Source organism: Mytilus edulis, chromosome 14 (genome assembly GCF_963676685.1).
Source record: "Mytilus edulis chromosome 14, xbMytEdul2.2, whole genome shotgun sequence".
NCBI classification, from domain to species: domain Eukaryota; kingdom Metazoa; phylum Mollusca; class Bivalvia; order Mytilida; family Mytilidae; genus Mytilus; species Mytilus edulis.
The window spans coordinates 30635295-30707383 of NC_092357.1; the positions used below are offsets into that span (position 1 = coordinate 30635295).

At 33.2% G+C, this 72089-nt stretch overlaps 3 protein-coding genes across 3 annotated transcripts; all 3 read right to left on the reverse strand.

Moving 5' to 3' along the window:
- Nucleotides 1–6855: 6855 nt before the first annotated feature.
- Nucleotides 6856–20954, reverse strand: LOC139504108 (chorion peroxidase-like). Its single transcript, XM_071294169.1, has 10 exons — nt 20873–20954; nt 20400–20540; nt 18953–19135; nt 14016–14120; nt 12529–12624; nt 11310–11802; nt 9817–10005; nt 8360–8520; nt 7546–7651; nt 6856–6963 (listed from the first exon to the last, which is right to left on the reverse strand). The coding sequence occupies exons 1-10, from the start codon at nt 20952–20954 to the stop codon at nt 6885–6887; spliced, it is 1635 nt and encodes a 544-aa protein (XP_071150270.1). The 3' UTR covers nt 6856–6884.
- Nucleotides 20955–29827: 8873 nt separating this feature from the next.
- On the reverse strand, nt 29828–30247 carry LOC139504109 (ankyrin repeat family A protein 2-like). Its single transcript, XM_071294170.1, has one exon. It carries the CDS (start codon nt 30245–30247, stop codon nt 29828–29830), a length of 420 nt encoding a protein of 139 aa, XP_071150271.1.
- Nucleotides 30248–30292: 45 nt separating this feature from the next.
- Nucleotides 30293–31240, reverse strand: LOC139504110 (ankyrin repeat domain-containing protein 50-like). The gene has a single exon (XM_071294171.1). The coding sequence runs from the start codon at nt 31238–31240 to the stop codon at nt 30293–30295; it is 948 nt and encodes a 315-aa protein (XP_071150272.1).
- Nucleotides 31241–72089: the final 40849 nt, after the last annotated feature.

The window sequence follows — 72089 nt, forward strand, 5'->3', positions numbered from 1 at the left end:
CGAACCTAATTATGACTGGAATAGTTGCATATGGGTTTATACCAGGAGAATTATAATTTCATTCGTTTAAACGGGCAGTGCATTAGAGTGAAATTAATTTCTCCTGGGTGTTTCATCACATGTAGCATAGAGGGCGTAATGTTTTCCCGCTTCAAAATTATTTTCGCGGTATTTTATTGCCTATGTAATCATTCAGCACGACATCGTCAATCTGAGCAGTCGAATTTTCTTGGTAAATTTTATTCTGGTTAAAGTTTATTAAGCTTTTTATTTGGAGAGTTTTTTGTTTGATACTGATGTTTGAATTATATATGATATGTGTAGATATATATGTATGAATTGTGCTTATTTCTTATTAAATATAGAGCATCGGCGTTGTCGTGCGACTATCCACTTTACTAAGTCTTTGGTATTTATTATAGCCTTTTATGGGGTGCATATTCAGAGTATTTATGTATACTTGGATATTTGGTACAAGTATTGGTTATACTTGGATATTTGGTACAAGTATTGATTATACTTGGTTATTTGGTGCAAGTATTTGTGTTATGTCTACATTGATGGGTGGTTTATACCAGGAGAATGAATATTACCTGCAGAAGTGAAACGATGCATGAACTTGCAAGTCCGACAGGAAATCGCTTGAATACCTGGAAGTGTCACCTCACACCCCTTACAATACCTTTGGAAGTAATACCTTAAGCCATGCTGGTGATCAGATGAGGGAAGATCAGAATTTATTTGAAAAAAGTTTATTACTTTAAAGAATTATGAACAAATTATATTTTCGAAAACAATTTTCACGGAACACTTATTCATGATTTCAACTTTGACTCTTTACTTAATTCCAATATTAACAGTTTAAAAACAACAGACCATGGTAATTTAAAAAAAATGCAAAAATTTTCCGTATAAAGTCAGTTAGTCGAATAAAACAACAGTACGATTGACAAGATATCGACACGCAATTACGACTACATCCTTATTCTTTCAAAAAGAGATTCCCAGGTAACCTCAGAATATAAAGTTTCAGGTTTTGTAAATATTAGAAGATCTGTTACTATTCTTGCGGCCTCTAATTGCAAATTTTCTAATTTCCAAGGATCCGTGTTGAAGGCTGTTCTTTGACCTATTCAATTTTTAAATAAAATATGTTTAAACTAAACGCAGCCTTGGCTATAAAAAGCCTCAAATGTTGAAGGCTATTCTTTGACCTATTAAATTTTTAATAGTCTTCAAATTTCAACAAAATTCCGCGTAAGGGACCACAACTTGGAAATGGAGATAGGTTTTTATAAAAAAATAAAAATCAAAGAGAACACAGAGTGTGTAAAGTTTTAAATTTTTTGATGGATACGAACATTTTTCTCCATTGCCAAATCAACTGTAATATTAGCACTCATACCACTAATTATATTTATATCTATTTTCAGCATAGAATATCTCAGTTTGTTATTGTCGACATTTCTATTACATTTTCTTGATAAAACTTTTTAATACATGTATAAACATTTTAACATATTCTGGGTGTGTCTAAACACTGCTAAGGAGTCCTTAGTGCAATAAGGACTGATAACATGCCACTAAGAACTAGATGGAGAGCTGTTACATGCAATTTCTTTTCATATTACGGTAGAAATTGAACTTTAATGCATAAATTTCAAATTTTATAGAAAAATAATAATAAATTAAGGAGATATTCAACATTATTTAGACACGTGCCTGTTTTTCTTTGATATGCCGAAAATCCATGAACCGTTTGACACGTGTCAAGTTACATATTAATTGATTACACGGGAATCCTTTTGGTAAAGTTGGATACTAATAAATGAATTGTTGTTGAAATTTTATTAACAAAAAAATCTGAATGAAGAAGTATTTTCTCAAGTGTATATTTCTTGTAAATAATAAATTTGTCACCAGAGAAATATATCTAATGTCGGATTTTTATTTGATGTTCATATTAATAAGTGACTGAAATACAATTTTTTATAGATATCTAATTCACATTTATATATATTTTTTTTAAAGTACGTGTTGAAGTTTGGATAACCGGCAGATGCTTGTTGCGTTTTCATTAAATTCATCTTGTTATTGGGCTGTGATAAGCCCGGTAGTACCGAAAAATTGATCTAATATTTCGTAGCGTTCTTTGTCTCTTGAACCAATTTTATTTTTCAGGTGGTCGGACACATTATCTATAATGTGTTTTGTACCCGTATCTCTATTCTGTTTATTTTTTCTTGCAAGCGTGCTTTAATGTGGTGACAGGCGACGACGGACATGCGTTTGAACAATAGACTGGTTTAGAGCTGGAACACTTTAGTTTGTTTCTTATGGTGCACTGTTCAAAATTTATTTTCATATATGAAGACATTTTAAGAAATGTATAACTGGACAAAACGAAACCAATAAGATAATGCATTTTTACTACATGCAACACACTAAGTTCATATATGACCCAATTGAGTAATATATTTCGGGCCTTCAACAGTGAGTAAAGCGCATATAGCACATAGTCATTATTTCATAAATTATTTCGTACGATATGTTAAGCAGACAATTTGTTAAAAACAATACAAATCGGATTTCCTTCTGACATACTTGCCACAGGCATTTGTCTCAGAAAAAAAATTCCTATATACCTTTTCTGAGACAAGTGCCTGTGATACTTGTTCTTCTTTAAGAAAAGTAGATTTAAAGAAATTATAGTTGAAAATATTTCTGTCGGCTTTTTCTTTTTTTCGCGTGATATATTTAGGTTTAAATATTCTGATTATATTGCATTACAAAAAATAATTATTTACACATCATGTGGTAAAGGCATATTTTCAAGGCATTCATACGAAGCATTCTCTTTCTCTGTCAGAATTATATCTTTAGCTCTAAATTTACACATACTGAAAAAAAATTCGTGAATACTGTACTAAAAACTGTGGAACATTTTGAAAACATTTGTCTCTTTTATATATTTGAAAATGAAACTTAATCTGACTTAAAATCGGGAAATGATTTTTTTAACTTCTTTTACTTTTAGAAGAATTATAATAAAATGTCGAAATATACAAACAAGTAAGTACCGTATGAAGCCTTTGTAAACAAATATTAAGCTGGTTGAAAACTAGTGGTTTGGATAAACCCCAAGAACGACACATAATTTTCTCTCTCTCAATTCCATCGTATTGTTTTAGTGAAACCATTTGTATATATACACGCATCTTTGTCGAAATTAAAATAAAAACAAAACACTTATCAATATATATATTTATTTTGTCTTCATATCTCTTACATAACAAGCTGACCACACTCTAACTTATAAGTCATTTAGTAGGCGCACATCAAAGTCGTGCACCTGTGGCAAATAACTTTGTCGGGAAAGAAGTAAAACAAAAACAAAATTATTTGTTCTGTAATCATTTTTCATAAGAACAACACATTTAATTATAAATATTAAGCATACATTTTTTTAGATACAATTGTTTATTACCTAAAATAAAAAGATTATGATTGTTTAATGAATTGTTTTGTCATTTGGCACGTGTCAAACGGTTCATTGATTTTCGGCATATCAAAGAAAAACGGGCACGTGCCTAAATAATGTTGAATATCTTGTTTATTTATGATTATTTTTCTATGAAATTTGAAATTTATGCATGAAATATCAATCTCTAACATAATATGTAAAAATAATACACACAACAGCACTCCTTCTAGTCCTTAGTGGCATTGTATAGTCCTTAGTGCACTGAGGAGTCCTTAGCAGTGTTTAGACGTACCGTGATATTCTAGCCTAACGTGTTGATGTGTCTGTTGTCAGAGATGCACATAGACCTAGGCGAACAATACTGTCTTTAGTTACATCTAGTGTTTAGTTCCATAAAATTTCAGTTATTATCAAATTTTGTTGAAGAATTTATTGGTGAAAGTTAATGTAAATGTTCAGTTGCAAATACTACATGCATATTGAGGACACAATAGAAGAAGTATGGTTACTGGCAAATCTATCCAGGCATCTCCACAATAAAAATATCTTCACGGAAAGCAAGCTATACTAAATAAAAAAATTAAAAACACTTATGTACGATTTTCAAAGTTGTTTAAGTAATTGTAGTGTATTGGATATACCCGTTGGACGCATGTTTCTGTCTTGTCGTTACTTTCAATGAAAAGCTGGTGGTATTCTTAGCCCCAACACCATGTGTTGTTTTAAAATTGCTTCTGATTTTATTCAGTTTTTGTTCAGATGGTGTCACAGTCATGTCTCAGTACCCAACAAGTCGGTTGAGTACAGGAACCCTGATGAGTTCAAAATGATGAGTCCTCTATGCAGAAAGAAAATTCCGCACATAGAGGCGGGCCTCTTTTTGGTCACTAAACAATAATGAATAATAGTTCAGAGAAATGGTTGCTACACTAAACACTAAAATTCACTTTTGAACTTAAATTGAAAAAAAGCACATGAGATTACCAAAGGATAAAGGTTTCTGCTTTGAGACAGGCGATGGATGTATACTCATGACTTTCGATATCTCAACCGGCCCCTATTCCTTTAGCAAATGAGGAATAAACAACCACAATGCATTAAACAAGAGAAAACTCGATTTAAAAGAAGCCAGAGTCAAATGTAGAATTAGGTAACAGAAGAAACTACGCAAATGGCAATAATAAACATAAAATAACAAACGGACCAGTAGCAGTAACTCAATGCAAGCTCCATGTTTGAAGTACACTTATCGGTAATTTGTGTCATTGGTAGAAAAATTAACAATTCTTAAACAATAATATCTTGGAATATTTGGTCTGCTCCAATAAAATAATATCCTTACCTACTACAAAAACATATAAAACTATTCTCTGTTCTTTGGTTGAGTTCACAAATAGATTTTTCTCTAAGATATTTCATTCTCCCATAGGATATTTGTTTCTCCTATAGGATATTTCTTTCTCCCATAGGATTTTTTTCTCTCTTATGAGTTGCTTTGATCTCCCATAGGATTTTTAATCTCCCTTAGGATTTTTAATCTCCCTTAGGATTTATTTATTACCCTTAGGATTTATTTATTACCCTTAGGATTCTTTTTTATCCCACAGGATATTTTATCTGTTATGAAATCCCTTAGGATATTTATTAATCCTATCGGACATTTTTAATCCCATGGGATTATTTTATTAGACTAATATCCTGTAGGATAAAAAATATCCTATAGGAAATGCTTTTATTTTTCCTAAGGGATTTTTTTAATCCTAAGGGCGAAACTATATCCTATAGGATATTTTTATTCTCCTAAGGGATTATAAATCCCTTAGGATTTAAATATCCTGTAGGATATAAAAAATATTATGACTTTATCCTATAGGATTTCTCAAAATCCTGTAGGATTTTTAAAAATCCTATGGGAGAAAAAAATATCCTACAGGATTTTGTCACTATTTTCACTCCAGTTGCCGAACCGGGCGAGCCACACCAATTTTTTTTTTGTATTGTGTTATTTATCCCCAGAGGTACATTATTGCCAAATTTGATGATTCTACGACAAAAAAAAGTGTGGTTCCAATTTGCACTTATGAGAAGTGCAAATTAATCCAAGAACATGTTCTATGATGGACATGGACCTCATTTTCGCAAAGCTAAAGATTGATTTATAAAGTCACTAAAGTCTGTCAAAAGCTCAGATTCAGGATTTAAAAGTTGTTTTATCTATTAAAGTGGTTGATAATTTGTATAGTCTGGGTTTATCTTATTAATCTTTATAAATAAGCATTCTCTTAAAGTTGAGTTCATTTTGCAATATAGAAAACATAGTTTTCATCATCAAGTTTATTACAAAGTTTACACAACCTTTCATCTATGTGTACAGTTTCATGTCTTCCCATTTTAACTTCTAGGTTATGGTCACATACCCTTAATTTAGAAATTAATTTCTGGTTTTAAAAATTGATTGTTTTAATAAATAAGTCTCAATTTTTATCTCAAATTTTAAATTGACTATATAGCAATACTTCTGAACTTTCTGTTGCAGAATAAAGTTTATTCAAGAATTTTTTTATTTATAAAGTTCATGTGATTTCTGTTTAAACTTCACCTAAAATGAATATTTAGTTTTATTGTATGGTTTATCATAATTTTCAAAATCTTCAGCAGTTAATCCTGTCTCTTTAAATATATTTAGAGCAAATGTTTACCAACTATGAAAACCATCATTATGCAGTGACTTATTTAACTCATAGGCTTCTTTTAACAGTGGATTAATGATGGGTATGCAATCTACAAAAATATAGCATAACTTGTGTTTTAATAAATGAAGCCCGATAAAAAATCTGCCCAGTTCTGTTTTCGCTGAAATATTACAAGCAGTTTTCTTACGTCGATGGACAGATTTGCAGTATTTTTTATGAATCATTTCATAGCATGATTAATCTTCTAAAGACAAAGTATCACAAACAGAACCATGTTTTTTTGATCGTTTCAAAGATTTAAAAATGGATGAATAATCTTCCATAAACCAGACCTTGCTATTATATAATAGAACATGTCTTATTAAGAAATTACAAAGTTTACATGATAAATTAACAGGGATGGATTGAAAGTTAAAAAATCTACTTCTTTAAGAAAATAGGACCTTCAATCTTTTTTTTTTTTGAATAAAAAATAGTTGGTCTTAAACTATCCCCTAAATTAGATGAACACCTCTTTTCAATGTGAAGGATTTAGAAATTTTATTATCAATTTTAATAGAAGATTCTGTAAAGTTATACATATCACTAATTATCTCATAACTGTTTTCTTTAACCCCTTTTTTATGAGTTTGTATCGTATATCATATAATATATTATAATGAGTACGAGTGTCATACTTTTTTCAAATGTTCTATGATCTCTGTATATTAATAGTCTGGTTGCCATTCTTCTTCTCGCCAGAGAAACAAATTCAAACCTGGCAAAGTGTCACAAAACCGTAGTTTTCTACAAACATATAATACATAATTATGGTTTATATATTAATCATCCGATGCCTCGTGATGGGTTAACTGTTTGAATGATTTTACATTGTCATTTTGGGGCCTTTTATGTCTTTTATAGCTGACTATGCGGTATGGGCTTTGCACATCGTTGAAGGACGTATGGTGACCTATAGTTGTTAATTTCTGTGTATTTTTTGTCTCTTGTGTAGAGTTGTCTCATTGGCAATCATACCACATGTTCTTTTTTTTAAAATACTGTGTAATTATACAAAAATGTTAACTTGTTGATTGCCGTATTCATTATTTCTTTCATCCTTTTCATGTAAAAGGTCAAATCATGAAGACATATCCATATTGGAAAAAAATATACATGCATACACGAAGAGAAATAATGTGATAGTTATTATATTATTAAAAAGAAGTTGATAAAAGTAAAGACAGTATCAGAACATTTTGCTCATGGTTGAAGGCAAAACGGTGACTTATAGATGTACACTACTTCTTCATCTGGACTCTGAAAGACTCAGGCAAACATTTTTTTAACCAAAAATTCTATAAAAAAAATATATTCATCATAGCTTACCCTTTGTTTTCAGGTCGCAAGAAGGCTTTCTTTTGAATACGATCTAACCCAAAGTTTTCACAGAGCACTTTGGACATGGTCATCTTTTTAATTGCGTTAAGCTGGGCTGAAAATAATCAAGTCAAACATACATGTCACATTTATTGGAACTAGTGGCCTAGATGTATTGAAATTTTAAAAGCTGGCATATCTAACTTTCTCGTGTGACTATCAAATATTACTCTGTGATTGTTTATATATTTTAAAATTTAACTGCCGAGAAAAGATCTTCAGTTTCTCCTTATTTTGAGTCACGAATTTCGTCAAGTTATTGTATTTTAAGGAAATATTTCCGGACCTTTAAGAATTCACGATATATTCATAAAATATTAAAAACCACTTGAAATGATTTTATTTTTTCCGGTGACATCACAAAAGCAAATCTAGAGGAAATCAAGAAAGGTTTACGTCGTTATAGAATTTGGATGAACGAAGAAAAATAATCAACCGGTCTGGGAAAATATAAAACGATAAAATCAATATGACACCCCCTCCTCCTTTCCAAAAACCTAATTTGATATAATAACGTTATACTATGAACAGTTTACGCATGCATTTTTTTACTCAGATTGACTATTCATTTTCATTTTTTCCCGCTACTTTGCTGAGGGCAAATAATTTGCATTTTTGTACACGATTAATTCCTGCATTTCATTTACATCATGTCTTTAGATTGTTCATTTCCAAAAATATACTCCCTACCCGAAAATTTAATTGTTGTCCCCTTTACTTGACAACCATATAAATATTGGGTTTAACTAAATGATAATCATACCCTCTGTAAAACCACATTCTTTCCTTTCATACCAGTATCGATCTCCATATTTGGTCAGATGAAATTGTTTACCAATTAAACATGCAAATGTTTCTCCAACACGTCCGTTCTTTGACCTCTCTAGAAGTCCGCCGACATACAGATCGATATCGTCACAGGATCTATCAATAGAATTTTGTAACTTTTAAAGTAAAATAACAATGGACAAATATATGTTTTTTACGGTATTCAGAATTTCACAAAACTAAAAGTGTACAACGCGGGACAAGGAAATCATATTGCAAAATAAAGGTTTTATCGAGTTTTAATTAATGAAAATTGTCTGTAACATATACAAAATTGCAATAATCTGAAAGAAGAGTTTAAAAGGTTTAAAATGATATACAACACTTTATAATATCAATGTTTATGTTTAAAAATTAATAGGATGACTGTGTCTTGTCCGTGATTTCACCAAAGTAACACCAGTAGCGTGCGACGTTTCACATTATATGCAATGTAACGTCGTCAGTTTATGACTTGTGACGTACATGTACGATAAATAAATAAGCATGATATTTGCTTGAGGACAGGACTAAGTGTTGAGCCCCTCCCCTTAGTTATAATACACCCCCGATTTACCAATATAGATGAATTATTTGTACCATATTTATACCGATACGCCATATTTTTTTTCTGTAACTATATACATGTTTACTATCAACGTGTCATTCAACCTTAGAGCGCGTCGTTTCGTTCTATAATAGTTAATTGCAAGTGGCACGTTGCGAGTAAATATGCATGTGATTATTGTTAAATAAGTCCTTGGCTATTTGCCCTTATTTCCCATCGTGAAAATTACAGAATGCTTTATTGATATATTCTAATATATACTCCATAAATGTTAAAGAGGACTCAATAATTGTTTTGCAGTGATACACTTTGGCGTCGCTAAACCGATTTTGATGAAATATAATGGCGATCTAAGCTTGTTTTTGTTGTTGTAATTTGTTTAAAGGATTTATACCAGAACCGAAATGTATCTCCAGATGTTACAAAATTATTTCTGTTATACCTTCTTTTTCTGAGTTTGAGGAATTTAAATGTATAGTAAGCAGTAATGACTTTAATGTATGTAAAACATGTAATTTAGGTGTCAACAAGATGTATGATATTAATCTGTCTTTAAAACAAGACGTATAAATTATATACTGTCCAATGTCAATAAAAATTACTTACTTACTTACTTACCCACTTACTTACTTGCATTGTGTGTTATTGGTGTTATAAGATTTCTTAACGTTTACCGAACTTAATTTTAATGATTTTTTTTTTTTATAACTATCTGTTTTGATTTTTTTTTATATATATATAGAATAAAGGGGAATATACATATAAGGTAACCAAAAGCCATAAGTTGAAAAAAAATGTCAATAGTTAAAATTCATCGTTAATTCATTTCTTTTGTCATTACTTACGTATATAAGTCTTGAAGGACATACTGTAACTTTTTAGGGAAGTCTTGGAACGTGAATCTTTTCAGGCCACAAAATTCTCTCCAGTCATTGTAGCTTGGTACACCTTGGTCACGCCCCCTTTGTATGTTGGTGGAAAATAAATCTGAACTACGATTAAACAGCCTGTTTCGCATTGAATTTACCCCATAGCTACAATGGAAGAGATTGTGAACTAAATATTTCTGACGAAAGTGTAACAAACCATTCTCTAAAAATCTAGTCACACGTCAGTCTTATTTTGATTTACAAGCCCTTAGACGATACAACAGTTATAGTTTACTGTGTGGCAAGGGTTTTGCTCATTGTTGACAGCCGTTTTGTTACCTATATTTGCTGACTTCGTTTGGTCATTGTTGGAGAGTTGTCTTATTGGCAATCATGATACATCTTCTTATTTTTAGATTGTTCGTCGTTTAGTGTAAACTTTATCTAGTAGTAGTAGTTTAAACATATTTATTTATAGTGGATTGGGAAACAAGTTTTGCAAATTATATTAATCCCTTTCCACTTTGCGGGTGCGAGTGCTGCCTTGTAGCGGCATTAGCCTGCTGTTTTTCGATATCTTTAACACGGGTCAGCCATTTATCGTCCCCTTCCGACTGACTATCATCGTTTCCTCGAGACCATACTCGCAAATGGTGTCAAGGAAGAGCCGAAAATTCAGTTACTGAAATTTTCATCCCAGATAGGAATCGAACCAGGAACCTTTGTGTTAGTAGTCCGATGCACTAACCACTACACCACGGCTCTAGTATAGTAGTAATCCGTGTTCTGATATTCACTGTAGTATTTTTACACACTCTTATGCATACTGTGGATTCATTATTATTCGTGGGATAACAATTTTCGTCGATTTCATGGGTGTAGGTGAACCACGAATTTCTATGTTCGACGAAGTACACATTTTCTATAGGCTTGAATGCAGACTTTTGCAAAACAACGAAATCAAATATACACGAAAACACATTCCCCCCCTCAATTCACGAAAATTGGTACATCGAAAATAACTGACTGAACAGTAAAATTAGTTCATTCTAAATGTTATACAGCATAGTCTAGACTGGTTAAACATTTATAAAATTGAAAAATATATAATTACATATGGGTTATATACGTTTTTTGAAGACACGTGTTGCCATCAAGCGTGATCATCATAAGATGTATTAATGACTCGATGACATATGCCTCCCATACTGATTGCAGTTGATAAAACAGAGCCGAATTTAGGTAGGGGGTAGAGTGTCCGGTCCACTCATATGGAGCTCCAAATATGGTTAATGCGTATACTTTTTACACATTGTCCAACTCCAAACGTTGCCTAGTTACGGCCCTGTGCATCCCTTTTTCAAAATCCTGTATCCGCATCTTTAATACACCTTTTTGCACCACGGGATTAGCCATATGGGTCGTATTGGCCTCTATCGGACAATTCTACTGTTATATATATATCTTACCTGTCAATTTTATTAGCAGGTGTAAAGGTCAACCACCGCGTGAAATCCTTAACATTGGCGCCTTGATTTGTTTGAACCAGGTGCGGCATGAAAAAGTTGTCTACAAGAAGTTCTGTTTTTTTGGTTTTGAAATCATCTGCAAGCAATGACTGTTCCCTCATCGTTTGTGAATGTCCCATTCGAAATGCTGCTGCTGAAAAAGCGTTCCTTACAGCGGCATCAATTTTAACATTATAGCAGTCATCAAATCCGCATTTCCTTGGTCTTAGGTTATACCTTTTCATAGATCTTGGACTAAGAATGGCTGGTAGGTATTCATTATATGTAATGTGCTGCATTTCAGCTATGACTATTCTTCGTGTTTCCTCGAAGACTCTATCATTGTCCCAGTACGGGTTGATTTGTTTTAGCATTTTAGCGAGTCTGTTATGTTCCCTTACTAGAACAAGATGATTTAACTGGAGACTTGGTACCTGGTCATTCCTTGAATCTCCTTTATTCAGAAGAAGAAAAGAATGATAGCTTAGCAAATTAATCTAAAACTTTTGATATATAAGCCAACTAACTTATTGTGATATGTATATTGATTTTCATGACTTTTTGTTTGTTTTTGGTTTTAAATGTAACTATTGTACTATAATCAATCATGTTTATGTTTATTATTATTGTATATTTACCTTATGTTACACATAATTTTATATGTATCTGATCGTTGCTTTACTATAAAATCTTGTATCTTGAATCTTTTATTTTTATTATAATGTCATTGTTGATTGTTGCTGAATATAACTTCAAATCAAGTTGTGTAATCAAAACAATAAAAGTTTTTTGTTTTTTTGTTTCAAGCAAACACGTCAAAATCTAATGCCTTCCATATATGCTAAACAGAAAATTGAGGATATGTCGTATAATTGCCAAAATAAAATTGAAAAAGTAGTTAGCGTTCGACTTCAATCGTAATTGACTAAAGTTGTTATCTTTCCCTACGAAGGTCGATGGCATTCGGTAATTCTCGGTAGAATTCGCTACTCTCCTTCTAGGGTACAGGAATCGGCCCAGTTCAGACGAATGGGTTGGTGGTTCTCTTCTGGTCGTCCTCCGGCTTCCTTTAACAACCAAAAAACAAAAATGGCCACCATAAAATAGTAAATATTGCTGAAAGTGGCGATAAAACACCAAAAAAGTCCATCTAAAAAACGAATACTGAATATTTTGTTACCTGTTAATTGGCAAAAATCTGTTGATTCTGGCTTCCTGCGACAAAACCCAGTTTTCTTTTCAGGTAAGTTATTTCCAGGGGAAGTTTTCAAAAGGACTGCAAATAAATTGGTGAATTAAAGTAATGTGAAGAAGTTGTTTATTTTTAATTACTAAGTATAAATTGTCCGTTACCTAGTTAGCTATAAATCAAGGTTTAATGAACCACTTTCTACATAAGGAAATTGCTTCAACAAGTCAGAAAGATGACAGTAGTTTCCTTTTTGTTTGATGTGTTTGAGCTTTTGATCATCTGCCAATATTGAAGAATTGCATCCGTATAGTTATATTTTTCCTCAAACGTGATAAATTCATTTTTTTTTATAACTTCATTTGTATTTTATTTCGTTAAAATGGAAGTTTTTGTCTCATATCAACATACCAATTTTAAAAAACCAACAAGCAAGTGGAATATATATTTTAATTACCTTTGTCTTACAATAGAAATATGGACAGCATATAGATAGACATGTACATTAATTAGCTTGCTCAGTCAATCGTATACATAATAATTACACGAATCGGTCGTATACATAATACTTACATGTATCCGTCGTATACATTATACTAACATGAATCCGTCTTATACATTATACTAACACGAATCCGTCGTATAATTAATACATGTTCTTACATGAATCTGTCGTATACATAATACATGTACATACATGAATCCGTCGTATACACAATACTTACATGAATCTGTCGTATACATAATACATGTACTTACATGAATCCGATGTATACACCACTTACATGAATCTGTCGTATACATAATACTTATGTGAATCCGTCGTATACATAAAACATGTACTTTCATGAATCTGTCGTATGTACATAATACTTACATGAATCCGTCGTATACATAATACATGTTCTTACATGAACCTGTCGGATACATAATACTTATAGATTATCGGTGATCATCTGAACGAGATTGACTTGAGAAAGGCAATCGAGTTGAGATGAACAATGATAACCTTTTTATCGCTATTTTACCAATGGCAACGTTGTCAATTTCATGTCAATTTCATGTCAATTTTGTTAGCAACGCCACGTGCATGCTTAGTTTCTAGCGATAATTTTTCATCTCAAGCGAGTAGCATGATATGAAAATTATCACAAAAAAAGATCAAAGGAAAAATGCACAAAATAGCGATAAATGTACTTACATGAATCCGTCGTATACACAATACTTCCATGAATCTGTCGTATACATAATACATGTACTTACATGAATCCGTTGTACAATGTATACACTACTTACACGAATCTGTCGTATACATAATACCTATGTGAATCCGTCGTATACATAATACTTATGTGAATCCATCGTATACATAAAACATGTACTTTCATGAATCTGTCGTATGTACATAATACTTACATGAATCCGTCGTAAACATAATACATGTATTTACACGAATCCGTGGTATACATAAAACTTACAAGAATCCGTCGTATCTCTAAGGGTTGCTAACTGTGCATCAGAACTACCATATACATGGCTGCAATCAATATATGATGTGACATCGTTTATCTGTTCTCTGTAAGCTGAAATGAGTAATTGCTCTCAGACACAGTACGAATAGGACTTACCCGCTTTTGATTGGGAAAAAAATATATTTTAGTATCGCTTTTTTGCCCAGTATTCTTTATTATCTACAATTCACACCGCATTATATTTTAGGCCATAAAAAAGAATAGGTTTGTTTGCCCAAACCCTACCTACCCAGAAAAAAGCTGCCAACTCAAATTCTTTTATTGTCCTGATTTGAAGAAGTTTTTTTTAATCAGATAGGCATGAAGACTAATAAACATACGTAAATTTCTTAAAAAAAGAAAGAAAATGCCTACCTACCTACCCACTGTCTCAACCTTGGGTAGGGTTTGGGCAAACCAAATATTTTTAATTGAGGCCTTATTTCATATTTTTCTTTAATCTTTTAACTTCCTTGCCCGTAATCTACACTTTTGTAAGCCCCATCCAGATCCCCATATATGATAATAATAACATTCTTCACCTGTCACATCGGGAGATTTGTCAGCTCTTATGAAGCTTCTGCAACCTGGGGTAAGTTCTTTGTCATCAGCAGGTACAACAAATGGGAAACATAAGTTAATGCTTAAATGAAACATCAAAACAAATGGATTATATATAACACTATGAAATGGGAAATAGAAACATATTCAAAACAGTGTAGCTGTGGCCATTGATTGACAACCTTAAATTATCCAATTGACGGGGGCAGATTAGGTGAACGTGTGTGTGTAACGACAACTGCTCACTACTTACTTATTATAGAATTTAAACTGTGGGGTCACCAAAGGTTCTCAACGTCTTTAATATTAAAATAGTTCGAAAAATTAATCAGGAATAACTTTATGTTTTGATTTATATTATTGATATAAATCAAAACATCGTGTTATTCCTGATTAAATTTTCTAATTTCTTTATTTAGATGTTGAGAACCTTTTGTGACCCCACAGTTTAAGTGCCTTTAATAAGTACACAGTGAGCAGCGGTTGTTACAGACAAACGTTCACATAATCTGCCCCAGTCAATGGGATAATTTAAGGTTGTCAATCAATGGCCACAGCTACACTGTTTTGAATATGATTCTATAAGTCAAAAATAACATATTATGAAATGGGAAACATAATTATATAAGTTAATGCTAAAAATGAAACATCAAAACAAATGTATTATATATAACACTATGAAATGGGAAATATAAGTCAAAAATAACATATATGAAATGGGAAACATAATTATATAAGTTAATGCTTAAATGAAACATCAAAACAAATGGATTATATATAACACTATGAAATGGGAAATATAAGTCAAAAATAACATATTATGAAATGGGAAACATAATTATATAAGTTTTTGCTTAAATGAAACATCAAAACATATGGATAATATACAACACTATGAAGTCAAAAATAACATAGTATGAAACGGGGAAAAAAGTTAATGCTTAAATGAAACATCAAAACAAATGGATTATATATGATACTATGCAATGAGAAATATAAGTCAAAAATAACATAGTATCAAATGGGAAACATAAGTTAAATTAATGCTTAAATGAAACATCACAAATAGAATGGTTGCCCCTTTTCATTTTAAATGTCATGCTTCAATAAAATGTTGAATATCAATTTTATAAGACGAACAAATAGGACGAACTGAATTTAATTAAAACCCGGCATACAACCCTATATATAATACTCGTGTAAACTAACAAGCAAACACCACACCAAGGAATAATACAAAAATATAATTTAAATGCGCAATCCAAAAACTAAGCAAATAGAGAGACAGACAGATGAGCTCAATATATAAAAGTATAGATATCTAAATAACTGTACAATTGGCTTTTAAGAATCAAACAATTCCAGGCGAAGGTTAACTCGAATAATTCAGTCGTTATATTTCGCTTCTCGTCGATGGCTCCTTTAACGCCTGAATGAATAGACAATGATCGAACAATCGCCAATCAATCCTTCGGAATTAGCTGGAGATTGTACCTTAATTTACATCCCAGCTCCTTTGTTCTAACAGGAGTGATCTGAGTCGGATCATACCTACCAGATCACCCCAGTTTGAGTTTCTTTGTTATGCATGCTTTCCTTTGTTCTGTAACATTTTGGCGGGAATGTCAAATTCACTATAAAACTTATAATTAATTATACGGAAAAGATTATCTATCAAAATTCACGTAGAAAAAATCCAGTGTATATGCTGGGAATCGAACTCAAGACCTTTAGCATATCAAGCCACGACACATACCACTACACCAGGACGACTGGATATGAAATAATAGTAATTTGATATACTTAAAGGAAGCAAGATCTTTTTATAAGTGGGGCAAGTTGTCAGACCTTTATTCAGTGAGGTTTTAACCTTTTTCGTTAATTAATGAGTTTTCAGACTGATTGTTCAATTTGATTTTACACTTTTTCAAAGTGAGCAAGTCGGTAAACAAGAGTGGGACGATATTTTTATAAAGTGGCAATATAGTGTGGGCCGATTGGCAAGTGGGGCGAGTTGACATTGTTTGATATCTACTCATCGTGTTTGGGGGTCAAAAAGGGTATACATCATATAGTAATATATACAGTATATTGTTATGGTTGTGAGGCGTTCTAAACTAGATTTTATGAATTGTAAATGGTTTTTATTCTAAAATAAAACAGCTGGGATGTAAAATAGTTATCCCAGTCGGACTTGGTGTGTCAGTGTTAGATCACCCTCTGGCCTCCGGCCATCGGGGTGATCTTACACTAACACACCGCGTGCTTATGGGATAACTATTAAATAACATATTTGATAAAACTGCGCTGACTGCTTATTAGTCACCGCTCCAGCAGCCAAAGTATAAGATGCGTGAAGAGTTTCTAGTGTAAAAAAAAATAAGTGAGATCGAATACTGGGCGGGACTGATATATTCGGGTTAGGTAAAAATATAATAGAGTACAATTACTGAAAAATAAATCAGATATACCAATTCATGCAAGGCAAATCAAATCAAATCAAATCAAAAGCTTTATTTGAAGTCGGCATGTTTCAAAACAATAACATATCTCTTTAACCGACAAAACAGGCATACTCAACATGCACTACATGTATATTTCATGCAAACAAGCCACAAGAAAAGTTTTTTTTTTTTTTTTTTCTACTTACTCCTTTTTATCGCAGCAGTTTAGACGTCGATCTTGAAATAAAAGATTTAATATACAAGTCGTGATGATCAATGGTTTCTACAAAACATGATTTCTTTTAATTTAAAGTAAAAGTTACAAAATGTTTGGATTTCCAGTGGTTTAAAAGGGAGATGGAAAGGGACATATACTGTACGGACAATATCGTTGTTACATTAAGTATTTATATTTTTTTTATATAAGAGAGCGACCATTTTAATACACCTTCCAAATATTTGTTCCAAAAGTTGTACACCACACTGTTTTTTGGATAGAGCAAGTCCATTTTTTTTAAATTGCGTTTTTTAGCGATGAATATAAGTTACTCCATTGAGCGCAAATTATGGTAGATAAAAATTTAATGCGACAAATGACAACATATTTTTAGACCGTTAGATTTTAATATAGTAGCAAACAGATTATGTTTGTAATTGGACGACAAAGACCTTCTCTAATCTCTGACTTCGTCAAACTTTTCCAAAATCTCGACATGCTTGGTATCTTGACATGATTAATCTTGTAGGATAATTTTCTTTTGAGAATATATAATATACAATTATGAACTAAAATTCTAGAGACAAATAGTTCATTCGTTTTACAGAAGAACTACTAGCATAATTAATCTAAATAGTATTGTTATATTTCTATGTTGGGTCTTCGGATTATCGGGACTGCCTCACACAATTTATAGCTCTTAGTTCCAGAAAGGTATAACATGTTTTAGCAACTAGTTATTGAGATCGTTGTCGTCTGCCGGTGCAGTATACAGCGTGTCCTGTGTTGAATGAAGTGAAGTGTGAAGTGCAGTTTATTAATCGTTTGTGCAATAGTCCCCAAGGCCAAGTACACGATAGTATCACCAATGGACTATTTCTTGTTCTCTGTAAAAGAGGGACGAAAGATACCAAAGGGACAGTCAAACTCATAAATCTAAAATAAATTGACAACGCCATGGCTAAAAATGAAAAAGACAAACAGAAAAACAATAGTACACATGCCACAACATAGAAAACTAAAGAATAAACAACACGAACCCCACCAAAAACTAGGGGTGATCTCAGGTGCTCCGGAAGGGTAAGCAGATCCTGCTCCACATGCGGCACCCGTCGTGTTGCTTATGTGATTATAAATCCGGTAAATAGTCTAATTCGGTAGGTCACATTCATGAAAGGGAAGGGGATTGTAGTTACGACGTAAGGAACATATCCGATATCATTTGTGATACGGTTATTCCATAACGGTCAACCAACTCGTGATGGTTTCCGTAAAATTTACGAAGGGATGATTTCAACTTCACCATTTGGAACTCTTGGTTTAATAGCTTCCTTGTGAGCAGTAACCCTCTATCAAGAAAATCATGATAGGAAATGCAAGCACGGGAATATCATAAATTTATTGATTCAACCTTAAGCTGTAATTGAAAACTGTAAACAAACTAATTTTCGCGAGCAATTTATTTTTGCGACTATCGCGAGTAGAAAAAAATAACGCAAATATTATTCGTCGCGAAAAGTTTTACAACTTATCTTTTCTTATCTAACTACATCAAGTGAATAAGAAAATTGCGAAATTAATGTTCACGAAGTGGGCTTAAAAGGACTAAACGCGAATAGAGTATCCGCGAAAATATTAAGTTGGTCTACAGAATAAAAAATAAATAAATATAAAACTAGTACTAGTCGTTATCTTTGTACTGATGAAGTCGTGGGTAAGTGCTTGTCCAAAAGCAAAATGCTGTCCAGACAGTGTCGGAGACGATTGGTCAGCAGGTCCTAATTCTTCTGCCATCAATTTGTTACTGATAAGTCTTGGACTTGGTAATTTACTTGGAAGTCCACCTCTTGGATGATCAACATCATCTGCAATGGATTCGGTACGTATTATACTTAAATTATAGCATAATATTTAGTAATAAAATCAAATAAATAATTCATTGGCCATCATAGGTACTTGGGGACAGGACACTTTTTTTTTAAGATACATTAGATACAATATATCCGTGACCGCTGGGGATAGTAAACTTGGAATTGATAGTAAATAGCAAATACAAGTTATTAGTAGTATATTCATGTTCTTATAATACAGAAAAACGCGAATAATTGAAATTAATAGAAAACGAAAAAATAACGGATTTTAGAAAAAGGGGGAGGGCTAAAAAAAAAAGTGTCCTGTCCCCAAGTACCTATGTTGGCCATAACAGAATAAACAGAATTTCACGAGTATACTTTAATTTTTTTATATTATGAAATTCTACCAAAACTGACTTTTTATGTCTGTAAGGCAAAGTTGCCTTGGTTACATCTATATAAACAGAGCTCAGAAAATGACAACGTAGTCATGAAGCATTACGTGTTCCCTCTTAACCAAACATTGCGGTCATAAAACAATTGGGGTAGGATTATCGGACTCAGCCTCGATCAGAATTCAACCAATCAAAATGCTGGATTTGGTTTTTCGGGCACACATTTTTACACCAAGCGAGTACTGAGTAAAGTTTTATGACAAAAATTGTACTCAAAATACTTTGTTTGATTGATTTCTGAGACTTAAATTTGTTATTACAGTCATAAAACTGAACTCAGTACTCCGAGTGCAAAATGTGTGCTTGAAACACCAATTCCAGTAATTTGATTGGTTTGTTTCTGTCAAAAGAGTTCTTAACTGAACACACTTACATGGTCAACAGAATAACAATACAAGAATTATACAATTAGAGTCTAAAAAGATGAAATAACATTGAGTACTAAGGGACTGTTAAGTTTTTTCACATTAGTTGAAAAAAAAAGAAAAAAAGAGAGCTAAGTTAATAAAAAACAGATTCTAAATAGTCCTTTCTGAATATCATCAATGAGTTCGTATTTTCATATTTTGTCCATTTTTTTGTAGTGTGTTACACGTCATACATAATACATTTTTATTTAGACTGCCTCTTTTTCGAAACTGAATATTCTAGGTAATACTTTTAAACGTTTATACCAAAGCGTCGGGATTGGTTAAAATAAGTCCTAAACAATCAAAATTCAACCAATGACGTGACGTTATTTTCATTTTGGGGTATGAAAAATAAAATTAACCATAGTCCTTTCGACTCTGCATTGGCCTATTCGTATCATAGCTACTTACCATCGTAATCAACCATTTTATGGCCATTGTATTCAAATCGTCTTTGTGGTGTTTTGGCTTTCCCCCATGAGGGGTTCATTAGGTTATTACAAGATCCATCATATGTCCTATATTTCGCATAAGAGTTACAGCTTCCTTGTACTGTGAGTAAAAAAAAATCTGGAATAAATACCTGGAACATCTATTTGTAAAGGGTAAAAGGAAACAAACAAAGACGAAGACTTGCGCATATAGTTGTCTGAGATTTTGTTGTTGTTGCTGTTTAATGCCTAATTTCGCGATCTTGTCTATTTCATGGCAGCCAAGTTTTATTGACATGAATATTTATGTACTATTTAGTGTGACTTTTATAAATGAGGGTATATAATTGTTGAAGAATGTATTCTCTGTTTAGATGTTGTTGCAGAAATAAAAATGAAAATGTGTCTGTATGAATAGGAAGATATCTAATTGAAAAAAACTATGATATTCACCTTCCTCATCAGCGTCAGCGCCTTGCTTAATTTCTGAGATAAATATCAAAAGAATTGCTAATGCAATGATCAGTAAATTCATGGTGATACGTCAACTGCAATTAAAAAAAAGATATGGTCATTTCAATTCGGTTGACAGTTATGACTTTTTGACTCTGCATACTATACTGCCATACAATCCTATCAAACTGAAGTTCTCTTTCTGGTTGTAAATTTATTTGCTGCAACTCATATAAAGCCTGCTTCTTTAAAAGAAAAAGGGAAGTATGCTAGATACAGGTATACTTGGATCTGTAATGAGATCATTGAAACTGTAAATTGTCTCCTTAAAAATATCTGTATACGTTTCAGCAATAAAGTTATGGACAGGTTGTAAGTATTCATATGACTGCCACCAATTGCGTCCCTTTAATAGCAGACTTGTTCCTGTACACATGTATTGTTATGGCCATACGTCTAAATCTAATCTTATTGATAGTTGTAAAACACTTACCGTTACCTTCAATCTAATTAAAAACCGATCTCTCATCGCTCCTGTTTCTGATATGTCGCGTGGGAGATCTAACGAAACCGGCTTTGAGGTCACATGTGAGTGAACTAAAAGTTATGAATTTATAAAGATATGCAAATGAGTTGACGACCTATTTATAAGCCAATCAAAAAAGTTTATGAATTATTTTGACTGACGATTTCGTCGTAAATAAAATGAGTTACATCCCTTTGCCTTACGTTAAACTTCCAAGATCGTGGAAGACTCAATTTTATTGGTAAAAAAAGACACACCTACGAGGTCACTCACATGTGACCTCAAAGCGGGTTTCGTTAGATCTCCCACGCGACATATCAGAAACAGGAGCGATGAGAGATCGGTTGTGGGAGAAAACTAACGACGTCATTAAAAGGAACGAAAACCGCCAAATCGCCTAACACGTACATAAAACAATACATAGAAAACTAACGACGGAGTAAAACGACCCCCACTAGAAACCGGATGTGATCTCACTATAATGCAAATTCCTCATTTATGCCCCGTCGACGATTATCACAATTTGATTGATGAAAGGGTATGAATTTTGACATAAGGGAAAACAGGAACGTAGTGTTACAGCCATTGAGAAAAATATCCACAAATGAACAAACTCATAGGTTATTCTCAAATGTTATACTTTCATTGAAAAAAGTTGGCTTTCATGCAGAAACAAGAATTTTCTATACACACTGTAGAACTTATTTATAGTCGATTTCTAAAAACGAAACTCGTAAAAGACATACCACAGTCTACAAAACACAACACAGAAAACTAAAGACCGAGAAACACGAACCCCACCAATAAGCATGAGATTATATTCATTTATGTAATACAACTTTGATTTATTCATTCAAGTCCCACTTTTCTATACCAAACTGACTTACCGGTGCGTATGGATATTCAGCTGTATGTGTCTTATGGAATATTGTATACAGTAAGTTTCTTTAAATATCAAGTATATACGACATGTGTTCAATGAATAATTCATCAATAACACGTGTTCATACATGTTTATTTGAATTAGTACTGAACAAAAACCTATATTTTAAATGTTGTTGACAAGGTAACTTGGTTCTTTTTTTTTTATAATGACCATTGTTTCAAATGTAACATTCGTACAACATGCACTTAAACTAGTCATGAAGTATACAGTTCGAATTACAGAAAAGCGAACTAACTGACGTTGGTTTCAAGACTAGAACAAACATGACTGACATTCTTTATGGACTACCTTCTATAAAACGATTTTTTTTTACATCGGCCATTTTTTTCCTTTAAAAAAACAGGAGTATGTTGATTTTTTTTTCTTTTTGTAGATTTTTTAAAATATAAAACAAACACATCTTGTAGTAATCTTAAAGCAAATAATCCTATTGATTACGTTTTACAATTTTCTGTTTTACTCTTTACTTATTTCAGGATAATTTACCACTCAAGCATAATGTAACTGAACGTTTGTAACTGGTGTTTCAGCAGATTATTGATTGATTGGATTTTGGCGTTTCAAGCCACTACATCACTCTTGGTAATATTCAAACTCCAAAACAGTGGTAAAGTCCTCCTTGCTACGCTACGTTGACTATAACCACTGCACAGTTAAGCAAGCAACGTCACCACTGCTTGTGAGTTATTTCGCGCCGGCCATGTTTTATTGTGTGAAAAAAAACTCATCATAGATACCAGGATTGAAATTTTGTAAGCCGAAGTGCCTGGAGGGAACCACCAACATTCGATAGGAACACTGACAATCCTAATCAAATAAGATTAGAGTCCAACCTGTCAGCTGATGGAAACAAACAGAATAAACTGAAGAAACACTTTTTGGTTGGTGCGATGGGGGAAACGTAATTACCGGTTCATAATTAAACATCATGGAATCAGATTTTTAAAAATTTTTGTTAACATTTTTCTTCGAAGTTGTTTGGTGTATGTGCTGAAAGGTTATGTTCATATAATGATTTTTTTTCCTGAAATTGAAACGAGAAAAGTAGATAAAACAGTAACATACACCAACTTATAAACCAAAAATACAATTTGAATTAATTATTGCGAATGACATTAATATTAATACAAGTTAATAAGCGGCAAAATCACCACTAAGAATTCAATATCTGATAAAAGACTGACACTGATCGCAGATAACTTGTCTATACTGAGCATGGCTGGTATATTGTTTGCACGATTTGGAAACAGATATTGATGACAACATGGAAACAACTCGGACAATAAGTAGAGACAACACAAAGTACCGATCTAAGAGTCCTCGCAGTCACTGAAATCTGGTTTATATTAAGCCAATGAAAACTAACAAAATAAATAATTTGTTTTCACAACTAGTATATTTGTTAGTATAAATCCAACGAATTGAGAATAAATTTGTTCATAACATATGGTTACAAGGCCAGAACAAACATGACGTATTTACAAAAACATGCATTATCTATAGATTACCTTATATGAGAAGAAACTTTTTGACCTCAGCTATATTTCCATTTGTTGACCAAAAAAAAAAAGGTAAAAAAAAAAAAACCAACAAAAACGGAGTATGTGGAAATTTTACTTTAAATTAGTAGATTATTTACAATGAAATAAAAACCACGGCTGATATATTATTTGCTCAATTTGGAAACAAATATTGGTGACAACTTAGAGACAACTCAGAGCAGGGGTTAAGAAATCTACTCACCCGACGCCCGGGACTAGAGCATTTGCAACTCGGGCAATCAAAACTATTAACCAAATATGCCCCACGGACTAGTAACAAACAAATCTTGGCGTTTCCAAAATAAAAAAAAATGGGTAATCATCTCTATTCTACTCGGACAAAAAGTAGAGACGACTCTACCCGTACGACCATCATTAATCAGCAAAATAAATTGTTATGTAAGATACAAAATGCCCCGGTATGACCAACTGTAAAATAATCAACAACAAGAAAAGAAAAGAAAAACAGAAGTCTAGTTTTCCCAACAATAAACGAAATACGAGGGACAGCAACCAACGACAAACACCGAATTACAGTCTACTATCTTGGATGAGACTCGCATGCAGAATGTGGTGAGGTTTAATCCGCTCTAACCTAGACACATGGAGAAACATAAACTCACTGTAAAAACATTCAGAAATGGGCTTGATTCATCGTAGAACATGAATTACATAAACAACAAACTAAAAGCAAAAGCAGAAAGTACCGATCTAAGAGTAGGTACAGTTAATAGTTGAATGTTTATTTCAACTGAAAAATAAATCAAGCATTCCTAGAATAAAGAGGACCCCTCTGACCGATTGGTCCAACTACTATATCACTAGTCGGTCAGCAATGAGGTTTGGGTTCGAATCTCGCACGTGACAGGTGCACTCGACTCCAATCTAGTTGACTAATATTGTCAATTTTACAGACAAAGGTCAATGGATCTTTCCAACTATTCAGGATTCCTCAACCAATAAAACTGAAAACAACGAAATAGCACAATAGTATATATATTGAAGGTAGCGGAAAACCCCAATCAATCAATTCCTGAATAAAACAATATTCAGTACACATCCAATTTAGGATTTAGTATAAGGACTAACATGTATTGGAGAGTTTAACCCTCCTCTTACTTTGAACAATGTCATAACAGTAAAGCATAAGAACAATCTGAAAAAATTGCTTTTAAGGTGGTATGGGTGTCTTCCTCCATCTTGGATTGTAAAAAACAGAGAATCAAAGGTCTAGATTTTCCATCAAGTTAGCAAAATTTGATGCAGGAATGCAGATGTTTAATGTACATTTTCATTTAAAAGTACCAATTTATAAGAATATAACTTCTAAATATTGATATTTTTGCAAAGGTTAATTTTCTATGGTTGTTTATATTTTTTTTTTTAAAATTGGCATTTTAAGGGGAGGTAACTCTTAAAAAGGGCGATTTCTGAGGGATTCTGTATGGAATTTTCCTATTTTGTATTTTAGCCGGAAAAAACGTACGGTGACCCTATCTTTTCTTTTGATATTCTCAAAGCAGTGTCTGAAAGCTATCTTTTCCTGAAGTATTTAACAATTCTATCATTTTGTTTAGTTTCTAATCACAAAATGGTTTTTTTTCCTGTATAATCCATACAAAATGTGTCATTTTGTCCCGTCCTGTAGCTTGAGAAAATGCGCGGTGACCTATCATTTTTATTATATTTTTCAACATGTATCAATAGATACAACGTTTTGGCAAAGTATGAACAAATTCTATCATTTTTATTTTAGACTCCCACACCACCTTAAGGCTTGATTCAGATGGATGGATGGGCTGTCCTCCATTTCTATATTCTTAAATTTTTCTCTAATTTTTGTGCTATTTTCACATTTCTTTAGCGGTGTGAGAAAATCGTTTCTCCTCATTTATGAAACATCTATTCTCATTAAAGGATTAGTCGAAGTTTGATTATGACGTTAAATTTTTCTTGATTTCTTCTGAATTCCTATTGTGACGTCGTGAAAAAGGCGGACATGCCTGATGACGTCATTTACAAAGAACACAACTTTTGCAAATCTTTGAAAAGGAAAGTTTAAAATCCTTAGAGAAACAGATTCCACGACTATAACTCGTGTAATACGATATTTCTTCACTCTCAACAGTTACATTTAAATATTAAAAAAGCTCGGCGCTTTAAATATTAAAATTTAACTGTCTTGAGTGGAAAATGTCGTCACACACTTAAGAATTCTCATTTTGCTATATTTTTGTCAATAATTCTCTTGTCCTTATAATTTTTGCCAATAATTCTCTGTTATCTATATTTTTTGAAAGTCATTTTCTTGTTCTTATAATTTTTGCCAACAATTTTCTTTTGTCTATGTTTTTTTTGTTTACTATTCTCTTTTTTTCCTTAAGGTTTTGCCAATAATTCTCTTTTATCTATGTTTTGTGTTAATCATTCTCTTCTCCTTATAGGTTTTACTAAAAAAAAAGAACAACAACCCGACCAAATAGCGTTAAACATTTTAAGGCAACCAATGGGTCTCCAACACACCGAGAAAATCCCACACCGAAGGCTGCATAATACCTTAACAAGCTTTTACTACATAAAAAAGAAAAAAAATGAGAAAAAGGTATAATGCAAACTACATGTATGTTTCAAATAATATTTTACTGACGGAATTTTGAAAACATAAATACTTAAAAAAAAAGAACAAATATTGACATGTGTTTATTTTTGATCAATATATACATTAGTTTACATGAAAAAGGTTGTTCTAGTACAAACATGGTTGTAAAATACAACATCTTGATTAACTTGTGTTATTTTTGTTTTCAGTTGAATAAAACTGGGACTAAATCTATAACGAGAAATTCTGCACTCTTCTGTCTTAAGTTTGTAAATTTAACATTTAAAAAAGTAATACCTGCATCAATAGCCCGTTTCAGAAAGACTATGGGTAATTTTACTGTCCTTACCCAAAAACGAAATTAACATCACATCATATTCAATTTTCAATTGTTTATGACGTTTTTAACCAATCCCGACGTTTTGGTCTACACTTTAGAGAAAATATTACCCAGGATGCATTATTTTAAAACAGTGAATTTTCATTAGTCATCCGTCAACTTTAGTATTTTTGCCTTTTTGATTTCATGAATTTATAAATTTTATGGGGTATAAGGGCGTATTAAACAATTCACCTTTTCAATATAACTATAGACACGACAAGGTGTCATTTTGGAAGACGTCAAACTAAACCTTATACTTGAGTGATGGGCCAGAAAACCTTTTTCGAGTGACGACATAGCTTTGCAACTTTGTTGTAGATATAGATGTAAACAAAAGATAATATGATATTGAAAGATTTGAAAAATCATTTTACGTGTCACGAGTTAATTTATTATTTCCGCTTGATCTTTAGTGACATTGACAATTTATGTTCCTCCTAAGGGACGTTACTCGTAGCAATAGTTCTATATTGACAAATAAGATTACAGAACTGGTCAATATATACTATTTGGGATTTTGGAATAGGCTTAAGAAATGTTGTTAAATGTAGTAAAATAATTTAATTTTGGATGTAACGCGTCTTCTGATAGGCTTACAGTGTTTTGTATATCATTCGAAATAAATTGTGTCCATTGGAAAATAAATATTAATAAATATCTGAATTAACTGGCTTAACAGTTATTTTATAGTATTTTGCTGTTTGAAAGTGGAAATATTCATAGCATCCCCAACATCAATGATCATTGACCTTGGTAACCTTTTTCTAACCTTTTCTAACTCCACATAGGTCATATGTTATTATTCGTCGATTATAAAGAGTACTAGTTAAGCCAACATGTGATTGTGTTTATATTACATTTCAGGATAAGAATTTACCAAAAAAAAAAAACAACGTTTTTTTGTCGAAAAAACTTAAATTTTTAATCCGCATACAATTTTAAAAATTGTTTTTTTGAAAAATGAATTTTGATTGAGTATGGATTCGTATCAGGAAGGATGCATGCCTAAAAGAAGACTTATACATTGTCGGCTTTATAAATCTCGCTCCTTTTAATGGCTCGTCTGGAGTTTATACGATCCCGTAAGTCTTCGTTTGTTACCTTAGTTTTTACGGGCTTAGTACAACGGTAGACTGATGTCGAAATAATTAATTCCTATATTTGAAACTGTAAATAGTTGAACCACAATAGTTTAACCTTAAGGAGGAACTGATGTTACAATTCCTTTTTTTTAATAAAGGTTTCAAACAATTTGTGTGGGCTTACCATATTTTTGCATACTATATACAAACCAGTTAATTTTTGCGGATAATTTATTTCAAGGACAGCCCTTTATAGCCGACTTCAGGGTGTTTATTTTCACGTTTTCCATATTTGTTTATCTATGTACATTAACAGGAACATAGTTTTATATATTGTTTGATATGTTGTTCCAAGAATGCCAATTTGAAACGATTCATATTCATTTTATTTTTGTACTCGTTGAAATTGCTTGCGAATGTCGCACGCGGAAATTAATTAATTTAACGTACTTGTCTCCTTGTATCTTATTTTGTTTTGTTTATAAAACTTGATAGTTTTTTTTTTTATCTTATTGCTATTGTCAATGTTAAAGTCGTTTGCTCTCAAAAAGTTCTACAGTGCATTTTTCACACTAATTTTATCTAAATCGATACTTACTATGAGTTTTAATAAGACCATTACATGCATGTAACACGTACTGTTATACAGTATCATATTTGGCCCTTCGACAGATATAAACGACTTTCAAATTCGTGTTTTTTAAAGTACAAACGTAATCTACTCCGATTTTTCTCGTGTCAACCGGTCTTCACCATTCATAAAAATCAATTCGAGATGGTCTATTTTTTTCGATGGCATATACATGTTCATTTGTAGATTTTACTGCTTTTGACATTTTCACACTGAATCCATCGGAGATGTATTGATTGACATTTCAGAGTTGAATACGTGATTTGTTTATTACAATGTAGTTGTAATTGAACTTGAACTTGGTTTTAGTAACTCAGAGTGCTATGAGATCAAAACTTCGTGTATTCTGTTTTTTACCTGCTTCACCAGCTTTGAAATCAGGTAAAGTAAACTTCTGTCTTTATTTGAAAGACATTGGGTTAGAAAATCCCCACCTTATAATTAGTTTTCCTGTTTTATATGAAAGGAAGTGACGTTATATGTTGTCTTTTGATAATGTTAAGTTACAGCATCATCAACCACTTCCTGTTTGCCGAAATGATACAACCATCATTGTACAAGGAAAATGTCCTTAATTGTTATTTGGCTTCTATTGCATGGAATGATTTTATATTTGGTCTTTTAAACAACTTTTGACATTTTCGATCATTAAATGGACATACATGACCATTGCATCAATTTGGTAGAACAATTATATATGGGTTTTGACTCAGCACTTTGTATTAAAAGTTTGTGGAATTTCTACAAAAATCTTGGGTTTATTTGTCCCAAAATACAATTTTTCTATCAAATGCAATGACATAATACATAATAGTGCAATGCACGAAGTTTCCTCTTGGTATATGTACAACATGGCCCATCTCTATTTATATGTAATATCTTTGCTGGTTTGATAATATTGCAGTTTGAAAAGTTTTTAATTTACGTCATGGCTACAGAAGGGGTCATATACCTTAACCAACACATGTTAATCACGATTGTATAACATTCTTTATGAATTTGTCTGACTGGCTTGTTGTTTTATCATAGTAACAAACATTAAATACAGATAATTTATCCTGATTGATACATTTATTAAGATCAACTCCTCCGTCACACAATATTTTTACTATTTCTGTTTAACCATATACACAAACATTCAATAACGGTGACATATCGTATACGTCATATTTATTAATCTTGATTAATACAATACTACCATCCTAACAAGTATTTAATAAAAGTGACTCGTGTCTGCAGTCACATATATTACAGTCTGCCACTTTGTCTAACAACAACTATACTATTTTTGTATAACAATTTGATACATGCGTTAATTAAATGTGACTGACCGTTCAAATCATATCTATTATCGACTAACAAAATCTGAACTATTTCTGCATGACCATGCGTACAAGCATAAAACAAAGGTGACTGTTGTGTCCAATCATATTTATTACAGTCTGTTCCTTTGTCTATCAACAACTTGACTATTTCTGTATGACCATGCTTATGTTTACATGCATTTATCAAAGGTGAGTGACCGACTACATCACATTTATTACAGTCTGCCCCTTTCTCTAACAACGCTAGGACTATTTCTGTATGACCATGTTTACATGCATTTATCAAAGGTGACCAACCGTCTTCGTCACATTTATTACAGTCTGTCCCTTTTTCTAACAACATTTGGACTATTTCTGTATGTTCAATCGGGAAAGCGCATATGAGAGGTCACCAACCGTTTCCATTACATTTATTACAGTCTGCCCCTTTGTCTGACAACATTTGGACTATTTCTGTATGGCCACCTATACAAGCGTATGTCAAAGGGTACTCATCGAATCTATCACATGTATTACAGCCTACTCCTTTATCTACCATAATTTGTAACATTTCTGTAATACCATGCTCACAAACGAACAATATAGATGACAAACCGTTGTCATCACAATCAGCCCGATTGTCTAATAAAAACTCGACTATTTCTATGTGACCCCTCATAAATGCCTTCATTACAGGTGAACAATCACTATATATATTACAATCTGCCCCTTTGTCGAACAACATCTTCACTATTTCTGTATGGCCATTTTCACACGTTTTCATTGCAGGTGACTCAGTACGAGGGTCAACGTTATTACATTCAGCTCCTCTGTCTAACAACATCTTTACTATTTCTACATGACCATGTTCACCTGCCTTCTTTAATGGTAATTCATTATAGTTATTACACTTATTGACCTCATCATCAAATTTACAACAGCATTGAGTGAAAGATATATCTCCAGTAAGACAGCATTTTATGAGGACAGTGTCACCATTGTTTTTAATACCGTTACACTTTTCATAGGTTTGTGACAACTGTCTCTGGTATGATATATCCAGTGTTTTCAATTGAAACAAAAAATTCTGTCTAAACCTAGATATCTTCATGTTGATATTACTGAATACACATTGAACGTGTCCCTTCGACCAGTCATCAACCAGTCTCTGTATGTACATCTGATGATACTTTGGCGGTATGATAATGATAAACTGATCCACCCCATTATCTCTCTCTAAAACAAATATTTCCTTGATAAAACCACAGTCTGCATTTTTTATCAAACAGTTGATCATTTCCTGACCACAGAAGTAAGCTAGAAAGTCAAATATTTTTTCATGTATAATTTTGTACATGTTTTTGTCTTTTTGTATGAATGTATCTTGAAGTGAGTCAAGTTCATCGAGTAAAACTAGTGTTGGTATTCCCCTGTCTAATTTACATGCTTCACGTGTATTTGCAATGATAGTCCTGGTTTCTCCGTCTTCATCCCGAAAAACAGGAGAGGCATTGGCAGAACTTTTTCTGGAACAATTAGAATTGAAAGGGATCGATGTTGTTCATATGCGTGCTCATTGTTACGACGGGGCTGCTTATAAGTCTGGTATACATAAAGGCGTCCAATCGAGAATAAAAGAAAGAATACCTGGAGCAAGTTACGTTCATTGCAAAGCCCATAACCTGAATTTGTCAATTGTCCATACTAATGAAGAACCATTAATTAGAAATGTTATGAACACTGCAGGCTATTGCTTTCGCATTCGATTACTCAGCAAAAAGAGTCCTCTTTTTTTAAAGAAAGCCTGGAACAGAATGCAGAAGTAAGAGAAGAAATGGATAAACGTCAGAAACTGAAAACCCTTTGTGAAACCCGTTGGGCCAGTCGATCAGAATCGTTATATATTTTTCTTACTGCGTTTAAAGTTATAGTTGATTCCCTAGAGAACCTAGAGCAACATGGTGACTCAAAAACTCGTAGCTATGCTTGTTCAATCAAGAAATTTGACTTTATTACTTTCGTTGCAGCACAGTCTATTTTGCAACCCTTAGTTCTACTTTCTGAAATGCTACAAAGGAAATCTATTGATCTCATTGAAGCTATGTCTGAGAGTAGAGTTGTAATTGAACATTTGAACAGAAAACGGAACAGCATAGAAGCCTGGGATGAGTTGTTTGAGAAAGCAGTACAAGTAGCAGATACCGTTGAGGAGGTTCCTACCATGCGAAAAGCTGCCGTTAGACAGCGTCATCGCGTAAATGTACCAGCTGAAACGCCCAGTCAGTACTGGAAACGTGTAATGTTTCTACCATTTCTTGATCACCTGATACAAGAACTTACACGCAGATTGATTTCCAACGAAGATCGGTTTTCTGCCCAGTATTTGATACCAACAAAGCTAAATGGGATTAATCAGGAAGTAACCAACAGTTAAATGTTGCACAGTTTCGTGAGGAATTTGAACGATGGATTGTATGGTGGGATATATAGCAGCGGACCCAAAGCCATCCACTCTTTCGGAAACTCTGCCAGTGACAAACAGTGACCTATATCCAAACATTTACATTTGTCTGTTGATTCTAGTGACAATGCCGGTGACAAAAGCAACAGCAGAGAGGAGTTTTAGCGTAATGAGAAGAGTGATAACTTATGTCCGCTCTACAATGCATACAGAAAGACTTTCTAGTCTGTCCATCCTTCATGCATACACACATTGGGAAATTGATATCGAAAAGTTATTGACACATTTGTTGTTAAGAAGAAACGTCGTTTGGGATTCCTTTTTTCTGACCAGAATTAATATGACTTCAAGTAAAAAATTCAAAAGATTGAATCATTGTTTTGATATGTTTAGGCTAACAGAAACTCCATATAATATAGTATTGTGTTTATGTTTATGATTATTGTTTTTTTATATACATCTTTGCTTACATCCACTTCATTTGAACTTTACAAAATTGCTCACATCCACTTCCATTTACACTTTGGTGGATAGTTGTCTCATCGGCAATGATACCACACCTCCTTATTTTTATATCTACTTTACTCAATACAAATATAAATATCCAAAAACATATATATGGAACAAACCTCCGTGATTTTTAAAAGATCTCAAGGCGTACAAAAAAACACAAAAAAAAAACCCACGTTAAGTGTTCATTTGACTCGAACATTTCGAAGTTAAGCAAATAATTGACAAAAAAAAACACAACTAAAATGTACAAATTTTAATACGGTCGTTACTGTTTAAAAACGCTATATATGCGGAGCGTCCGGGGGGCTTCACCGCCCTGATCCCTCTACCAGGGCTTATTATTCCTGGACCCACTGGGGGCCATAGGCGGCCCCCAGACCCCTCGCCCTTCGGTTTGTGCTTTCCTTTCATTCAAAAGGTAGCTACGCCCCTGGACGGACGCATTTTGGTGAACTACTACTCTAAACTCTAAACGAGTGAGGCAGCAATATGCACGTCTGACGATCTGTATTGCATACTGTACAATTCCATTCTGTACTATCCCTTTTTGAAGTTAAAAAAAACTTTCAATGTCTTTCATGATTCAGGCGAAAAATATTTTTTTACTCTTGCGATGCTTATATTTTCGTTCAATAGCATGTGAGATTGTAATATGATTTCTTTGTCGTCTATTTCTGATTTTATGTTCACCTCCGATTTCAACATCCAACTTAGCATAGCTGAACAAAAATCAATAAAACTTTTAAAAAATCCTAGTCACTTGTGAAAGTAATTGATGTCAACATTTGCCGACATGTTGAAACAGGTTGAATCAGTGTATTCATTTTCAGTTCCAGATATTTTGTGATCGTTATTTCGTTCTTATTGGCGAAAAAAATAAGCAACACAACTATATAGTAGGTTAAGTTTAATAAGTCTCTCGTACATTGGGTGCATTAATGTAACAATAACGAAATGTAACCGTAGACTCTATTATTATTGTTATATTCGTAATTAATTGGTTCCATACCAAAACCCTGCATTCCGTCGTTTAGTCACCAATGTAACAATAATTACTTTATAATTTTTACATTTCCATGTAACCCGCGTAGACAGTGCCAAAAAAAAAATGTGGTAAAAAAAACCCGATCCCATTGAAAATAGAGGAAAAATGAAAAATGCAATGTGTATTAATCATATTAATTATGGTTTGATCAGGTACATATAATACATATGTATTATACATGTTATATGTCTCTGGTTTGATGTAGTAGTTCAGTTAATGTTGATGATTTGAAATTGAAAAAATGAAAAAGTCTACTGATGTACAATTTATAATGTTATCAGGTAGTTTTAATTGTACAAGTCTTTTATAGTTCTTGAACAAAAGGATTCTTTTCTGTACTATGTTTTGCAGGATGGAATTCTCCGTGAAGCTGTTCAAATTTGAATGTCTTGTTTGTCTTTTTTTGTGGAATTAATTTCGTGTTCTTATTTGTATAGCATTACCAATCTTGAATCTTTGCTTCTTTCGGAGAGGCTGTGCCATTCAAGGTGTTGTAACCACATTTTACCAACGCTTGGACAAGCGTTACAATTTAGCCCACCTGACAGTGGCAAATCCAGGGGCGGGTTCCTGGGGGTTTGAACCCCACCTTATTTTGGGACGATCAATGCATTTGAATGGGGACATGTGGTTGGAACTCCCCTTTCTCACGGGTAAGGAACCCCTCCCCTTTTTAAAAACGGTTCAGTGCCGGGATGGTGTACTGACGAACGGTGCTTCACTCATATTATTCTTGAAACTACAAAGTATTGATGTATGTGTATGGACTTAATGTGCTTTGAAATGATACTTAGTTACTGCACCCGGTAGAATCTTCGATCTGAATAATATGATACCCAGCGGACAGATGGATTGAATAAAATAATTCGAGTCATATTTATTCACGAGACTTCTATTACAAAAAGTCTAGGATTCTTCAAAGTTAATTTGTATACGGACATTTAAAGCACTGGAGGGCTAATTATCTAGACATGCTAAATGTAATAAAAAAAACAAATAAAACATGTACATATTAAATATACAATTGAACACAGTCATGCATCATTTTCTGTGAAAAGCCAAGGATCATGGTTGAAAACTGTTTCTACAAAACACTTACCGACATATAATAGCAATCTAGGTAAAATATCAATTGCAGTTACCATCCTTTAATATGGATTTTATCAATTACTTATTATTTAAAACATGTTTAGTCAATTATATTTGAAAAGTACATAGAATGATGAAAAATCTTCATTCAAATGATAGCAAAATATCATAAAGATCCTTCAGAAAGATTAAACTGAAAGAAGTCAATTGTAAAAATACCAAAGCATACAACTTTTTGTTTGAGCTTTATTGTTTCATGTCACAAAAACAAATAAACTTGCTTCTCCCCTAATGAAGTTTACGGAAAATGAGGATGCCGACTGTACCCATATACTGGTAGACAGTGGTGTTCTCCTGGATATACTGTGTTTTGTCACAGCGGAATAGAACATAACACTGCCATAGCCAGTCATCGCTTAAGTGGTATAAGTCCTGTAGGGTTTGATTTGGCCTAGGAGTATGTATACGGAGAGGTTAGTATGCGCGAGAGGTGTCTGTGTGTCAGAAGGATGTGAGTGAATGTGAGTGAATGAGAGTAAGAGTGAATGAATGAGTGAGACATTGAATGGTTGAGCGAGAGAATGAAGGAGAGAGAAAGAGAAAATTAATGAATGAAACACTGAGTGATTGAATGAGACATAATGAATGAATGAGTGATCGAGAGTGGAATGACGATAGTATGTGGAATGACGAGAGAGTGAATGAACGATAGTAGAATGGATGGGAACGGGAATAATTCCTCTGTCCTGAATTAGTATAATATATGGTTTACGTATATCGTGTTCGTTTAAAATAATTCTAGCTGCTCTTTTTGCAATTTTAGTAAACTGTCACATGTGTCAATTAAAAACAGTTTCCCCATACTGAAATAAGTAAAATCACAAACATACTGAACTCCGAGGAAAATTCAAAACGGAAAGTCCCTAATCAAATGGCAAAATCAAAAGATAAAACACATCAAACGAATGGATAGCAACTGTCATATTCCTGACTTGGTACAGGCATTTTCTTAAGTAGGAAATGGTGGATTGAAACAGCAATCTAATTGGGGAAGAATATACGCATTGTAAAATAGAATTCTTTATTCTTTTCAAATAACAGAAATAGTTCTCTCATCAGCAAAAAAGTCAGTTTTCATGGATAAGAATTAGGATTACATAAAGACAAATCATTAAAAAATATTTAGTTTAATATAGGTTCTAAAACTGACCCTTTAGGATACATGTAGATACATCTGAAAAAGTATTTGAAATGGAACCGACCTGATGCCTATCAGCCAAAAACGAAGTAAAAAAAATAATTGAATTAAAAGAACATTTATGTGTTTGTAATTTTTGAAGGAGCAGTTTATGATTAATAAGATCAAAAGCTTTACACAGATCAAAAAATACTTCCCCTACTACATTTCATCAATGGCTTTTAATCATTTATCTCACAAAGACGTCATAGCAGTTTGGCAGGAATAGTTTGTACGAAAGCCTGATTGAGTGACATACAATATATTATATTTGTTTAGAAAAATCATTAAATGAGTTTTTACGTGTCGCTTAAGGATCTTAGATAGAAGTGGTAAAATTGCAAAAGGTCTGTAAGTTACATAATTGCATCATTTTCTAACCTTTATTTTTAAAAACTGTAATAACTTTAGCCAGTTCGAATATCGATGGGTATACTGATTTTCTGATACTCAAATTTAAAATGTGGCATAATGGAACTGAAATAGGGTGTGATGACATTTTTAAAAACTTTGTACTAATATTATCAAGGCCTTATGCTTTTGTCTCATCAAGTGTGATTAACTGATGGAGTACATATTCATTTGTTTTTTGCGGTATGGTGAAAAAAACATTTTCTAGTATACGACATGAAATATAATTATCACGTTTTCCAGAAAACAACTGGTGCTTGAGTTTGAATTAAAACCAATATTTCTCTGTGTCTGTAATTGGTTTATCATTACAGTCATTTACAATTGCATTGTCATGATACTTTTCCATTGACATTATGCAAGTGTTTCCATAATTTATTCAGTAGTACAAAAACAAAGAATGCAAGAAAGGAAAAGAGTTTTGAACCTCATAATTAAGACTTCGTTATTTACCGTCAACGGAAATTCAATCATCAACAGAGATTATGACTGTATCAACCGACTTTAAAAATGGATTCACCTCAGGTGATACCAATTCCAGGTATGGTTCCTTATGCACACAGCGAATCATCTGAATTAAGTGAACATCGAGAATACCCAGGATCTCATCGAAAATATATCAATTTGGCACTGAGAACTGTTCAACAGTAATTAACAATCAAAACCATTAACACAAACCAATCATCCAGTACTAAATGTAGCTTGTATCACTAAATTCTGTTGGATTGATCATGTGATAGCCATGTGTCTTCAACATTATTAAATCATTGATGGGTTAGTTGGTCTGCCGTTTCATTTAAAAGGACTTACGACCGTTCAAGATGTTAAAAAAAATGTTAAATGTTTAAATATTTCCATTGCAAAAAAAGTTACTTGGTGATATGAGACAAATTTTTAACGTGACCATGAGACTTGAGGAGATACAAAACTGGAGCCCTAGAAAAAGTGCATCACACACAGTGTTGTTCATTGCACCGTGATAATGAACCAATTCACATGGTAGATTGTGGTTTGTCATTATGTCGTCTTATCTTTTAATTACCGAACGTGACTTATTCCCGATTGTGACTGTTTTGCTGAGTGGAATTCGCATTACTATAAGACGTGTTACGGTACTTGTCTATCCCAAATTCATGTGTTTAGTTTGATGTTGTATTTGTGGTTCTCGTCGGATTTTGTCAAATATGTTGACGTCTTTTCTATTATATTCATGTGTTATGGTAAAGAAAATTAATCACCGCCTTCATTTATTAGATTTGATTTTGTTAAACGTAATCTACGATAATTGACGTTTGAAGTTGGATTCAAAACAAACTGGACATATATATATATATATAGTTAATTGTTATTAATAAGTATTGCAATGTGCATTGTGTTTAAATGTTAAATCAGTATTTAGTTCTATTATAATCTGAAATCAATCCTAATTCTATCTTTTCAAATTTGACGTCATTTTTGTGAAGTTTCAGAAATTCAAATGTGACGTAATTTTTGTGCCTTTTCACCACTTCGTATGTGACGTCATTTTTATGAGTTTTTGCGTTGAGGTCTGGACTAAGTCGGGTGTGTCTATTTTTCTGTGTTGGTCTTTGCATTATGTATTCGGGTTTTGTTTTCTGTAATTAGTTAATACTTCAGTTCATTATGTTTATCTTTTATATTCATTTGATAAAATTTCCTGTTTGCATAGCATAAATTGTTCTAAATAATAAGGATGTTCTTATCCCAAGCATAAAAACATAGCCGTATTTGACACCATCTTTTTCAACTTTTGATCTTCAGTGCTGTACAACTTTGTACTTTTTTTCACTTTCGATCTTTTATATCCGGGCGTCACTAGTGAGTCTTGTGTGGACGAGGCGCGTTTTTGGCGTATTGAATTTTAAACCTGATGCCTTTTGTTATCTATTAATCATGTGTTTCTTTGTCTAATACGTTCTCCTATTTATTTGTATTGTAGTCCTGTAATATTATGTTGTCATTTCAATGTTATATTTAACATTGTCATTAAAAAAGGGACGAAAGATACCAAAGGGACAGTCAAACTCATAAATCTAAAACAAACTGACAACGCCATGGCTAAAAATGAAAAAGACAAACAGAAAAACAATAGTACACATGACACAACATAGAAAACTAAAGAAAAAACAACACGAACCCCACCAAAAACTAGGGATGATCGCAGGTGCTCCGGAAGGGTAAGCAAATCCTGCTCCACATGTAGCAACCGTCGTGTTGCTTATGTGATTACAAATCCGGTAAAGAGTCTAATTCGGTAGGTCACATTCATGAAAGGGAAGGGGATTGTAGTTACGACGTAAGGAACATATCCGATATCATTTGTGAAACGGTTATTCCATAAGGTAGCACTCCACAGTTAGAAAATAAAATTAAAAATGAGCCACAAAATGTTTTATCATCTCCTATTCCTGGATTTCTAATACATTAACCTAACTGTTTGTGTTGTACATGTGCATATGTATGTAATCAGTATATTCCATAGATTTGATTTTCAAAAGTTAAAAGAGTGAAAATAAATTCCTTTTATGTGTATCCATGGCAACATTCTGCATTTATTTACCATAAAATATTGCAAAAAGGGGGGTGGACATGTCACATATCACCCCAAAATTTAAATCAAACTAGAATTTCAATGCCTTTGAGTAATACCTTTTTAGAAACTGTTTTCATAAATCTTCCTAATGATCAAATAAAAAATGGGTGTCTTTCGCCTCATTTTTTCGTAAAATCCAATCACAAAGTTCGTGCGATAAAAAGTTGAAAAAAAACATTACAATAATTGCCGGACCAATGTATGGTAGGGACATGCAAATACGGACTATCATACAGAAAACAGCCTATATTACATACATTACATACTCTTGATGTTCATATAAACCCAATACAAAGGCTATTTAAATACTCAGCTATCCAAAAATGAATTTTATTGCACACTAGCTCTCATATTTGAAAAATCCACAGGGGCCAAAATGCGAAACTACACACCTAACTGTGGAGTGCTACCTTAAGGTGAAATTTTTCCCCTCCTGCCTCAATTTTTATTATATTTTCTGTGTTCTACTAGCTGTTACGATGAAAATGGTACCTTAGTTTTTAGAATTGGTTTAGTAATAAAGATTTTATGAAGGTTAGCAGTTGATGTTGAAACGCGACAAAAAGTGATTTAAAAATAAATGCTGGATCATAGTGAAAAACTTCAAGTCTGTCTCATTTTTGGGTAAATTTCTAAAACTTTTCCCATTATCTTAATTTAAAATCATAAAATTACCTTAAAAGAGGACAAATTGTACAATTTTTAGGTATTTGAAAGCACTTATAGGTCAGTTTTGCTGTAAATAGCATGCCTAACCATGGTTTAGAAGCTCTCAAGCAGGGTATAGATTTCTAGCAGTACTGGCATCATTAAATTTAATTAATGCCAAATTATAATATAAAATCCTGCTAAAAATGTTTATTTGACTTATTCGCATTCAAAAATATAAAGCGATACATTCTGAGGATATCATATAAAGCGCAATCTTTAGTTACAATGGCGAAGCTAATGGAGTACAAATTTAAGACCGCAACATGTCTAAGTGTCAAAATGTGTATATTTGGTTGCTAAGGACAGTAAACAATAAAATAAACAAATTGCATTCCTAGCAGATTTTTTACCTTCAGAACTAAAACAAGAACATAAAAGACTAAAGATTTGTGGTCAATTTTATCTTAAAAAGTGCATTTCTGTGCTTTCTGATGTGCCATAAGGTAGCACTCCACAGTTAGAAAATAAAATTAAAAATGAGCCACAAAATGTTTTATCATCTCCTATTCCTGGATTTCTAATACATTAACCTAACTGTTTGTGTTGTACATGTGCATATGTATGTAATCAGTATATTCCATAGATTTGATTTTCAAAAGTTAAAAGAGTGAAAATAAATTCCTTTTATGTGTATCCATGGCAACATTCTGCATTTATTTACCATAAAATATTGCAAAAAGGGGGGTGGACATGTCACATATCACCCCAAAATTTAAATCAAACTAGAATTTCAATGCCTTTGAGTAATACCTTTTTAGAAACTGTTTTCATAAATCTTCCTAATGATCAAATAAAAAATGGGTGTCTTTCGCCTCATTTTTTCGTAAAATCCAATCACAAAGTTCGTGCGATAAAAAGTTGAAAAAAAACATTACAATAATTGCCGGACCAATGTATGGTAGGGACATGCAAATACGGACTATCATACAGAAAACAGCCTATATTACATACATTACATACTCTTGATGTTCATATAAACCCAATACAAAGGCTATTTAAATACTCAGCTATCCAAAAATGAATTTTATTGCACACTAGCTCTCATATTTGAAAAATCCACAGGGGCCAAAATGCGAAACTACACACCTAACTGTGGAGTGCTACCTAACGGTCAACCAACTCTTGATGGCGTCCGTAAAATTTACGAAGGGATGATTTCAACTTCACCATTTGGAACTCTTGGTTTAATAGCTTCCTTGTGAGCAGTAACCCTCTATCAAGAAAATCATTATAGGAAATACAAGCACGGGAATATCGTATCAATTGGGAGATATATACCCCGTATGCAGGTGCTGCTGGAATGTTGCTACTTAGAAATGGAAAGTTCACAATTGGAAAGCTGAAATCATCTCTTTTGTCGTAAAGTTTTGTTTTCAAACGACCCTTATTGTCAATTTCTAGATGTAAGTCAAGATATGAAGCCGACTTAACTGTATCTGTAGTAGCCTTTATCTCCAATTCGATGGGATAGATGCGTTCCACATAGTCACCAAATTTTGAATTGTTTAGTGAAAGAACGTCATCTATTAAAGTGCGAGGTTTGGTATGCCACAAAACCAGGTTCAACCCACCATTTTTATCTTAACAAATGTCATGTACCAAGTCAGGAAAATGGCTATTGTTATATTATAGTTCGTTTCTGTGTGTGTAACATTTTAACGTTGTGTTTCCGTTGTGTCGTTTGTTTTCTCTTATATTGAGTGTGAATTCACATTACTATAAAACGTGTTACGGTACTTTTCTATCCCAAATTCATGTATTTGGTTTTGATGTTATATTTGTTATTCTCTTCGGATTTTGTCTAATGCTTAGTCCGTTTCTGTGCGTGTTACATTTTAATGTTGTGTCGTTGTTCTCCTCTTATATTTAATGCGTTTCCCTCAGTTTTAGTTTGTTATCCCAATTTTGTTTTTTGTCCATAGATTTACGAGTTTTGAACAGCGGTATACTACTGTTGCCTTTATTTATTGTCAGGTTGTTATGTTAGTGAATGAATATTTTCATAGTTATGATCGATAATTAAGAACGATTTTTGAATTTGTAATTGGTACATTTCTGTGCATCTTTACTTTATTGTCACACTATCAGTCCATAAATGTAACTTCTCATTCAAAATAATCTAATTCAGCCCGGCTTCAATCTCTTATTATACACAATGCCAAAATATGAAGTCAAATATTTGTAAAGCATTTAAGAAACGTTCCAAACAGTTTATATGTATAGCATATTTCTTTCTTATTTGTCTATATCAATGATAAGGAGATGGAGACATGAAGACAAATCCATACACAAAGAAAAGGTTATAATGCTTTATTTACAAGCAGCAGTCAACAATCAATTATCAAAAACAAAACAAAACAAGAAACAGAATCTTCTTATTATTATTTTTTTAATATTGTGATATCATTCAAATAGAAAGGCTACAAGGGTACTATAAATATATTACATATCTGATGGATAGTTGAAGAAAAAAAAGTAAATTTTTACACCATACGGTTACATTTACGACAAAATTTATGTCGATAAATAACCTCCTGATCTGAGTCCTAATCTCCTGACCAAAATTTCTCAATCTCCTGATCTGAGTTTCACAGTGCATCACATGTATGCCAACTGTGATATGGTTTTGTATAAGTGTAACGAGTTTATTGCTTCAATTGTTCAAGAGTCACTGTAGTTGTCAAACGTATTATTTGTTAAGCCATTACAAAAATTGTTTTAAATAAAATCTTGATTTGAATACTGTCTTTTGATCTAATGGCTATAGGTGTAATACCACAAAATCATGGTACGTCACATCCGGTTGCGAAAATAGATCCCAAAAATATATTCCCTTGAATTTGACAGTTGTAGGTAATTAATCCTACATTTTATTGCAGTAAAACATTTCTGCGTCATAAACAGATATCTTGAGTATTTTAAAGCACCATTATTTTTTTATTTGTGGTTTCTATAGAAAATTTTGGAAACTTGAGGTTACATGATTACTAAAGCTTGTACACAGGTTAAATAAGGGGAAACATTTGATTGGTTAACTTCCAGTGATGGTTATTTTCTTATATGGGATGACATGTTATGTGAAATTTTTTCTCTAGTACTGGACAGGATATAACTTCAATCATGCCAAGTATTTCTTAATTTGAATTAAAGATAAATTCTGCACAATTATTTGAAAAGCGCAAATTGAACAAAGACTAAAAGTGGAAAACCAATGGTGGTATTACACCTATATAAGCGGTACAGGATATACGCCCATATGAAAGCAAACAAAATTGTCTTGAATAAAGCCCTTTAAGCTTGTTGTGGATGGTGAATTTGTTCGATTGTATGTGTAACCATGTGACTCAACGTCAAACGGTGCCCTTGAAATCAAACCTTTTGAAATAGGTAATCAAAGTACTGAAATTCTGAACATCGGATGACCGCAAGTTCTTGTGGATGGCCAAAAGGAGTTGTCACGGAAAAAAATCACACCTCTATACCTGAAACTGAGGTTAATGTACAGAGATTTTTTTCTGAGACAAGTTCGTAAGTAGATGATGAATAAATGACAGAAAATTCAACCTCATCGTAATAATTATTATATTGTAGTGATACAAATCAGTATACACTGGTTTGTTATTATATATTATATTCATATAAATGTATATATAATTTTCATCCATTTGTATATCATTCTATTCTACTTTTGTAATAAAAGTGCAGTGCAAGTGCATGGTGGACACTCTTCTGTAAAAATTCGATTTTTCTAAAAGATTGACTATGAGTAGGCATTTATATTTTCCAGCAAAAAAAAAACAATCTTCCATGTAGAGTTAGCGATCCTTAACGGGAGTGTCGCAAAACATTCTTTGAGATATTCTTCCACATGCTTTGACACAATTTTTCGGTACGTGTGCATAGATAATATTATCAATGATTTTTTACTTATTTATATATATATCTAACGACAAAACATTTTCATATTGGAAATTTATGTTCTAAACAAAAATAGTTTTACCAGTATTCATTGAAGAGATGTATTTAAAACAAGCGATAAGGAATGTTGTTTGCACTCGTTAATATCCGCGTAGTTATCATGTTTATAGATCGGTTAAAACCCAAAACGAATATCACGTAATGAAAATCTAGGCGATATCAATATACCGGAATGCCCTCACAGTCATCCGCTGTAAAAAATGCAGAAAAAGGAAAACTAGAAGTCAGTCTTCTATTTTTATGCTTGTTGCGTTTGGGCAAAACCTATACAAGGTATATAGAATAGAAAATAGACAGATCAAAGCCAAAATAACTCAATCTATTTAAAATGAGTTTCTACCCTTCAATGATCATTTCTATCTGGTTTTGTGTTTTTAGAAACAATTAATGCAGTCGAGCAAATTGACATCCTGCATTTTTTTTGGCAAAGTTGCTTGTCCTGCATTTTTTTAAAACTTAAAACTCTTGTTTTTTTTTCAAATTTCATCAAAGCCACCCCTTCCTTCTAAAAATCAAATGATAACCCCCAAAGTCGAATTAACTGACGCCACCATACCATGTCAAAGACGGAAAACGACTAAAAACTAAAAACAACAATGTACAATTCAAAACGAATAGAAAAACAGCAATTAGAGCAACATGAAACCCACTAAAACCTGATGATGATCTCAGGTGCTCTGGAAGGGTAAGAACAATGTTCATAATCCATTTTGTGACGCCCTCCGTGTTGGTCATGACGAGTACAAATTCAGTGAATATCTAAGGTGTCTATAACGTATATTCATTTTATTATCAATTCCACCATCCCCAATTCAATGGTTTTAGACCCGATTATCAGGCCTAAACAACATATTCTAACACTTCCAATCAAAAATATAAAAGTCGTGGTAATCATACCCGGTGCGCCTAGTTTTTTTTCCATCCAATAGCTCACGATTTGCCCAGCTCCATCGGTCTCTCTCTTTGCCCAGACGGTGGTCAGCTGTTTGTTTAGTCTTTCACATCCCCAAGTGCGTATATTTTTCTCTTTCCAGAACAAGATTATAATTTGTGCAAACCCACACTTCGTGTCAACATCTGACCTACTTCTCGCCATTTGAGAGTTTCCTCGTCAGTATTTTCCAAAATTTCTACCTCTTGCGACATATTCTCTTTCTGATCAGACATATTTATAATCTTAAAATCCATTGTGTTTATTCTATCTGTGGATTTTTTTTGGTGTGTTTTCTTTCTTCCACAAAATTTTCTATTTCATTATTCTTTATTGAATTTTGAATAATGAACTATGAATAATGAACGTACTTCAGCGCGATGTTATTATAGTTCCTGAACATAACATTTGTTGAAATAACAATGAATGTAAGTTATTATATTGGATGTATACGGTAGATACAAATTTCATGTGACAAATGACAATTACATTTTTGGGGCAGTTTACATCTGATTTAGTAGCGACATTGACATTGACTGCCAAAGGCTATCACTACCTCCGACTTTGCCAAACTTTTACAAGATCTGGACATGTTTGATATTTCCGTTGAAATGTTTTATCTAGGAGTATTTTCAGTTGAGGAGATATGGTATACAATTCTGAACTAAGATTCTAGTGATAGAGAATGCATACGTTTTACAGCAGAACGACTCACATAATTAATTTTAAAAAGTATCTTGTTTTGGGTCTTCTAGTTTTCGGGACTGATACACAATTAGGCTATTAGATCTGGAAAGGTAGAACATGTACATGTAGCATGACTTGTTCTAACAATTGAATTAAGTAAAGTGTGAAGTGCAGTTTATTCGTCGTTCCTGAGTTCTTACAATAGGACCCAGACCAAGTACACATTAGTTTCACCAATGGACTATTTCTTGTTATCTGTACAGTTATTGTTTTAACCGTAAGCTGTTATTAAAAACTGTCTAATAACTAATTTTCGCGAGCAATTTATTCTTGCGACTTTCGCGAGTAGAAAAAAATAACGCGAAAATAATGCGTCGCAAAAACTTCTACAAATTTTCTTTTCTTATCTAACTATATCAAGTGAATGAGAAAATCGCGAAGGTTATTACACAAAGTGCGCTAAAAAGGCCGACTTAACGCGAAAATAGTATCCGCAAAAATATTAAGTTGGTCTTCAGAATCAAAATATGTAAAAACAAGTACCGGTCGTTATCTTTGTACTGATGAAATCGTAGGTAAGTGCTTTTTCAAAAGCAAAATGCTGACCAGACAGCCATGACAGCGTTCGAGACGATTTGTCATCGGGTCCTAATTCATCTGCCATCAATTTGTTGCTGATAAGTCTTGGACTCGGTAAATCATTTGGAAATCCACCTCTTGGAAGATCAACATTATCTACAAATGGATTAAGTACGTATTACACTTACACTATAGCATTCTATTTGGTAAAAAATCAAATAAGTAATTCGAAATTCATTAGCCGTTACTGAAAAAACAGAAATATCACGAATACATTTTCCATTTTTTATAATATGAAATTATACTCAAACTGACTTTTTATGTTTGTAAGGAAAAGTTGCAATGATGACCTCTATATAAACAGAGCTTCGAAATTACTACGTACGTAGCCGACATTAGCATAATGTTTTAAATACGTCTTAAACCAGGCCTTGCGGTCATGAAACAATATCGAGCATGATTATCGTACCCAGACTTATGATTATAACCAATGAAATTGCTGGAATTATTCTTTTCGAATATATATTTTATACCAAGAGAAACACCAAGTACTGAGTAAGGTTTTATGAAGGAGAGATTATTGTACAAACTTTGAACGCAGATTTTATAATGTTTTGGTCGGTTGATTTATGGATCTCAAATTTATTATTTCAGTCATAAAAAAAATAATATTTAGTTGAATTTTTAACTGACGATACATTTTACACTTAAGATTTTTTTTGTGAAAAGGACTACAGAGATGGATCCAGCCATTTTCAAGAGGGGGTTCCCAAACTAGTATTAGGGTAGACGGGGCACAAATCATATGTTCCCATTCAAAAGCATTGATCGCCAAGAAGGGGGTTGCAACTAATGGACTTCCTTGATCCGCCACAGAAGCTTTACTCAGTATTCGAAGTACAAAAAAGTCATTGAAAAACCAATTCCAGTAATTTGATTGGCTTGTTTTTGTTAAAAGAGCTCTTAACTGAACAAACTAATGTGGTCAGCAGAAACTTAAGATGCATAACAATGCAGGAGTTTTACAATAAATGTCTAAAAAAAATGACAAGGAGTTTTCAGGGACTGTGAAGGCTTTCTGGATTAAAAAAAAATATTAAAAAAATCGTGAATTCATTTATTTTCGTGGGTACCAATTTTCATAGATAGCCAAAAACTTGCATATTCGTGGAAATTTTATTTCGTTATTTTTGCTAAAGCTGTATACACTCCTTTGGAAAATTAGTATTTCGTTGAACATCAACATTCGTGATTCCCTTGTTCTCACGAAATCCACGAAAATTGGTATCCAACGAATATTGATTATTCCACAGAAGTCCTTTCTGAATATCCGTATCAATGAGTTTACGAACATGGTCTATTTTTCGTGTTTTCATGTTTGTCCATTTTTGCAATGTGTTACTCGTGATTGGTTTTAAACGTCATAAAAAATTGAATTCAACCAATGATGTGAAGTTATTTTCATTTTGGGATACGAGCAATAAAATTACCCCATTATCCTTTATATACTGAAACGGCATATTCATATCATAGCTACTTACCATCGTAAGCAACCATTTTATGGCCATTGTATTCAAATAGTCTTTCTGGTGTTTTTGCTTTTCCTCATGAGGGGTTCATTAGGTTATTACAAGATCCATCATATGTCCTATATTAGCATAAGAGTTACAGGTTCCTTGTACTATGAGAGCAAAGAAAATCTAGAATTAATACATTGAAAATCTTTTTTAAAGAATATAAGAAAACAAAGAAAGACGAAGAATTGCACAAATGATTGTCCGAGATTGGTTGTTGTTCCTGTTAAAAGCCCCATTTCACAATCTTGTCTATTTCATTGCGACCAGTTTTCATTGACATGTACTGAATATTTATGTACTATATATTATAACTTTTATAAATGATGGTATAATTTATGAAGAACGTATTCCTTGTTTAGATGTTGTTGCAGAAATAAGAATGAAAATGTGTGAGTAGGAATAAGAAGATATCCAATTGAAAAAAATATAATATTCATCATCCTCGTCAGCGTCCGCGCCTTGTTTAATCTCTGAGTTGAATATCAAAAGAATTGCTAATGCAATGATCAGTATATTCATGGTATTACGTCAACTGAAATTAAAAAAAAATTGTGGCCGTTCAATTCAGTCTGGGACTATTATACTAGCTGTGTATTTTTATTTTATAAAGTTTTACTTAATAAAGGTACAGTAGTTAATACCGCTGTTCAAAAGTCATATATCGATTGAGAAAAAAAAACCCAAACCTAGGTTACAACCTAAAACCGAGGAAAACATATCAACTATAAGAGGAAAACAACTGAAAAACAGAAACAATGAACTGTAACAAAAACAAATGCAGACATACATAAAAACGGACTAGGAAACATCATCATTTATATATTTCGCCTACTAGACAATACCGTTTTTATTCCGCAATCTATTTTTATTTCAATTTCAAAAATCGTAAACCCAATTTAATTTACCAAAATAAAAGCGGAGGAAGTTAACAATGGGATAAAAGACCCACCACAAGTGAAAAAAACCAACTGATGACTTCATTGAAAGAAACAAAAAACGCTAAAAACGACTTTCAATGCTCCTATTTTTGACATTTTTACATATATGTTTGTTTTGTTCACACATCGTTGTCAATGTTATCAAATTTGATGCGACTGTCATGCAAGTGAGAGGTTTAGCTAGCTATAACACCAGGTTCAATCCACCATTTTCTACATAAGAAAATGCCCTTACAATGTCAAGAATGTGACAGTTGTATCCATTCGTTTGATGTGTTTGAGCTTTTGATTTCGCCATTTGATTAAAGGCTTTCCGTTTTGAATTTTCCTCCGAGTTCTGTATTTTTTAATTTTACTTTATTTTTGCACAGCACTACATACAAAACTAATGATGAAGTTAAACGACTCCCAACTTTAAACCAGATATGGTCGCACTATAATGCTAATTTCACTTTTATGCGCCGACGACGATTCTTACAATAATTATTTCAATTCTGAATCAGAAAACAGACGAGAATTTGTGTGTTTAATTTATGAAAGGGTATAAAGAGGTACATGTAGGGCCAATTTGTCGGGATTTTTTTTCACAGAAGGGCCAATTTCAAAAAGTGACATAAGGAAAATAAAGGACGTAGTGTTACAGCCACTGATAATTATATCCGACAATGAGCAAACTCATATGTAACAGTTATTATTATCATTTTATTAAAACGTTGGCTTTCAATCAGAAACAAGATTGTAAATGCACAAAAACGAAACTGGTAAAAGACATACCACAGTCTAAAAATACAACATAGAACACTGAAAAACTAAGCAGCACGGACCCCACTAATACACATTAACTTTTATCATTTATTCAATACAACTATGGTTTTTCATTCAAGTACCACCGTTTTCTATACCTAACTTACTTACCGGTGCGTGTGGATATTCAGCGTAATGTGTCTTGTGGAATGTTGTGTACAATTACGTTTTCTTTAATGTTGTGTACAATTACGTTTTCTTTAAATATAAAAAATATACGACATGTGTTCAAAGAGGAATTCGTTCATAACACGTGTTCATACATTTTTATTTCAGTACTGAACAAATAACCTATATTTTAATTGTCGTTAAAACATGTAAAAAGGTTACTTGTTTCTTGTTTGTTTAATGTTAGGGACCGTTCAATATTTACCAGATGGATGGGCCGGTGCATTCTTAATATTGTTTCATTAAAAAAGCTAACGCCCATCCTTTTAAATTCTGAAAAAAAGTCCTTGCCCATCTAAAAAAATCTATAAAAAAAGTCCTTGCCCCTCTAAAACCATAAGACAATCAAAAATGATTTAGGTTCTTTTTCTATTTGAAAGTTTTTACAATTTTATGTCTTGAAATCAAAGAATAAACCTTGGTGTTTATACAAAATTTAAAATGTGCTAGTTAATTCCATATATATGTATACATTTAGTTCTACTTTTGGAAAAAGAAATTAGGGTCCTTTTAAGCAAATATAGGCAGGCATGTTTTTGAATTTGATGCACCCTTTTTCGCCTATTAATTAATTCTCTAAATTTGACAACTAAACACCAAACTATCAAAAAACCTAGCATTCTGTAAGTTTGATATATAAATGAGAAAGCTGTACAGTTATATGAAAATCTAAGTTGATTTGAAAAAGTTAAATTTTTTTTTTAGGTGACCAGTCACCATCCAAATTTGGTCCAAACTTAAAATTGCAGCTTTTTTTTAAGCTATTAACTAAATCCATAAAAATGACAGCAAAAAAAAAAACAAAGTACTAAACAGCCTGGCATTCAGTAAGATCAATATAAAAATGATTTAGCAGTAGAGTTTTATGAAAATCCAAGTTGATTTGAAAAAGTTATAAAAAAAATTAAAGTTTAATATCTGAATTTAGCCTAAAATGAAAATTTGAGCTTTTTTTCTTACCTATTAATAAAATCCATAAATTTAACAGCAATACACCTAACTACCAAAGAACCTGGTTTCCTATAAGATCAATATATTAATGAATAAGCTGTATGGGTTTTTGAAAATCCAAGTTGATTTGAAAAATTTACAAAAAAAAATAAAAGTTGACTATCTGAATTTATCCCTAATTAAAAATTTGAGCTTTTTTTCTTACCTATTAATTAAATCCATAAATTTAACAGCAATACACCAAACTATTAAACAACTTGGTATTCCATAAGGTCAAAATAATTTATAAGATAGTATAAACAGAAAATTTTAGCTTTTTTAATCCTTAATTAAATCCTTAAAGTTGACAGAAATGAACCAAGCTACCAGTTTTTGAGTGCCCGCAAAAGAAATTTTCCTATAAAAGATGTTGTGGCTCATCCACTAAATATTTTAAAAAAAGTTCTCGCCCATCCAAATATTTCCACAAAAAAAGTGCTTGTCCCGCCCTATTTTGCACCGGCCCATCCATCTGATAAATATTGAACGGTCCCTTAATAGTGTCAAATGTTACACGAGTGCAACATACACTTAAACAGATCATGAAGTATACAGGTGGAATAACAGAAAACGGAACCCACTGACGTTGGTTTCATGGCTAGAACAAACATGACTTACATGTACCTACTTCATTCACAACCAGTCACGCCAAAAGGATTTTCTTGGTAATTCCTATCCACAATGTTTGTTTACTGATAGATGACTCATCGACGTACTACTATCGATGACAGAAACCAACCCAATACTTTACAGTTTACATTGTTGCTTGCATAAATAAGGACAGAACACAAGCAGTAGTCATTAATGGCATTTCCTCCACCTCAGTACCCGTAACATCTGGTGTACCACAAGGAACAGTATTGGGCCCGATACTGTTTTTTATATATATAAATGACTTACCGGAATACCTAGAACACAGTAAACTTAGACTCTTTGCTGATGACAGCATAATTTACATGGAAATAAAAACACAAGATGATTGTCATAAGCTACAACTTGACCTTGACTGAGCAGCTCGATCGGAGTCAGATTGGTTTATGGCATTTCACCCTGATAAATGTACAAACCTTTCTATCTCTCAAAAGAAAAATAACTACCGGCATAATTACATCCTCCACAATCACATTCTCGAATCAGTTACATCCGCAAAATATCTAGGCATTACCTTACAATCAAATCTGAAGTGGAACAAACATATAGACAACATAGTATCAAATGGGAACAGATCACTTGGTTTTCTAAAAAGAAATTAAAAAATTACAAACACAGAAACAAAATCAAGAGCATACCAGGCACTAGTAAGACCCAAACTTGAATATAGTTGTAGTGTCTGGGACCCCCATATGAAAGAACAACAGATAAATTCGAAAAGGTACAGAGACGCGCTGCTCGTTATGTACACAGCAACTACGATTACACGAGCAGTGTCACAAACATGCTAAATCAGTTGAAATGGCCACCACTAGCCGAGAGACGCTTAAAAACCAGACTTATTTTATTTTATAAAGTAATACATTGTCTTGTAGCCATTCCATCGCATATTCTTGAACAAACAGACAGCAGAACAAGACAAAATCATACTCAGACATACAGACACATCCAAACTTCCAAGGACACATACAAATGGTCATACTTCCCGCGAACAATTATTCAATGGAATTTACTACCACAAACTGTAATTGAAACCACCACTGTTGACAGCTTTAGAGATCGGCTAACACCAACTGTTCTCTCTAGCTTCAAATAAACAGATTCAAACAAAACATGTACATATATTTTTTAATCACAATCTGTAAATACAAACTCCAATTGTTATAAAATATTTTTATAAATTTTGTATAAATTTTTGTCAATCACGCATGCGCAACAACATGTATTCTTCAGTATTGAAGCCTTGTTGACCTTAAAGAAGAATAGGTGATATAGATACAATGGATAAGCGTTGATTCTTGAAAAAGAAACCATGAGCCCGGAGGGCGAATGGCTTGTTTTTCATGAATCAACGCTTATCCATTGTATCTATAACTTAAACTATTGTGTTAATGTCTTGTCAAGATTAACGCCTATTCCTAATTAGAAGGTATTGTAAGTGAGTTTTAATAACCATGTTATCGTGTTAAACGATCCATTACAATAAATTAAATATCACAAATAAATGTTTAAAAATACAAATACATTATTACACAATACGTCTGCCCTTTAAGATCTTCATATTATCAGGCATCTGAATATTATCTGTTTTTCACAAAATAAGTTCTATTCGGACTCATTTCTATTAAAATTGAAAATGGAAAAAGATACATATAGTGCATATAATAAGTGTGTTTCCGAAATTTTTTAACACGAAGCCTAATTCTAGGCACATAACGATTTTCTAGCATAGGAATTTGCGAATTAACATTTGTAAAATTATGTAGTAAAACAGATGAAATCATATTATATTAATTTACAAAACAATAATGGACAAAACGAATGTATTCATTTGTATTTCAAACATGTAGAATATAAAAAAAGAAGATGTGGTATGATTGTCAATGAGACAACTCTTATTATGAGACCAAAATAACACAGAAATTAACAACTATAGGTCACCGTACGGCCTTTAACAATGAACAAAGCCCATACCGCATAATCAGCTATAAAAGGCCCCGAAATGACAATGTAAAACAATTCAAACGAGAAAACTATTGGCTTATTTATGTAAAAATTGAACAAAAAACCCACTGAATTACAGCTAGGCTCCTGACTTGGGACAGGCACATACATTCAGAATGTGGCGGGGTTAAAAATCTTAGCGGGATCCCAACCCCCTAACCTGGGACAGTGGTATAACAGTACAACATAAGAACGAATTTTAAAAATCAGTTGAAACAGGCTTAACTCATCAGATGAACAGAAATACAAGTGGACGTGGAATAGCCAACATTTATCCGATTATAAACGACTAAACTCGCTTTTATTACACAAACTATCCACAATAACATACAAAACAAGAACAAAAACTGGAAACCAGAGATTATTGACAACAAAGAGAATTCAGGGATTCGAATCTAAACAGACAAGACCTAAACTTTACCTCATTAATCTTAACCATGAAACCTCGTGGCTACCAACTTATATTGTACGTTTGCCTATTATTAATATATAAAGGTACAAGCCCTGTGTGTATGTTGAACCGATGTATATCATTTATTCATTTATATATATAAAATAAACATATAAATCGTAACCAATTGGTAGCCCATAGGTTTCATCGATATGTTGAAGTCAGTAACATTTAACAGAATTCATGGACGGGTTCGATTCCCAGTGAAGGCATACAGAAATTACAAAAATTAAAGGTAAGTTTTTAAAATAATTCCATTTGTGAACAGAAATCAGTAAATTAGTCAATTCAACCTTAATGAAATTAGACACACAAAGGAAACAATAGAATATAATCTGGTGAGTAAATTTCAGCGACGGATTTAGGAAGCGTTGATTCTAGAAAAAGAATCCACGGTAAATGAATAGGCTGACGTCACCACAATGGTTTAAGAAGAAGAAGAAGAAGAAGAAGAAGAAGAAATACCCGCATCACTATACACCCTAAAACCAATTATCACCAGGTTCGGTGTGTACTAGTGTTATGCCGACTGACGTCCGATAATGCTTTCTGACATCGTTATTATATCCAAACTCAGAAACAGGGGTGACGTCCTCCTTGCTACGCTCCGTTGTATCTAAGTCGAAGTGTACGTAATTGAAAGCCTCAAGCGGAAATTGGGATTAAGAACGTGCATTGTTATTTACGCGAGTTATCTCCCCTACTCACAGATTCGGAAATGGACAAATGAAAGAGAAATGACTTCATGCTGTATATCACTAATTTACATAAGTATTGCCAAAGCTAATCACTAAACTTCAAAAAAAATATCAGAATGACTCCAACCAGAAATGAGTATACTAGTATTAGTATGAGTTAGTATGACCTATTACCATTGATTTTTTTTTTATCATTTTCCCTATCTATATATACCTTGTATTTCTAGCGTATCATGTTATTAATTTCAATAGCTTGAACTGAAAAATGAAAACGGTTACCCCTTTTTTATTTTATTTGTTATTGTATTTTTTTAAGCAGAATCCATATGTAAAATTAAAGACAATTCTGGCAGTAGTTAATCACGTACACTTCGCATTAGCTACAGCATAGTTTTAGCAAAACAACGTCAACACTGACTGTTTAGAAATCTGAGTTATACCGCAACGGTTATGTTTTATAGATTGAATTTAGAAATTGGCTTGATTCATTGTAGAACATGAATTACAAAAACAACAAACAAAAAGACAAAATCAGTAAGTATCGATCTAAGAGTAGGCACAGTTGATAGAAACATAAATCATGCATTCCTAGAATAAAGTGGTCCAACTACACAGTCCGTATCACTACCTGTCAGCAATGATGTTCGGGTTCAATTTCCGCATGTTGCAGGTGCAATGAACTCTTATCGTAATTGACAAGGGGTTGATAATTTTGCTGCGAAAGATCAGTGGATCTTTCCTGGCATTCAGGCTTCCTCCACAAATAAAACTGACTCCAACGAAGTAGAAGGATAGTATTGAAGGTAGCGTGAAATCCAAAATCAATCAATCCCAGAATAAAACAATAATCAGTACACATCCAAAGGATTAAGTATAAAGTTAAAAATGTATTGGAGAGTTGTATCCTCTTCTTACTTTAAAAAACAGTGATATATAAGCAAAACTTCAGAACAATCTAAAAAAGAACCAGCTGTTACGGCTTGATACAGATGTTTTTTGTGTTTTCAATCTGTAACTATTCTCTATTAGTTTTAATTTTTGTCATTTATTCTCTTGTCACTATAACTTTTTGTCAACAATTCTCTTCTCCGTATAATTTTTGCCAATAATTCTCGTCTATATTTATTTTTTGGTCATAATTCTCTTGTCCTTATGATTTTTTGTCAATAATTCTCTTTTATCAATAATTTTTGTCAAGTATTTTCTTGTCCTTATAATTTTGCCATTAATTCTCTTTTATCTATCTTGTTTTGTTAATTATTCTCTTGTCCTTATATTTTTGCCACTAATACTGCTTAATTGATAACGTTTTTATATATACTATACATGTAATCCGTATAATATTTGCCAATAATTTTCTTCATCCATATAATGTGTCAATTAATCTCTTTTCCTTATTATTTTTGCCATTATCAATTTTTATTCATATTTTTTTGTTCATTATTCTCTTTTCCTGATCATTTTTGCCAATTATACTCTTTATCAACATTTTTTTCTTATTCTATAAGCCTAATGATTGTTGCCAATCCTTTTCTTTTATCTTTATTTTATGTCACTTAACAATAGTCTTGACCTCATAATTCTGCGAATTATGCTTTTTTATCCTTATTTGTTTCACTCATTCTATTGACCATATGGTTTTGGCAATAATTTTCTTTTAATTATAATTTACTTTAATTATTCTCTTCTCCTTTTAATTTATGCCAATAAATATCTTTTAATTTAATTAAATTTTTTATTTTGTCGTATAATTTTTCCCATTTAAAAAACCCAACAAACCGACCAGTTACAAGACAACCAATGGGTCTCCAATACAGTTAGGAAATCCCGCACTCCATCGCATCATAATACCCTAACTAGCTTTTGCTACATAAAAGATTAAGAAAATAAAAGCTATTGCAATCTAAATGCATGTTTCAAATAATATTTTACTGACCGAATTATGAAAAAAAAATAGATTATTAATTATTTTTTATAATATACGTGTTTGTTTACGTTCAATATGTATTAGTTTACATGAAAAAGGTTGTTCTAGTACAAGCATGACTATAACATACGACATCTTGATTTACTTAATATGTTATTTCGTTTTCAGTTGAAAAAAAAAACTGTGACTTAATAACGAGAAATTCTGCACTCCATTTCAGTCAGTTAGTTTGATTTGTAGAAAATCGAACATTTTACTTCATGACCAGTCTTAAGTTTGTAAATTTAACATTTAAACCAATGACAATGATGCAAACATCAATTAGCTGTTTCAGATGGAATATGGTTAATTTTATTGTCCGTACCCCTAAATGAAATTAACGTCATGTCATTGGTCTAATTTCAATTGGTCTTTACTTTTAAAACGTCATTACAACTGGTCTTAACTTTTGAAATTATTACTCAGATGCATTATATTCTGAAACGGCGAATTGTTACATGTCATCCGTCATCTTTTTTCTCTTTGCCGTTTTGACTTGGCATGATAAATTTGAAGGATTATTTGGGCGTTTTAACCAATTAACTGTAGACACCAAAAGGTTTAATCTAAACAAAAGATTATATGTTATTAAAAGATTTGATCATGCCAAGAAATTGACTCCGTTGAAATATTGCAAACACCGCATAGAGCAAATTACATGGATGATTAATATTGACCATTTGGTGTATGGCCGTGTTCTAAGCGACATGCAAGCACATGCATTAACTAATTTGTTGAATGAAATAAAATCTTTAACTACTAATAGGTGCAGTAGGAGGTCCACCGGCATTTTTAGAGAGGATTTCTTGGCATGTCACGCGAGTAAATATGTTATTGCCGCTTGATCTGAAGTGTCATTTAAAATGTATTTTCCTCCTAATGGACGTTACTCTTAGCAATAGATCTGTAATACCAAGGTCGATTACAGAATTGGTCAATAAACTATTTTGGAATAATCTTATGGAATGTTGTTATAGTAAAACAATTTAATTTTGGATGTAACGTGTCTTCTGATTGGCTGACAGTGTTTTGTCTATTAGCTCATATACATAATTGTGTCATGTGACCGTGACGTCATCAACTTTTTTCATGATTTATTCAAGCTTGTAAAGGAATTTAGAATTGAATTATAAGGAATGACTGTTATAATTTTTCTTTCTATTCAAAATAACATAAAAAATGTGGTGAACACTTTAAAATATAAAATATTTTAAAAGTATTTGAGTCCACTAGAATAAAAATCGAAAACAAATATCTGAATTAACTGCTTTTAGCCTATGGTTCATGGCAATAGTGGAAATATTCATATTGTCCCCAACATCGATGTTCATTGAATTTGCTAGCCCTTTTCTGCTCGCGATAGTCGTTCGCAAACATGGCTCGCAAAAATTAATTAGTTAATAATATTTGCCTCTTGTATCTTATATTGTTTTCGTTTATAAAATTTGCTAGTTGCTCTTATTTTATTGTTGTTGTTACTGTGAATTTTGTTTGCTCTCAAAAAGTTCTACAGTGCATTATTTACACTAAACATTTCCATTGGATGACTATTGAAATTTGTCTTAATCGGTTCTTAAAATGGTTTTAATAAGAACATTACATAACATGTATTGTTTTATACAGTATTACATTTTGGCCCTTCATTCAATCGACACATACACACGACTTTCAAATTTGTATATTTCGAGTATATTTACTATGTCACATAGCTTATTTTAAGACGTCATTACGCCGATTTATCTCGAGTAAACCCGTGTTACTCATTCGTAAAACTAACTCGAGAGGGTCTTTGTTTTGGGATTGCTCATGGTCATGCATTGATAGGACTGTTTATGGCATTTGTACACTTAATCCGTCGAAGATGTATTGATAGACATTTCAGTGTGGAATATATAGTATTATGTGATTTATTATTTTAGTTGTCATTGGACTAGAACTAGATTTTAGTATCTTCGATTTCTCTGAGATCGATACTTTCTGTCATTATTTTTTTTAATCTGCCTCTCCAGCGGCGAAAGGAGGTTAAATAACCTCCCGACTTCATCTGAAAGACTTTAGGGTAAGAAAACTTTCGCATAAGTTTTCTTGTTGTTAATGAAAGGAAGAGACGTTATTTTTTGTCTGTTGCTTGATAATGTGCAGTGTCTACATTCACTTCCTCGTTTTTCAACGAAAATGTCCTTAATTTTTACGTGTTTTCGATTGAAGGGAACGATTTTATATTAGGTCTATGAAACCTATTCTGATGCTTTCCGCGCAGTCATTTCCTATTTGCCGATAGTTTGAGATTTTACAAACACAATACTTATAGAAAACTTTCGCATAAGTTAATTTTTACGTGGTTTCTATCGAAGGGAAGGATTTTTATATTAGGTCTGTGAAACCTATTCTGATACTTTCCGCGCAGCCATTTCCTATTTGCCGACAGTTTGAGATTTTACAATACACAATACTCATAGAAAACTTTCGCATAAGTTTTCCTGTTATTTATGAAAGAAAGAGACGTTATTTTTTGTCTGTTGCTTGATAATGTTGAGGTGCAGCGTCTACATTAACTTCCTTATTATTCATTGAAAATGGCCTTAATATTTACGTGGTTTCTATTGAAGGGAATGATTTTATATTAAGTCCGTGAAACCTATTCTGATATTTTCCGCAAAGCCATTTTCTATTTGCCGATAGTTTGAGGTATTACAATACTACTTGTAGAAGAAAAGTTTTTGTTAAACTTTCCCTGTCTTCGGTTGCAAGAACTGATTTTGTATTTGATCTATAGCATGCTAATTCCTGTTTCCAAATACATGTTATTTGAAATTTACTTCAACGTCCATGGTACCAGGGGTATGTGTATAAATTTCTTCTTATTTTCAATAATTTTAGGAAATAATGAGTTTTGCTTCGATATGCATATTTCCTCAAGTAATGTCATGCAACCAGGCAAGTCCAGACACGGTATTGGTCTTATTTGTTATGGTGTAGATGGACCTCGTTGGCCTAGTTGTCTAAAAAGTTGAATTCTGTATCATTAGCCTGTCAACAATAAGGTTGTGAATTCGAATCTCGAACATGACAGGTGTGTTCGACTCCAATCTTAATTGACTAGCAGTGTTTGTTCTACCGAATGTCGGCTTTTCTCTACGGGCACTGCAGCTCACTCCACCAATAAAAACTGACGGCCTCAAAAAGCATAATGTGTTGAAAGTGGTCTTAAACAGTAATTAATCAGTCAATGTTATTATGTTAAGTATCGATCTGATTAGTCCATCCCCTTCTAACTTGTTTTGTATTGGAACAGGTTATGAGAGTTAAGAACATTCTTTTGAACTCAGTCATAATACAGAAAAAAAAAACAAAACACAAAACAACTTTAGTTTCAGTAAAACCCATACAGTCTAGAGCATGTCAAACTTTTTTATGGACAAATACTACTTGGAAATAAAACACACCAACTATTATTGACCAATTATGTATAGCTTTTTGTAAGGAGACTTCTTCCCCTAATATAAACACACCAAATAATGAAGCGTGAAAATAAGGCCGACACTATTTCATACATTCAATGGAATACATACCCATTGGATCAATTTGGTTGACCTATCATATATAGCTATTGAAAAACATACCTTATTCAGAAAACTTAACTGGTCACTACATCGTTAATTCAGATGCATCATCGTTTGTAACGTTCATTTTGATTGGATAACGTCAATAATTTTCATGGCATTAACTCACACAATTGATGCTATGAAAACGTACGCGCAATCGAAGAAGACGGATGACATATTATAAATGTATGTTTTAACGTTGTTTTCTACCAGTTTTATAAGGATGGAGATACTAATATTGTATTGATTTGATGGTCGCAAATACACGTTTACTGGCTTTTTAGTTGCGTTGTTTATATACTATCAATTTATTATAGTCTTTTGAACAGCTAGTTATTTTGAAACCGAGTAGCGAACATTCTTAATGTAAGAAAGGTATGTTATCAATCATATCAATGACGAAGTAATGCTTTTTATTATAGTTTCATATGTATTTACCAAATCAGCACGTTTCTTTAAAACAAAATACAAAATTACTTTAAGAATTACTAGAAATACTTTTATATCTTCAACTTCGTACTTTATTTGGCTTTTAACATGTTTTTCATTCGTGCGTCACTGATGAGTCTTTTGTAGACGAAACGCGCGTCTGGCGTAATTAAAAAATGAGTTTTTTTTTTTTATTAAAGACTAGCTACGAGATATATAAAAAACTAAAGTAAGATTTTTGTTTTGTTCAATCAATAATGAAAGTGAAATAGTTAAATAATAATTCGCTTTTAGCAACCAAAATGGTTCAATTTTTTCAAATTAAGCGAAAAAACATTGATTATTACTTATTCATTTGCAAGTGAATAAGTCGACCTCATTAAATCCGTATTCATGTGAACTTCAATTTAACCCCTTGCTAGATATTGACAACGCATGCATTGTACGTGTACTGGTTATTTAAAGAAAAAGAATGCCAACAATGAAAGTGAAACTACGGTAAATCATTTGATTACTGATTCGATCCTTATAATATCATTCTTATACGGTATAAAACAATGAGAAACATATATTTTTAATCTATAAAATAAACTCAAACAGACCTAAAAAAATCCAATTGCGAGTGTTAGTTTAATCTATTCATATCTTTATTCATGTTTACATCGCTTATATAGTCATCTGAGGTCAAATCGATTAGTTAATCAGATGGTGTCTGGACTAAAATACACACGAAACGAACCTTCATGTTATCTATCCCATGCTGTGTAAACTGTTTATTTTAGACTTTTTGTAGTTTGTCTCAAGGAGGTTCAATTAGAAGGAGAGTGAACACTCTGCTTGATACAAAATTAGTATCCCAAGGATAGCAGTTCGATCAGAGAAAAATGATTAAATTATAAAGAAACCGACATGTTTATCACCCACTTGACATGGCCCTCTGATGTACAGGGCTGTTACCGCGAGTAGTTCTGGCTATTAGATAAATCGCATATGTCACGTGATTGTTATCAGTGACTGGGTCATTAAGTTCAGGTGTATTTTTAGTTACAGTGCAGTGCATAGGTGTTTGTGATTTGGAAAAAGATTTGACGCGCAATTTCAAAATCAACCGTCTGTCTACGGTGAAAAAAGATAAAGAAATGACAAAGTTACGAGGGTTTAAAGGAAAATTAGTAAGCGATTTTTATTCAACACTACATTGCTTTAAACAAAGATTTTTGCTTCACCGGTCAATTTCTGCTTATGAGAATTGGCAGGTAATAATCATAGAAAATATACGAATATGCAAAGTACTTTAGTTACGGTGACCGGTAACGACCGGAAGGAATATTTGCAATTGAAACATAGAGAAATTTATCGGGAACAACGTAAAAGTGACTTTCTGTTATGACTGTTGATATTAACATTGACGACAATGAGACGGATATTGTTTTATTTCTATTGATAATAAGTTTACTTTTAACATAAAATTTTAATTTTTGATTACTTAATAAAAAATATCACAAAAAATCAGATTAACATTTCAATATAATTGTATATCCGGTCAGTTTATGACACCTCGGGTGTTTCCGTTCTTACTCGGTTATGTAATTAGGACAAAATCTCCCTCTGTGACAGAGTCGATCTCAACTAATTAACACCCACTTACAGAAAAGTGGGTAACATTTTATGTGTAATTATCGTCTTTCGTCCTCTCTCCTTCTAATATAACCTCCTTGTTTGGATGAATGTTTTACATTGTTATAAATCAAATATGAGAATTTGAGTCAAATCGGTGACCATGACTTTGACAGCTAGTGCCCCTTTAAGACAAGTATAAGAATACAACAAGCACAGTGTTCAGTAATATAACTAGGGTAAGAAAAGGGGGGTCACTGGGCATTACTATATCTATATATCATTTAAGGACACTTTCCTATATGAGAATACATTTTTCAATAATTCTCCGAGTTTCTGGAGTCCAAAATATCTTCAGAAGACATTAGCCAAATAAATTGTGATTTTTAATATCTAAACCACTAAAATTTTCAACCGTTGTTTTATTTCATTTAAAAAGTTGAAACGAATATTTGAAAGTTTGTGGCACTGTAGAAGAAAATGAATTTCATCCTCAACCTCAGTACCACACAATTTACAGATACGTTCTGACACTGTCAGATTTTTGTACCTTCCCCTCTCAATCTCTATATCGTGAGCACTGATACGGAATTTCGTTAAGTAATTTTTATATCTAAAATTTTCCCGCAAAAGGTCATTTTCTTAATAAAATCTGCTTTTAAAAAGTCTATAAATTCTAAGCTTGTTCCCATATAGTTAATTGCCGCTGAAATCATTATTAAGCTCAGTTTGCCATATTAAGTCATATTTTGATTGCATCTTTTTGCATAAATAGTTTCTTAACTTTGTCTTTAAATTAAGTGCATAATTTTCATTGATGCTAAAGTATTTTAATTAAGTTTGAATACTGGTATACCAGATCTTTTTCTGCTCATCATGTAGAGACTTTGAGAGGTTGAAAGCCTCTTTTAATAATAAATCATCAGATTTTTAAAAACGTATATAGTATTTAAACATATTTAATAAAACCTCCAAAAATAGAGGATATCTGCCCAGTTCTTAAATGAGCCTTCTCTACTGCCAGGTCTCCACATAGTTTTTTGAAATAGTTATCCCCTTGAGTGTTCAGTTTGTGAAAGTTAATATCACCCCATATTTCACTGCTATACGTCAAGACTGATTTAACTGCATGGTCAAAAACATGAAATAGAGTTTTTATTTTTGGTTTATGATCTGAGAAACATTTTTTTAGTTTAAAAAAGGCCTTTAGCCCTTCATTATACATTTCATGTTGGGCATCTGTAAATTTGCCATTAATACTTAATTTGACACCCAAGTAGGTATATAAAAATCATGACTGGATTGAGTAAAATTAACTTCCAGTCCCCAATTATTGCAATAGATCTGTAGTTTATCAAGACATTCTTGTAGACCCCTAGGAGTTTCAGAAAGCAAAATTAGATCATCTGCATAAATCAGACAATTAAGTTTTGTATTATTTAGTTTAACTGGAAAGCAATCCTCATCAAATATATCTGGAATATCATTAACAAAAATGTTGTTTAAGATGGGACTTAAATTATCTCCCTGTCTCACTCCAATAAAAGATGAAAAAGTGTCAGTTACATGATTGGGGTCAATTTTCACAGACAATAAAGTTTTACTATATATATATATATGGATACATCTGTTGTAGAGTTGTCACTGACTCAGACGTACTTATAAATATAATTATTTTCTGTGACTGTATATTACATTAATTTGTAGGATCCTTTACTATAGATAATTTAGCTGATCTGTAATAATAACATCTTCATGCCTTATATATCATGTACTGTAGTACGCCGCTAGATTAAAACTGACGTGGAAAGGTAACACACGGCCAGCGAAAGCTCTTTTTTTTTAGAGCCCAGGTGGTCGTGTGGTCTAGCGGGACGGCTGCAGTGCAGGCGATTTGGTGTCACGATATCACAGTAGCATGGGTTCGAATCCCGGCGAGGGAAGAACCAAAAATTTGCGAAAGCAAATTTACAGATCTAACATTGTTGGGTTGATGTTTAGACGAGTTGTATAGACATTATGTACACAGCCATGTATCACCATCATTGATGGCGATCCGATGGATACATCTGTTGTAGAGTTGTCACTGACTCAGACGTACTTATAAATATAATTATTTTCTGTGACTGTAATATATATATTACATTAATTTGTAGGATCCTTTACTATAGATAATTTAGCTGATCTGTAATAATAACATCTTCATGCCTTATATATCATGTACTGTAGTACGCCGCTAGATTAAAACTGACGTGGAAAGGTAACACACGGCCAGCGAAAGCTCTTTTTTTTGAGAGCCCAGGTGGTCGTGTGGTCTAGCGGGACGGCTGCAGTGCAGGCGATTTACTGTCACGATATCACAGTAGCATGGGTTCGAATCCCGGCGAGGGAAGAACCAAAAATTTGCGAAAGCAAATTTACAGATCTAACATTGTTGGGTTGATGTTTAGACGAGTTGTATATACATTATGTACACAGCCATGTATCACCATCATTGATGGCGATCCGATGGATACATCTGTTGTAGAGTTGTCACTGACTCAGACGTACTTATAAATATAATTATTTTCTGTGACTGTATATTACATTAATTTGTAGGATCCTTTACTATAGATAATTTAGCTGATCTGTAATAATAACATCTTCATGCCTTATATATATTATGTACTGTAGTACGCCGCTAGATTAAAACTGACGTGGAAAGGTAACACACGGCAAGCGAAAGCTCTTTTTTTTGAGAGCCCAGGTGGTCGTGTGGTCTAGCGGGACGGCTGCAGTGCAGGCGATTTGGTGTCACGATATCACAGTAGCATGGGTTCGAATCCCGGCGAGGGAAGAACCAAAAATTTGCGAAAGCAAATTTACAGATCTAACATTGTTGGGTTGATGTTTAGACGAGTTGTATATACATTATGTACACAGCCATGTATCACCATCATTGATGGCGATCCGATGGATACATCTGTTGTAGAGTTGTCACTGACTCAGACGTACTTATAAATATAATTATTTTCTGTGACTGTATATGACATTAATTTGTAGGATCCTTTACTATAGATAATTTAGCTGATCTGTAATAATAACATCTTCATGCCTTATATATCATGTACTGTAGTACGCCGCTAGATTAAAACTGACGTGGAAAGGTAACACACGGCCAGCGAAAGCTCTTTTTTTTGAGAGCCCAGGTGGTCGTGTGGTCTAGCGGGACGGCTGCAGTGCAGGCGATTTGGTGTCACGATATCACAGTAGCATGGGTTCGAATCCCGGCGAGGGAAGAACCAAAAATTTGCGAAAGCAAATTTACAGATCTAACATTGTTGGGTTGATGTTTAGACGAGTTGTATATACATTATGTACACAGCCATGTATCACCATCATTAATGGCGATCCGATGGATACATCTGTTGTAGAGTTGTCACTGACTCAGACGTACTTATAAATATAATTATTTTCTGTGACTGTATATTACATTAATTTGTAGGATCCTTTACTATAGATAATTTAGTTGATCTATAATAATAACATCTTCATGCCTTATATATATTATGTACTGTAGTACGCCGCTAGATTAAAACTGACGTGGAAAGGTAACACACGGCAAGCGAAAGCTCTTTTTTTTGAGAGCCCAGGTGATCGTGTGGTCTAGCGGGACGGCTGCAGTGCAGGCGATTTGGTGTCACGATATCACAGTAGCAAGGGTTCGAATCCCGGCGAGGGAAGAACAAAAAATTTGCTTTCATCTAACATTGTTGGGTTGATGTTTAGACGAGTTGTATATACATTATGTACACAGCCATGTATCACCATCATTGATGGCGATCCGATGGATACATCTGTTGTAGAGTTGTCACTGACTCAGACGTACTTATAAATATAATTATTTTCTGTGACTGTATATTACATTAATTTGTAGGATCCTTTACTATAGATAATTTAGCTGATCTGTAATAACAACATCTTCATGCCTTATATATCATGTACTGTAGTACGCCGCTAGATTAAAACTGACGTGGAAAGGTAACACACGGCCAGCGAAAGCTTTTTTTTTGAGAGCCCAGGTGGTCGTGTGGTCTAGCGGGACGGCTGCAGTGCAGGCGATTTGGTGTCACGATATCACAGTAGCATGGGTTCGAATCCCGGCGATGGAAGAACCAAAAATTTGCGAAAGCAAATTTACAGATCTAACATTGTTGGGTTGCTGTTTAGACGAGTTGTATATACATTATGTACACAGCCATGTATCACCATCATTGATGGCGATCCGATGGATACATCTGTTGTAGAGTTGTCACTGACTCAGACGTACTTATAAATATAATTATTTTCTGTGACTGTATATTACATTAATTTGTAGGATCCTTTACTATAGATAATTTAGCTGATCTGTAATAATAACATCTTCATGCCTTATATATCATGTACTGTAGTACGCCGCTAGATTAAAACTGACGTGGAAAGGTAACACACAGCCAGCGAAAGCTCTTTTTTTTTGAGAGCCCAGGTGGTCGTGTGGTCTAGCGGGACGGCTGCAGTGCAGGCGATTTGGTGTCACGATATCACAGTAGCATGGGTTCGAATCCCGGCGAGGGAAGAACCAAAAATTTGCGAAAGCAAATTTACAGATCTAACATTGTTGGGTTGATGTTTAGACGGGTTGTATATACATTATGTACACAGCCATGTATCACCATCATTGATGGCGATCCGATGGATACATCTGTTGTAGAGTTGTCACTGACTCAGACGTACTTATAAATATAATTATTTTCTGTGACTGTATATTACATTAATTTGTAGGATCCTTTACTATAGATAATTTAGCTGATCTGTAATAATAACATCTTCATGCCTTATATATCATGTACTGTAGTACGCCGCTAGATTAAAACTGACGTGGAAAGGTAACACACGGCAAGCGAAAGCTCTTTTTTTTTGAGAGCCCAGGTGGTCGTGTGGTCTAGCGGGACGGCTGCAGTGCAGGCGATTTGGTGTCACGATATCACAGTAGCATGGGTTCGAATCCCGGCGAGGGAAGAACCAAAAATTTGCGAAAGCAAATTTACAGATCTAACATTGTTGGGTTGATGTTTAGACGAGTTGTATATACATTATGTACACAGCCATGTATCACCATCATTGATGGCGATCCGATGGATACATCTGTTGTAGAGTTGTCACTGACTCAGACGTACTTATAAATATAATTATTTTCTGTGACTGTATATTACATTAATTTGTAGGATCCTTTACTATAGATAATTTAGCTGATCTGTAATAATAACATCTTCATGCCTTATATATCATGTACTGTAGTACGCCGCTAGATTAAAACTGACGTGGAAAGGTAACACACGGCCAGCAAAAGCTCTTTTTTTTGAGAGCCCAGGTGGTCGTGTGGTCTAGCGGGACGGCTGCAGTGCAGGCGATTTGGTGTCACGATATCACAGTAGCATGGGTTCGAATCCCGGCGAGGGAAGAACCAAAAATTTGCGAAAGCAAATTTACAGATCTAACATTGTTGGGTTGATGTTTAGACGAGTTGTATATACATTATGTACACAGCCATGTATCACCATCATTGATGGCGATCCGATGGATACATCTGTTGTAGAGTTGTCACTGACTCAGACGTACTTATAAATATAATTATTTTCTGTGACTGTATATTACATTAATTTGTAGGATCCTTTACTATAGATAATTTAGCTGATCTGTAATAATAACATCTTCATGCCTTATATATCATGTACTGTAGTACGCCGCTAGATTAAAACTGACGTGGAAAGGTAACACACGGCCAGCGAAAGCTCTTTTTTTTGAGAGCCCAGGTGGTCGTGTGGTCTAGCGGGACGGCTGCAGTGCAGGCGATTTGGTGTCACGATATCACAGTAGCATGGGTTCGAATCCCGGCGAGGGAAGAACCAAAAATTTGCGAAAGCAAATTTACAGATCTAACATTGTTGGGTTGATGTTTAGACGAGTTGTATATACATTATGTACACAGCCATGTATCACCATCATCGATGGCGATCCGATGGATACATCTGTTTTAGAGTTGTCACTGACTCAGACGTACTTATAAATATAATTATTTTCTGTGACTGTATATTACATTAATTTGTAGGATCCTTTACTATAGATAATTTAGCTGATCTGTAATAATAACATCTTTATGCCTTATATATCATGTACTGTAGTACGCCGCTAGATTAAAACTGACGTGGAAAGGTAACACACGGCAAGCGAAAGCTCTTTTTTTTGAGAGCCCAGGTGGTCGTGTGGTCTAGCGGGACGGCTGCAGTGCAGGCGATTTGGTGTCACGATATCACAGTAGCATGGGTTCGAATCCCGGCGAGGGAAGAACCAAAAATTTGCGAAAGCAAATTTACAGATCTAACATTGTTGGGTTGATGTTTAGACGAGTTGTATATACATTATGTACACAGCCATGTATCACCATCATTGATGGCGATCCGATGGATACATCTGTTGTAGAGTTGTCACTGACTCAGACGTACTTATAAATATAATTAAAAACCAATTGTTCAGAGAACAATTGAAGGTCTTTCCATCAGAACAATGTATTTTGATATGAAAAGTTGTGAAACTAAGTTTAAAATGTCTTTTCAATCGTCAAATGATAGGTCCTAGTAAGCTGATTCCAAAAATATATTGTTTCAATACATTTTTTTTAAATAAGGGAGATAATATGTTACTTCCGGTTTGAAAAATGTTACTTCCGATTATATTTGAATATTTACTTGACACTGATTCCAAAAATATCTAGTTCTATATACTTTTATATTAATAAAGTACAAAAAAATAGCTACTTCCGGTTTACACAAAAGGTCACTTCCGGTTGGTTTTTTTCAAGGTTAAATGGTTTGATACCTTTTTCTAAAAGTTGTATATCTTTATCATGTATACATATAGAATAAAAGCAAAGGTCAAAATCTAGAACGTCAAATTAAGCTATGACCTTGAGATCAATTTCAAGGTCATAAACCAAGGACCTCAAATCAAAAGACCATAGGTCTTAATTATATTTAGTTAATGAGTTATATCACCAAACGCGTATTTTTAAATACAAGAGGGGAGAAAACTCCCTTTTACATTCAACGTACGCTTGCAATCAAAATTTACATCTTACGACATGTCGCAACTAACAATTTAGTAAAAATTATTTGTTGATATCTTATACAGTCTTTGGATATAAGTGAAAATAAGCCAAATTCAAATATTAGAATATGACCTTGACCTTTGACCTTGACCTAATTTTCATTTTTTGGGACCAAGGACCTCAAATCAAAAGATCCTAGGTCTCTATCACTTATGATTTATAAGATAGAAATTCATATCACTTATATCAGATGCATAAGGGGAAATAACTCTCATATGGAGCGGTCATATCGCTTCGGTCAAAATAGGACAAATCATGCGAAGGATATAACGAGCAATTTTGTAAAATAAATTTGTCATAATCTTTTACGGTTGCGAAGGAGATGCGACAACAAGGAAAACAGTGTTTGGGGAGATAACTCCTACAAAGAAAAGTATTCGTTTACGCAGGGTAAATTTCAAAAGCGCATAAACTGTTCGATATCATATACAAAATATCTAAGCGACATATTGCGAAACAAATGTTTATCGCAAGAACAAAATTAGGCGGAAGAAAAAAAAAATAATCAGAAGAAAAACAATAGGTCTTTCCACAGAAAAGTGGAAAGACCTAATTATTTTCTGTGACTGTATATTACATTATTTTGTAGGATCCTTTACTATAGATAATTTAGCTGATCTGTAATAATAACATCTTCATGCCTTATATATCATGTACTGTAGTACGCCGCTAGATTAAAACTGACGTGGAAAGGTAACACACGGCCAGCGAAAGCTCTTTTTTTTTAGAGCCCAGGTGGTCGTGTGGTCTAGCGGGACGGCTGCAGTGCAGGCGATTTGGTGTCACGATATCACAGTAGCATGGGTTCGAATCCCGGCGAGGGAAGAACCAAAAATTTGCGAAAGCAAATTTACAGATCTAACATTGTTGGGTTGATGTTTATACGAGTTGTATATACATTATGTACACAGCCATGTATCACCATCATTGATGGCGATCCGATGGATACATCTGTTGTAGAGTTGTCACCGACTCAGACGTACTTATAAATATAATTATTTTCTGTGACTGTATATTACATTAATTTGTAGGATCCTTTACTATAGATAATTTAGCTGATCTGTAATAATAACATCTTCATGCCTTATATATCATGTACTGTAGTACGCCGCTAGATTAAAACTGACGTGGAAAGGTAACACACGGCCAGCGAAAGCTCTTTTTTTTTGAGAGCCCAGGTGGTCGTGTGGTCTAGCGGGACGGCTGCAGTGCAGGCGATTTGGTGTCACGATATCACAGTAGCATGGGTTCGAATCCCGGCGAGGGAAGAACCAAAAATTTGCGAAAGCAAATTTACAGATCTAACATTGTTGGGTTGATGTTTAGACGAGTTGTATATACATTATGTACACAGCCATGTATCACCATCATTGATGGCGATCCGATGGATACATCTGTTGTAGAGTTGTCACTGACTCAGACGTACTTATAAATATAATTATTTTCTGTGACTGTATATTACATTAATTTGTAGGATCCTTTACTATAGATAATTTAGCTGATCTGTAATAATAACATCTTCATGCCTTATATATCATGTACTGTAGTACGCCGCTAGATTAAAACTGACGTGGAAAGGTAACACACGGCCAGCGAAAGCTCTTTTTTTTGAGAGCCCAGGTGGTCGTGTGGTCTAGCGGGACGGCTGCAGTGCAGGCGATTTGGTGTCACGATATCACAGTAGCATGGGTTCGAATCCCGGCGAGGGAAGAACCAAAAATTTGCGAAAGCAAATTTACAGATCTAACATTGTTGGGTTGATGTTTAGACGAGTTGTATATACATTATGTACACAGCCATGTATCACCATCATTGATGGCGATCCGATGGATACATCTGTTGTAGAGTTGTCACTGACTCAGACGTACTTATAAATATAATTATTTTCTGTGACTGTATATTACATTAATTTGTAGGATCCTTTACTATAGATAATTTAGCTGATCTGTAATAATAACATCTTCATGCCTTATATATCATGTACTGTAGTACGCCGCTAGATTAAAACTGACGTGGAAAGGTAACACACGGCCAGCGAAAGCTCTTTTTTTTGAGAGCCCAGGTGGTCGTGTGGTCTAGCGGGACGGCTGCAGTGCAGGCGATTTGGTGTCACGATATCACAGTAGCATGGGTTCGAATCCCGGCGAGGGAAGAACCAAAAATTTGCGAAAGCAAATTTACAGATCTAACATTGTTGGGTTGATGTTTAGACGAGTTGTATATACATTATGTACACAGCCATGTATCACCATCATTGATGGCGATCCGATGGATACATCTGTTGTAGAGTTGTCACTGACTCAGACGTACCTATAAATATAATTATTTTCTGTGACTGTATATTACATTAATTTGTAGGATCCTTTACTATAGATAATTTAGCTGATCTGTAATAATAACATCTTCATGCCTTATATATCATGTACTGTAGTACGCCGCTAGATTAAAACTGACGTGGAAAGGTAACACACGGCCAGCGAAAGCTCTTTTTTTTGAGAGCCCAGGTGGTCGTGTGGTCTAGCAGGACGGCTGCAGTGCAGGCGATTTGGTGTCACGATATCACAGTAGCATGGGTTCGAATCCCGGCGAGGGAAGAACCAAAAATTTGCGAAAGCAAATTTACAGATCTAACATTGTTGGGTTGATGTTTAGACGAGTTGTATATATATATATATATATATTTAACAATATTATAAAATAGATCACTAACACCAAGTTTTCTTAATTTATAAAATAAGACTTCATGCCAAACTTTATCAAAGGCTTTTTTGAAATCAATAAAACAGGTATAAAAATGTTATCTCACAAACATGTTTAACCACGCCGCATTTTTGCGCCTGTCCCAAGTCAGGAGCCTCTGGCCTTTGTT

What these genes read in the sequence shown, in the direction of transcription:
- LOC139504108 (XM_071294169.1), bottom strand. Translation starts at nt 20,954, where the DNA reads ATGAATTTACTGATCATTGCATTAGCAATTCTTTTGATATTTATCTCA. An exon ending in TAAAATGGTTGATTACGATG is followed by an intron (nt 19,136 to 20,399) that starts GTAAGTAGCTAT and finishes AATCCATTGCAG; the next exon opens with ATGATGTTGATCATCCAAGA. An exon ending in AGATTTTTGCCAATTAACAG is followed by an intron (nt 11,803 to 12,528) that starts GTAACAAAATAT and finishes TTCTGAATAAAG; the next exon opens with GAGATTCAAGGAATGACCAG.
- LOC139504109 (XM_071294170.1), bottom strand. Translation starts at nt 30,247, where the DNA reads ATGTTGTTAGAAAAAGGGACAGACTGTAATAAATGTGACGAAGACGGT.
- LOC139504110 (XM_071294171.1), bottom strand. Translation starts at nt 31,240, where the DNA reads ATGTACAAAATTATACATGAAAAAATATTTGACTTTCTAGCTTACTTC.